We start from the raw sequence: 60948 nt of genomic DNA, 5'->3' as shown, positions 1-60948 counted from the left end.
ACAATAATAATAATAACTTCTACCCGATTACATCATGAAAGTGTGGACTCAGAGGAAGACCTCAAGGGTTTAGGGTGCGATCTGGGACAAGGCCAATAAGTCCAATCACAAAAGTGTGTACCTTTTCTTCACCAAAAAGATTCAACTTTATTGTCATTGCACATGTAAGGTACAAGGCAACGAAATGCACAGTTAGCATCTAACCAGAAGCGCAATAAGCAGTAAGTACAGAATATACAGTGTCTACAATATGTTACAAATGTACAATAAATACACAAATAAGGCAGTATTATGGACATAATTTATAGATTTTTAAATACAATCAGCATGATATACAGATAGGTGTACTATGAACAGACTATACAGATGGATTATGTAAAAGTGTATGTACACTATAAGCAGAAACTATGAACATATGAACATCATTTACACTAGTGCAATGGACAGTAAAAGTGCATAGAAAATATTTCAGTGGGCAAATGGATTACTCAGTATTCTGGATGAACAGACAGTAGTGCAAGTACTAACAAGTTTCCAGCTATTTTTAGCTGTGCAAAACAGCCTGTTTTGCTGCTTTATATTGCAAACTGGTGTGCCTTACCATGTTATTGTAATGTATTATCTTAATTATGAACACAGTGGTTTGTAATGCAAACAGTTTTACTGTTTACTGCATGTGTTTATTCTCGTTACTTCCCTGCAGCGGCCAGAAGTCTTGCACATTCACAGAAAATGGCTTACTTACGCGTTCAAAAATAAGGGGGATATTTTATAATTAAAGCAATTTTTATAGAAAATAAAATACTCAGTAGAGTCTCATGTGAGTGTACAGCATTCATATGACTCTAACCCTAACTTCTAAAACTTTTTAAATAGTATCAAACTACTGAATACAACTTAAACATAGTTTTCAAATTTGTATATATATATATATATATATATATATTTTTTTTTTTTTTTTTTTTTTGGAATCAAAGTGCACAACAGAAGTCTAACTTAGCCTTAGCTCAGTTTTGTTATTGTGTGGACTGTATATTGTATTTAAACAGTGCACAGACATAAGTGTGAACAGCTTGGGTGTGCAATAAGAGTACAGTGGACGATTTCCAAGGGTTTGCTGTTTATTAAGAATTAGTCCAAGTCAGAAGAGAGCCCAGGCAAACTAACAGTAATACAAAATCCCGATGTACTTTGGCGCCCCCTGGTGCTACAGCAACGTTATTACAGTCAATATAAGTTCTCATTATTGGTCGCAGTCACTATACCTCTATCCCAACAACATACGTACAATTATAACGACACCTCTTTAAATATGTGAATCATAAAGTAACTTTAGGATGTTATTTGGCATGTCGCTGCGACGAATGTGGTCTGGTTATGTCTTTATGATTAAAGATAAGCTTTATCATTTGAAAATCTCTAAAATAATGAAAATCTACTGTCTATGGTGATTTTTATAATAATAAATAATTTTTTTTAATTTCAAAACGACGTTTCAAATTATAACAGCAATGAAATCAAATCAACGAGCTGTTGTTTATTCCTCACGCTTCCCAATGATCTGAACAGCCGTACTGAGATTTAATAGCATCGCACATTTATCAAAATATAATCAGCAATCTATTATGAATATTCTTACTTTTTTTTCATCAAAGAATAAGCAGTTATGATTAGTAACAAACTGAAGAAGTACTTAAGCATTTTGAGCTTTATCAATATGGTATATGTTGAGAAATATGAATTTGAGATCATTTCACAGATACTGGAATAATCCTCTTCAGTGTTTTTGATGAAGTTCTACTCTCCTGAGGTATAAACTCACTTCTTACTGTGATCTGAGGAGAATCTTATTAGAGAGAGTAAGTGTCTCGTTCTTCATCTTCTTCATCAGGTTCATCAAAGGAGATCCAGGTTTTCCCAAACACTTTTGTCCTTCAGATCATCTCCTCTGGTGAAGAGCACCGTGGTGAGTATGTAGTAATGTAGTAACTGACTCAAGAGATGTTTCTACTATAAACGCAGATAAGATTGTGTTTTCTGTTGCATTCTTCCCAGCTCCAGTTTTTCCCAGCAGCACAATCCTCAGTTCATCTTCGCTCTCTGTATAACATAAAAACAAGGAAATGCATTAGTATTACACTGCAAAAATAAAATTTTACTTAATACTTAATATCTTATGTCTTTATGCTTCTCAAGTACATGTATCTTCATGTTTAGATATTTAGATATATGTTTAGATAAGTCCATTTTGCACTTTAGGACTTTATGCCTCCTTTCTTCAGAAGATAATCAACTCATAACTCATAATCAAGAATCAAGAAGATAATTAAATTACAGTAAAACAAAAAAAAAAAAAAAGAGCTGTGAGAGCTGTGTACTCTTCACTCTAAAAAAGACGGTTCTTTAAAGGTTCTTTACATGTAGTAACAGTTCTATTTCGAGCCATATCATCCTGAAGAACACTTTAATGCAGAAATATTCTTTGTGTTAGTTTAGCACCTCAAAGGTGTCAAAGCACCTCATTACTGATTTTCTGAAGCTCAACTATCCAGCTACACAGACTGTCAGCACATTTCAACAGTCTACATTGTTTCAATCTTGAATTTAAATACAAATTTAACTTGTAATTGATTTTCAAACAAACTTGTACAAACACCACCGGAGGGCACCCTCCTCTGAGTACTAGCATTCATGGACTTCATTTCCCATACACCCCGTGCCTGGGACTGATTACTGGCACAGGCGTTACCCCTTAGCTTCCCTATTTAAACTGCATCCAGACTCTTACTTTTCACAAAGTCTTGTTTTGCCATGGCTAACATTTCTGAACATTTATTCCCTGTCTGTTTGATCTCCTATGTACTATCTTGGACTGTTCGTCCTATTTTCACTCCCTCCCGCCCTCCCTACTTAATTAATTGATTAAACACACTCTCCCCTCCCTTCCACCCGCCCTCAAACACCCCACCTCTACTTACTGTTAGCTCTTCTGGATTGTCTCTGATGTTCCTGACACCATTGATTGATTACTGCCTGTTTGACTCTGCTGTTATTATTAAAGCTGCAAATGGACCTGCAGGCCTCTGACCCCTCATTACAGTTACATGTTAAGCAAAGGAAAATGCTCTCCTCTTCTTAACAGAGATATTTAATTTATATACAGATATATATTATATATATATATATATATATATATATATATATATATATATATATATATATATATAATATGCATGGGTTTATGCATAAACTATCATTAAAACTGTAATTATATATATATATATATATATATATATATATATGTGTGTGTGTGTGTGTGTGTGTGTTTAGCATTTTTAGTATGTTCAGCAAAGTATGGTTCTTCTTGATGGAATCTGCTATTCTGCTATTGTTACAAGCCAAAAAGCCCTTTTCTGGCACTGTTTAGAACCATTTTTCTTAAAAGTGTACAAAAGTTTTATTTTTGGTTTCCCAAAGAACCTTCCAGTGAACAGCTCTTAAAAGAACAGTTTTTTTTTTTATTTATTAATTTTTTTTTTTATTAGTGTCAAAAAACGTTTTAAAATTCATAATTATTGTAGATCATTTATCACTAGGAACATCGTACAGTATATTGTCACACTCATGTCTTTCTGTGGCTTGTTGCGTCACTTTGAAATAAACCAGGTCTGGTATTCATTTGCATGATTCATTTGTCCTCAAATGTCTGCAGAAGATCTTCAGTAGAGCTGCTTCTGTTGAAGCATTTCTGAATGATTTTCTGTAGGCTGTCATTGGTTTCGGATCTGATGATCTGAGATGTTTGTCTGGAGCAGCTGAGGACTGTTGATGAGCATCACATGTCTGTCCTTCACTCTTCCTCTGACTCTCTCTACAACATCTGGAGGAGCTTCACCGTCAAGCGCTGCTCATCCTAAGATGAAGTTTCCCACGCCACTATTTTGTGACACACTCTTCCCCAGAAGAACAATCCTCAGATCGCTCACTGAAACACAATGTATGAAACAAAAGCCTTACATTTAATTTGACTCTCATCACAGTAACACAAACCAACAGGAAACAATATATCTGTGTAAAACGCTAGAAAATGTAATTACAAAATACAACCAGCTTACAAATTGCCTGTGTTGTTGCCTTGAGGAAATGAAAAGAATTTTGCGAGCTGTAACTTTTAAATTTGTAAACTGTCTGTAAAGGTCACATATTTGGTATTTGTTTGTTGTGTAGGTTTCTACTATATTTTCACATCTTAACAAATCATGTGTTAATCATTTGTTCATGTTATATTAGTATACTACTGTATATATTAAACAGAATATTCCTGGAATCATACATCAACAGGAGAAAACAAATAATTTTTTAAGAAAATATTTATTCAATAGTAATCAAATTGACCCCTGTACACTGTTGACCCCTTAATTAAATATATATAGTTCTGCATCATGTTCATCCTTTTTTGTACATGAACATAAAATGAATGCTTCATGTCATCAAATATTTCTAAACATAGACTTTTACAAATTGATTTCTTTTTTCTGACATAAAAATGAAAGTCAAACTCACTGCAACTAACAAAGTTTACATTTACATTTATACACTTAGCCGAAGATTTTAAACATGTCAAAGTGACTCGTTCAAAGAGGAACAAAAGCAACTTGTCAAGAAGCCAACAATATTCATAATATACAATCGAAGGTTCATTTGACAAGTAAAAGCTATTAAATAAATTCATGACTCAACTAAATTTAGTGTTGTATCTCACAAATAGATTTCATAGAGTATTAATAAAAAAATAAATAAAAAATAAATGTCTGAGGATACATGTAGTGTATGTTGAAGTTTCATCATGTTTAGAGGTTTCTTTTCTTATCTTAAGAATAAACTTTTGTCTGCGGGTGGAGTGCGTCACACAGCAAAGTTCAGCTATCATACAGGTGAAGGGGGAAGTTCAGTCTGTGAGAATGAGATATCATGTGAATAAATGACAAAGACAGCAAGAGATGACCACCATTCAACAACCAGGATATTTACATACAGTAAAACATACTGATACAATACTGGTTGTGTCAAAGCAGCTTTACAGTGAAAAACAGGGAATATTTTGTCAATAATGCAAGAGGACAATCACAAACACTCAGTTTATGATTCAGTGATGTCATCATCCAGTTCAGCTCTCTTCCAGTGTCTGTGCGATCAGTCAAGTGTCCCCAACTACACAAGCCAAGCGAACCAAAACTCCATCGGGGACAGAAATGGAGAAAAAGCCTTCGCTTTTTTGTGTCTGATCTGATTACTATTATATGTGACTCTGGATCACAAAACCAGTCTTAAGTCTCTGGGGTATATTTGTAGCAATAGCCAAAAAACCTTGCATGGGTCAAAATTATAGATTTTTCTTTTATGCCAGAAATCATTAGGATATTAAGTAAAGATCATGTTGCATGAAGATATTTTGTAAATTTCCTACCATAAATATATCAAAACTTAATTTTTGATTAGTAATATGCATTGTTAAGAATTCATTTGGACAACTTTAAAGATGATTTTCTCAATATTTAGATTTTTTTGCATCCTCAGATTCCAGATTTTCAAATAGTTGTATCTCTGCAAAATATTGTCCGATCATAATAAACCATACATCAATGGAGAGATGATGCATGAATCTCAATTTCAAAAAAAAAAAATGACACTTAAGACTGGTTTTGTGGTCCAGGGTCATATATATTGTATTTTATTATGAGTTTTGTGTGGGTCAGATATAGTTCAGCTTAAGTGACTATGTTTCTAAACATATTTAAGTACACTTTAAAGAAAATTATCTTTGTAATAATGTCAAATTAAAGGTTAGGCTTTAAAGTACATTTTAAGTAATTATGTTTTAATATATCTACATATAATATCTATATCTAGCAGCATCGGTATATGTTAACATATCGCAGTTCAATCTGATTTCAATTTCCAATACAAACAAAGACACACATGGTGTTCACTTCCTTCAGTGCTGAAAAGAAAAAGAGAAAATACAGCCCTGTAATGTACAAAATACAAAATAAGTAGTTTAATGTAAAAATGACTCAGTACACTTGAATTTAGGTTAATAAAAAGACTAAAGATGCTACACAAATGCAGTCTATTTAATACAGATGCAACTCGAAAGCAATACAACTAATATTCAGCGTTTTAAAATGAAATAAATTAAAATAAATTAAAAATGCATTTCTGTGCATTGCACATATTTATCTAACATGAGAATACAGAAACAGATTCACATAGCGGCGGCTCACTGTAGACTGAATGTGTGTTTTACAGGTTGGTCTAAGCATGTGACATGAATATATATTCCTGTATTTCAAACGTTTGTGTATATGCTGTGTTCGACACGTGCACTCATTCACCATCCACTACACAGTGAATCCACATGATGACACTGTACTACACTACATACTACTACACTATACTAGACACTACACTACATTCTGTGTTTTACTGTCTCGACTGATGCAAGTGTTTTGGTCAGTTTGTCAAGAGAAGAGTCGATCTTCAGTGTGAGGAAGTCCTCGTCGTCTCCTCTGCTGCTCCAGTCTCTGTAGGCCTTCCTCTCTCCCCAGTGCATGCTGGGAACCCGCTCTGTGAGCCGCCTCCGTCGCTGTGATGTCAATCTGAGCGTATTTACTGGAGCTTTTACCTACAGACAACAAACACAAGCAGCAGGGGAAGTTCATGAAAGCGAGCCACAGTGTTGGCCAGAGAAAATCTTGCCTGAAAAAGTTTGAAAAATTACAATGAATTAAATTGATCAAAAGTGTATTTCTATTTCAAATATTTTGTTCTTTTGAACTTTCCATTCATCTGTAAATCCAGAAAAATAAATTATATCACAGTTTCCACAAAAATATGAAGCAGTCCAACTGTTTTCATCATTGTTAATAATCAGAAATGTTTCTTGAGAAGCAAATCAGCATATTAGAATGATTTCTGAATGATCATATGACACTGAAAACTGGAGTAATGATGCTAGAAAATACAGCTGTGCATCACAGAAATCAATTACAGTTTACAGTATATTCATAAAGAAAACAGCTATTTTAAATTTTAATAATATTTCACAATTTTTACAATTCTATTAATTTATATTAATTTTTGATCACTTATTAATATTATTATTAATGTGCACCTCTGACGGCGGCGCTGGACTCCTGCAGCTCCAGTTCCATGTAATGCAGCTGTTTTTTGGACGTGGGGCTGGTGGGAATATTCACGTATGTCACCGTGTCTCCTCTGAGTCTGTCTGTCAGCACTGAACCGGTCAGAGAAAACACACACACATCACACATACACACACACACACACACACACACATCAAACGGCACAGAGAAATCACAGAAGCACTCAGATCTGAGATCACCTTCAGTCAGATGAGGAGAAATCTTCATGAGCTCGTACCTGCTGCGCTCCTCCTGACACAGAGTTAGAGAGAGAGAGAGAGAGAGAGGCATTTATCCATGGAAAAACACACCTTTTGTTAGTCCGACTCTCACTTAAAAACCAACATGTCCACACCGGTTGAATGTGTGATCTGTCTGAACAGGTTCAGAAGGGTTTCATTATAAATGCTCGGGATTATGAGACACAGACAGAAGATAAGTGTGATACAGACGCAGCTTTCACACGACTGACTCTCAATAGCACATACTGTGTGTGGCATTCTGCTGTATTTGACTCCTCTTTTAACCCTTTTTATGCATTAAGTTATTAAGGGGGGATCTCAATGTTTCTGTTTTTCATTGCATGCAATAAGAAATTAAAAAAAATTGATAATTTAATGTAATATTTAATTATTTTTCAAATGCTAATAACTAATGACATTAGACCAAATAAATCCTAAGTTCTAAGGATTTTCTGCTTACATTCTGGGTGCAAATAACCACTAGATAGTGCTGTTACTGCACTGCTTAGGTAACTACCACAATGGCCATTACTCTAAAAATAGCTTTATAAATGGCTGAATGATAATGATGAAACAGGCCAAGTTTAATTTCAAGATGTCAGAGCTTTGTAGCCTCACTTCCTGTGTGGAAACACTGCTTTATTTTAGAAATCTCTATATTTTTTTAGTTAAAGTTAAGTACTTCAAGTTAAAGTAAAATAAAATGAGGATTGTTGCTTTGGCAGCTAGCTGAAAAAAATAATACGTTTATAATATATAATAATTTATAATATATAATAAATAATATGCTTCCCAAGATTTGAGAAGATTTTAAGATTTATTTTAAGAAATCCTTTTATTCTAAGTAATGATTTTTTTTTAAATTAAATTTAATTATATATAATTATATATATACTGTATATCATTGTAATCAGTATGATCAAACCAGCCTAAATAAACACATCAGATAATTTAAAATAAAAAATGTATTTTTTTCAGATTTCCGTCAGATTCACTGGCACATTTCACACACATGGTCTGTTAATTTTATCCAATGCTGTCTCAAGCATTCTTATTTTAGTATCATTTTTACAGGTGCTGGTCATATAATTAGAATATCATCAAAAAGTTGATTTATATCACTAATTCCATTCAAAAAGTGAAACTTGTATATTATATTTATTCATTACAGACAGACTGATATATTTCAAATGTTTATTTCTTTAAATTTTGATGATTATAACTGACAACTAAGGAAAATCCCAAATTCAGTATCTCAGAAAATTAGAATATTGTGAAAAGGTTCAACATTGAAGACACCTGGTGCCACACTCTAATCAGTTAATTAACTCAAAACACCTGCAAAGCCTTTAAATGGTCTCTCAGTCTAGTTCTGTAGGCTACACAATCATGGGGAAGACTGCTGAGTTGACAAAAGACAACAATTGAAACCTTGCACAAGGAGGGCAAGACACAAAAGGTCATTGCAAAAGAGGCTGGCTGTTCACAGAGCTCTGTGTCCAAGCACATTAATAGAGAGGCGAAGGGAAGGAAAAGATGTGGTAGAAAAAAGTGTACAAGCAATAGGGATAACCGGACGCTGAAGAGGATTGTGAAACAAAACCCATTCAAAAATGTGGGGGAGATTCACAAAGAGTGGACTGCAGCTGGAGTCAGTGCTTCAAGAACCACTACACAAAGACGTATGCAAGACATGGGTTTCAGCTGTCGCACTCCTTGTGTCAAGCCACTCTTGAACAACAGACAGCGTTAGAAGCGTCTCGCTTCAAAAAGGACTGGACTGCTGCTGAGTGGTCCAAAGTTATGTTCTCTGATGAAAGTAAATTTCGCATTTCCTTTGGATATCAGGGTCCCAGAGTCTGGAGGAAGAGAGGAGAGGCACACAATCCACGTTGCTTGAGGTCCAGTGTAAAGTTTCCACAGTCAGTGATGGTTTGGGGTGCCATGTCATCTGCTGGTGTTGGTCCACTGTGTTTTTTGAGGTCCAAGGTCAACGCAGCTGTATACCAGGAAGTTTAAGAGCACTTCATGCTTCCTGCTGCTGACCAACTTTATGGAGATGCAAATTTCATTTTCCAACAGGACTTGGCACCTGCACACAGTGCCAAAGCTTCCAGTACCTGGTTTAAGGACCATGGTATCCCTGTTCTTAATTGGCCAGCAAACTTGCCTGACTTTAACCCCATAGAAAATCTGTGGGGTATTGTGAAGAGGAAGATAGGATATGCCAGACCCAACAATGCAGAAGAGCTGAAGGCCACTATCAGAGCAACCTGGGCTCTAATAACACCTGAGCAGTGCCACAGACTGATCGACTCCATGCCACGCCGCATTGCTGCAGTAATTCAGGCAAAAGGAGCCCCAACTAAGTATTGAGTGCTGTACATGCTCATACTTTTCATTTTTATACTTTTTAGTTGGCCAAGATTCCTAAAAATCCATTCTTTGTATAGGTCTTTAGTAATATTCTAATTTTCTGAGATACTGAGTTTGGGATTTTCCTTAGTTGTCAGTTATAATCATCCAAATTTAAACAAATAAACATTTGAAATATATCAGTCTGTGTGTAATGAATGAATATAATATACAAGTTTCACTTTTTGAATGGAATTAATAAAAAAAACAAACTCTCACATGATACCCCAAAAACATGACCAACACCTGTATACTATTATGGTATTTATTAAAATTTTGAATTAGTTTTTTTTTTTTTTTTTTTCATTTTAATTTTAGGTTTTTTTTTGTCATTTTTATTAATATTTTATGTTTATTAGTTCTGTCTAGCTTTAATATATTTTAGTGTTTGAGTTTAGCACTTCATTCACTTATTTTATTTATTTATTTATTTACATCCTTTATAGTTTTTTTTTTCATCTAGTATTTATATTTTACATTATTTCAATTAACAAAAAATATTTTTAATAGTTTTAATTCACAATACAAACCGGTCTGAAGATGATCTGACGCAGCATTAGCATCACTGCAGCTAGAGTGTAGAGGGTTAACAGAGCACCCGTGTGTTAAATAATACTGATCATTAATAAAGATGTGAATCTGGCTGCAGTGCTGGGTTGCATTTGTTTTACTGCTGTATTTAGTGTATACTTCTTTTGGCTTTAATTCACCTCTGGGCTCCTGTCTGATGATCGGCTGTCCATGATCTCATAGGCAGGATCCATTCTTCCTTTCTCTGCACATATTCTCTCTCTGTTATCTGCACAGAGACAGAAACAAACACAGAAGCAATGCAAATATATCCGTTTTCAATTCAAAAAGTATATTCTCCTATACCAGGTTTAAAAAGTACTAAGCTATCTTTTCTTCTGCATATTATATTCTGATGTCTGACTTGCATGAAAAATGATAGACTGTAGGTTTTGGCCTAAAAACGTCATATTTTGTTGAAATGTAAGTTTGCAAATAAAAGGCTCAGAAATCAGACACACTTGAAAATAACCGTGCGTCAAACTCGCTTTCCAGTGATCTCCACCCATCCAAACCTTCTCAGAAATGGGAAACAACAACACAGATGGGTTTGCAGGCAGAAGAAGAAAAGTCATAATTAATACGATTAGACAGAGACTTCTGGAGTGAGGAGGAGAAGATTCGAAGAGTCCTCAAAGGAGAGTTGGGTTAGAGACGAGACGAATCCGGCGTGAGAGTTTGGGCTCGACGCTCTCTTACCTTCTTCAGGTATTCGTTGCAGAGAGACTGCGGAGGAGCAGGAGGACTCTGGGATGTTTCTCCTCAGTTCCTGGACAAACACGTCTCTGGATGGAGGAGCAGGTCTGAGGAGCTGGCAGCTGTCCTCTCCTCTCCTGCACTGGACGCAGTTCTCGTACAGGACGGTGTGTCTGGACGCTGCCATGGCCTCGTAGATGCTGCTTCTGTCCGCTCTCGCAGCAGGACTGTAGTGTGACGGGAGATCAGACAGACTGGAGTCGTAGACCTCATTGGGCTGTGAGCGTTCAGATAAGGGCCTCCATGGATCCTGATTGGTCAAAGACGAGTGTCTGATCTCCACTGGCTCCTGATTGGTGGGTGGTTCAGTGACATCAGCAGTGGGCGTGGCTGAATGTCCACCTGGCACTTTAAGAGTGTGTTTGTACTTATTAGCTATATTAAATCAGCTAATAAATACAGGTGTCTAGACACTTGGGGAAAAGAAGGCCACTTCAAATCTTAATATAATATTACTGCAATAAAAAGCCACTTAAGTGACTTAAAGAGAGACACCTTCATGACTGTTTCGTAACACACTTAAGTACACTTTTAAAGAGTGAGCTTTGTAATAATGTCAAATCAAATGTTTTTTTTTTAAAGAACATTTTAAATCATTGCTTTAAAATTTTTTGTTGTGTTTTAAAGAAGTATTTTTTCCAATGTGTTGACTAAAATACTAAAGCACACGTAAAGTACTTAATTATCATTTTAACTGTAGTGTTATCTGATATTAAATTTGAAGTTAATATATTGTAAATGCAATACTTTGCAACTTCATTATTGCAAATATTGAATTGCAAATCAATTTTAATACATGACATAAGTTTTCATTTGAAATGGCATTAAAGTATATTTTAGTTTATCATAAATGTTTGTCAGTATATTCAGCAGTTCATTTTAACCATATTTCAAAGACAACAGAAGTAATTATGAAATTACATATAAAGATGTACTTAAGTCCTGCTTAAGTGTATCAAAAAAGCATGCAAAAGTTCAGCTAACTGCATTTGATATAAAATTAAAATCTAACACATTTTCATTTAATTGCAATAAACATGCAATTAAGTGTTCAAAAACATTGCATTTGGTTCAAACTTTAGTATATTCTTTCCATAAGTACTCTTTTTAAAAGTATGCTAAAGTCACAGTGTACTTCTCTTCTTGTAAGCACTGCATTAGGAGTCATGCAGACTGAGGGAAGTCTGAGGTTGTGAACAGGTGTACTGGCAGTATGAATCTCACCTGGCACAGCGGGCAGTGAAGTCCCTCCAGGATGAGGTGGAAATGTGCCCTGATCAACAAACACACAGAGCACGTCGATTAACAGCTACAGTACAGAACACCAAAACCAATGTCACTAAACACTGAATATCTGGATGCAGGAGTCTGTTCTTACAGCAGCACATCAGGCGGTTTTGTCCTACAGCTGCAGAGCTGCAAATTACGTTTGTATTTGCTGTGAAGAATGTGATTGTAATTTAAAATATCATACAGCAACTGCAAAACAGTACTGTGAAAAGCTTTGGGAACCTGTGAGAAATGCTGCTGTAGAGCGAGGATTAAAAAAAAAATTAAAAATCACGTTTATCAATAAACTTATAAAAGTGTACGTGGAAGTGAAAGTCATGACATTTGCCAAGTATGGTAAACCCATACTCGGAATTGGTGCTCTGCTTTTAACCCATCAAGTGCACACACACAGCAGTGAGAAGTGAACACACCATGAACCACACAACCCCCAGAGCAGTGGGCAGCTATATATCCAGCACCCAGGGAGCAACTGGGGGTACCCCGGTTGCTCCCTGGTGCCTTGCAAGTGCCTTGCTCAAGGGCACTTCAGCCATAGGTATTGAGGGTGGAGAGCACTGTTCATTCACTCCCTCCCACCTACAACTCCTGCCAGCACCGTGACTCGAACCTGCGACCTTCTGGTTACAAGTCCAATTCTCCAACCAACAGGCCACAGCTGCCCCCACAGTAATTATATTAACTACACTGACTCTGAAACATTTATAATTTATAATTTAAAATTTATAATTAATTAAAATGCAGCCTTCATATGACTAGTAGACTAAGCCATATCGCGATGATTATTGTGGAAAAAGTTAACAGAAAGCAGTGTTATTTTAATTTCATTAAAATAGTATTACATATTCATTTACTTTTAGGTTTTAGTAATTTTGTTTGCTTTCATCATTTATTTTTTTCTTTTATATATATTGTTATGTCTTTTTTTTTTTTGTTAATATATATATTATTGTTATTTTATATATATATATTAATTTATTATTTATTAAATATTTTTACATTTCAGTTGTAATTTTAAGTTTTAATATTTTTTTGCCTTTTTTAGTTATTGTCTTTTCAGTCTACAGGTTTTATGAATGATTTCAGTTTCAGTTATTTTAGTACATCAAGTTAAACTAAATGAAAATGCTGCAAATGTTAACATTTTATTTCATTTAAAGATTTTATTAATTATTTAATTCACTATATCGTGCCGCCCTTAACTGTACATTATTGTGAAAAAAGTCACAAAAGCAGTGTTATTTTAGTATAACTGAGATACCATTATAGTTTATTTAAGTTTGAGTACGTTTTTATTTTGATTTACCATTTCATTTAATTAATAAATGTCTATACAGTTTTTATTCATTAATTCAGTTTGGTTGTTGGGGGTGTTGTTGGTACATCAAGCTAAAATAAATGAAAAGAGAGATATTTGACTTTGCAACTAGCTGAAATAAAATAAGGAAATTATTTTATATTAAGTTTTTTTTGTTAAAGATTTTATTAATTATTTAATTTCATTGAATTATTTAATTTCAAATTACAAAAAGTTTTTTTTGTTTGTTTTTTTTCTACAGTTTACCCTGAGTAGAGTTTATTTACCTTGAGTCCTCCGCAGACGGGGCAAGTGGTGAAGAGTGATTTCATCCCAGCAGGAGGAACTGAACAGATCGTCCAATCACAGCAGCTTTTACTACAGGAAAATCCCTGACACTCCCTCATCTGTGACTCCTCCCCTTTATGAAGCTCTGAATCTGATTGGCTGGAAGATTCCGAACAGGGCTCTATAAGTCCGGTCTCATCTTGAGGTGAGCTGCTGTGTCTGCTGACCTCCAGCAGGCTGCGGGGAGAGTCGTACAGGAACCGCAGGGACGAGGGAACCTGGTATTCGTGGACGGGACAGGTTGAGCATGTGCACAGGTGTTTCTCTGGCAGGTTAAACAGTTCCCTGTATTCCTCTCCCGGACCGGCAGCATCCAGACTCCGGCTGTAGGACGAGAAGCTTCCCGTACAGGACGAGTGGCTGCCGGTCGCGATGCCGCTGTCGGACGAGTTCTGTCGACCGGACTCTTTCAGCTTCCGTGAGCGAATGGGATCTGTCTGGACCTGGAGCTTCTCCTCCACCTGAGATCCCATCCTCGGTATTTGTGGGTGAGATGTTTCGGCAGAGCCGGGCAGAATTGGATCGTTCCACGGCGCCGGGCGACCGCTAATGCTGCAATCTGATTGGCTTGTGTCCGAGGTGTCAGAGGAACCAGATATGCTGCGGTCGTCGCCCGCCAACGAAGAGCTGAAGCGCGAGCTGGAAGCTTCCAGGACAGAAGAGAAAGAAAGCAATTTTATTCATTCTGATTGCACATTTAATGCACATATCAAATTAACACTTAAAGTATATTTTAAATAATTTATTTAATAATCTTTTGTTGTGTAAGTACACTTTTAAAAAGAGCACTTTGTAATAATGTCAAATTAACACTTAAAGTATATTTTAAATAATTTATTTAATAATCTTTTGTTGTGTACTTGATTATCATTTTAACTGTAGTGATATTTAATATTACATTCAGAGTTAATATATTTTAAAAGTACTAAACTACAACTTCATCATTACAAATATATTTAAAAACATGACACAAATTTCAATAGAAATTACATTGAAGTATATTTTATCATAAATGCTTGTCAGTACTTTTATCAGTACTTTTACCATATTTCAAATATAATAGAAGTAATTATGAAATTACATATAAAGAAGTACTTAAGTCCTACTTAAGTGGGCCAAAAACACTCTAAATTTGAACTGAATTTAAACTATAATACATTTTAATTTAATTGCATTTAATATGCACTTAAGTGTCCAAAAACATTATATTCAGTTTACCCTTAAGTATGTACTTTCAAATTTTTGAATTGGAGAGACCTGATAACATCACTTGAACATATGATAACACAGTAAATGAAGCTTTAAGTAAATCCTCCAGAACAAAGTTGAAATTTCACCCGACTGGCGTTTTGGTGGCGGGACAGACGGGAGAGACAGGTGAGCCGTTACCTGTGCTGTGGGACAGCAGACTGAGCCTCCGCTCCAGCTCCTCCGCCTCATGCTTCAGTCTGTCCTGCGCTGAAGCTGCACTGATGCTGGGCTCTGAGACACAGACAGAGCAAACCAAACCCAACTGTGAGAGGCACAAACACATCAACCAGAATATGACATGGAAACAAACTTAGATTTTTTTTCTATTCAACTTAAATATATTGTTATTTCATGTTTAGTTTTAGTAGTACTTTATTTCAGTTGGCAACATTGCTAATTTTTGTCTAAGTTTTCTTTTCAATTTAAGTTATCCCTCTTATATTTATGTTTTATTTCAGCTTATAAAAACAATTTTAACAGTTTTAGTTTTTAGTTTTATGTTTAGGCGTCATGGCATGTTTTTGCGTTCATTTTGTAAACGGAGCTTAGTTCGTAAGTTTGCTCATTATGTTACCTGATATGCATTCTTCATAAATTTCGTCTGTCATCACAAGCTCATTTTTTACTCACGTCCCATTCACTGTTTTTAGTTTTGTCTCTTTCTGTTGTTTTTCTTTGGACAAACATCCAAAACACTGCAATTTACTTATACTCCAATCACAAAATGCTGAGTTGTTACAGATGGTACGAGTAAGTGAGGGGCACGCTGAGCACATGTTCGGGGGTTACAGCAGAACCCCACTGTTTGTCTAGCACTTAAAGTGCTATTAATAGAGCAGACATGTGGATGAACTGGCAAACGTCCAGAGGAGCGCTGACGCTGATCAACACACATCCGAGGGACTTCAGAAACACGCACCAGTCCGGAGCCGTTTCTACCACTTTCCATACAATCTTTCTGACTGAATCGAAACTCGAATGAGATGTAGCAGATGGATCGAACATTGCATTTTCCTTCAGCTCAGTCTCACACCTGCTATTGGTCGTGAGCGGCTTTGCTTACAGTACAGACAGAGAGAGGATGAGGTTACATTCATCAGGAATGCTCGCATATATAAACTGTGACTTTGACCTCTTGATCTCCTGTCATCTCAGAATAGGAGAGAAGCTCGAGTTCTGATTGGTCAGGAGGAGGTGTGAAGCGCCCTGATTGGCTGGACCGATATGTAAACTCTTGTTAGTGTCTTAAATGTCCCAGTTAAAAGCCTTAGGGCTGATCTTACATGAATTATAACAGTGGGGGTTCAAAACTGGGGCTACAAAGGGGAAACAAGTACAAATTCAGAGAGAGAGAGAGAGAGAGAGAGAGAGAGAGAGAAATAAACTAATTTGTACATTTAAATTAAAATGATTCTCTTTAGCTTTATGCATGTAATATTACTCTATTGGTGGTAAAAAAAAAAAAAAAAAAATACGTTAATGTAACTCAAAGTAACTCATTTCCAGAATATTTTAATTACTTGTTTTGACTTGTACAATGACAATATAAAAGCCAGTAATTCATTTCAGAAACATATTGTCATCATAATATCACACTTGCTATTTTTTACACACAATATAAATTAATATTCATACATTGTATAAAAAAAAAAAAACTTTTGAAGAAGAAGTACACAAAAGAGTACTTTTTATGGAAATAATATACTTTAAATAATATACTTAAGTGTCAACTGAATATGTTTCAAGACACTTAATTGCACGGTAATTGCAATTAAAAGAAAGATTTATTATAGTTTAAACTGATATGAAATGCAATTAGCTGAAATTAAGAGTGCTTTTGACCCACTTAAGTAGTACATTTTATATATAATTTCATAATTACTAATATTATTGTTGAAATTTGTATACAGTGTGCTGCCAAATGTACTGACAAGCATATATATTGAACTAAAATATACATTTCTATACTATTTTTTTTTATTTAACATTATTACGAAGGACACTTTTTAAAAGTGCACTTAAGTGTTAAGAAACATGAAAGTCATGAAAGTGTCTCTCTTTAAGTCACTTAAGTGGGAACACATTAAAAATATATTATCTACAAGAACAGTTTTAAAATATATATATATACTTTTAAGATTTAGTACACAACAAATGCACATGCAATACTATTAAGTGCACTTCTTTTTCACAAAGAAATCATAAAATAGTTAGAATTAACCAAACTGATCATAAAACTAAAAATGTAAAGACAAATGTTGAAAGTTGAAAATTTAACAAAAGCTGTGATATCAGAAGGAAGTAAAGGTATATGAGAGAGACAGATCGACAGATTCAGCACAGAGAACCAGAACAGACACACTAATCAGAGTTTGGTGGATGTAACTAAAGCGTCAAGAGTTGGAGCCAGATTTTGGCCTCAGATGAGTGTTTAAACGGACGTGGTGAGACTCGTGCTGGACTCGAGCACTGACCTGGCAGCAGTGGCTTCAGTCCAAACGGGCCTCTGGACGGGGAAATTCCACGAACAATACAGTCGAAGAGAAAACTGATCTGCTCGGCCTCGGCACAGGACAAGAAGAACACGCCGGCCCCTGCACACAAACACACACAGATGATGAGTGAAATGAAACAAATGAAACCCTCATCTCACTGCAAAACCGTATCTTCATCAGCCTTCGATGGAACACAAATGGAGGATGATACTGAATTGAGAAATGTGCTGGTCACTCTTTTCCATGCAAATTATTAGGAATTTAAGTTTTCAAGCTTCAAAAAGGACACTAAAGCACCATTAAAGTAGTCCATATACATTATTCACATAACTGATGAATACTCTCTGAATGTCGTGCTATGCCTCCAGCTGGTATTGTGTCATGTGTCAGTTTTACAGGTGGATGTCATTCAAGTCTGACTTGCTCCTTCTAGGAATCTGATGAAGTTTGATGAGGTGGAGGTCACTGAGCAGAGACGTCCGTCACTCTACAAACAAGACCACCCAAACCCAGAGGAGGCTTCACAACCACAGAAACACTGTCAGCTGTGAACACACACACACACACACACACACACACACAATCACATTCAATCAAGCAAAGAAATCAACTGTTTAGATTGCTGTTCCAAATCAATACAACTATTAAGAGCATCAGAAGTCAACTTACTGCTGCATACTGAGCAAAGTGAGCATTCATGAAATCTCAGTATTCACAAACTAATGGTACATTTACACAACAACAATCTAATAAAAAACAGAAAACTTTTGCATTCAGATAACAACATTGTCAAAATGATCCCCATTCACATAAATCTTTGTAAAGAAACACTACGCACATACATATAGGCATAATACGTATGTGTGCGACGTCACGTTTTTATAGTTCACATGGAAGCGATAACATTATAGTTTTCAAAAACATACACTTTAGGCCCCCAAAATACTGTTGTTGTGTAAATTAACGTCCAAAACTTTTTCCATTTTCATTTAAAAACAATAACATTTAAACAAACACAACAAAGTAACATCAGCACCATCAATCTCTACTTACCAATACCAAACCAATACAACTACACAAGAAAAAACAAGAAATAATATATATTACTATAAAGTGAAGTGAAGTGACATGAATATAATATATGTTATATGTTATAAATAATATTATATAACCATATTTCAATCATGAAAACTCTCTGGATAATTTTAGCATGGTAATGGATTTGGCAATGTTAATGTATTTGGTCTAGACAGGTGGAGCTGGGGGAGGTGGAGGGTTTCAGAGGTTGAGATATTGTGATATATTCAATGACAGTTTGATACTGACTTAAAAACAAAAACAAAAACAAACTTATATTTCAAAATGTGGCCAGTTAGTTGGTATATTTTTTCCACAGCCTAAAAAAAGTCCTTAAAGGTGCCAAAGTTTCTTCAATCTTTACACGTCATTAAGCAACTCACAGACTGGATTCTGGTATCTACCAGAAGAAGATTTTGCATTTACACATGATTTTGCATTTAATCAAAAAGCTAAAAAAAATATTGAGACTTTACATTAATTTTATTGCCATACTCACAATAACCACAGCGTGTTCCTCCCTCAAACACGAACCCGTTGCTGACCGGCCCGTATCGCCGCAGGTCCAGCAGATTCCAGTGACCGATGATGACGGCCGGCAGGTCTTTAGCGATGACCAGGACATTGTTGCACAAATGCAGAGTCGCCGGGCCGCTTTCCAGTTTAGTGCCGGGCAGCACGGATACACTGAAACTGTGGACTAAAAAAAAAAAAACAAACACAATGAACCACACATTCAGCTCATTCAGCTGTGAACAACACACTTACACTGGACATTTATGTTTTCTGAAGGATATACATGGATACTTATATTCATCTGTCAAGTGAAAATCAAAACTCTTAGAAAAGTTTTAGTTCAAGATTTGTTTCAATCCCTAATCCAACAAATGGACAATAGTCGTTCTTGCCTTGGCAAACAGCACTAGCTAGAGCTCTAGTAAGTGATCCTGATGCTACTGGCACCACATGGCAGTAAATCACATCTACACAGCAACAGCTTCTCTTTGTGTGATGAATGCAGGCAGGGTTAAACCTGTTAGCACTAACTTTGAAACAAAGGGCTTGCATAATCAAAACAAAAAGGCACACACACACACACACACACACACACACACACACACAAAACAACTACACACATGCTGCTTCTTTCTCTTTTGTTTATTTAGCTTCAGCTTTTTCAACTATATTTAATTTAGAATTTAGTGTTTGCTAATTTTATAAAATTTCTGTACATCTCCAACTTGCTGAATGTCACATGTAGCTAAATATGACATTTATTATAATGGGTTTATGTGAAGATTGTTTTAAGTTCACTTAAATTAGAAGTTGTTATTTTGCTCTCAATTAAACTGTAATGTTGAATGGCCAGTCAATGGTTAACTATTAGGAAAAACAAATCCTAGAGACATCAGTAGTATTGGTATCAGTGATACTCGCCTTTATTCATAAGAAAAAGTTGCCATTAAACAAATATTAAACATATACTGTCTTTATGTTGTCTCAAATAAAAAAAGAGCATTGAAAGTGAAATTATTGCAATATAAAAGTATATTTAAAAACTTTATAGGTGCAATGTGTAATATTTACAACAATCTATTTACAGAAATGCAATATAATATACATAACTATGTTTTCAGAGGTGTATAAAGATCTTTCTTAATGAACCGTTACATTTTTATTACCTTGGATTGAGCTATTTATATCCACATACACCGCGGGTCCCCTTGCATGGAAGTCACCACCATGTTTGTACAGTAGCCCTAAATGGACAAAATGCTCTACAGAGCGCGTTTCGTCACTTTGTTGTTCTTGCGAATAAAACACTGACACAGTGATGATCATGTACATTAAAAAACACAAATAACATTGATTTATTGAATAATTAAGTAAATATAATTCCTTGATTTACCTTTGTAAAGAAATCTCATTGCTCTCTGCTGTCTTTACCGATGACATCTTTACCTGTGATGGCCACCGTAGCTTCTCTAAAGGGAGGGGTGAGCAGGGGACTGCAATTCACCGCTAGATGCTGCTAAAATCTACACACTGCACCTTTAAAGTTAGGTGGGATTAATCACAACCAAAACGTATCACTGCCATGTTGAATAGTGAAATAAAAGTCCTTCCTTGATTTGCATTGGTGTCACGATCACCAGCTGGAGTGCCCTTGATAACCACCTGAGGGCACTTCATCTTATTCCTCTGTCACTCAGTCTTGGACTTCAATACCCATAATCCTTTGCCCGGACTGTCAGCACTAATTGTTTGCACCTGTGTCTCTTTAGCATTGTTAGTGCACCTTATATCAAAATCACAATTTTTTTTAATATTTACAAAATAAAATTAAATTGGCTAGTAAAACATAGTTATTTTTTCTTTGTAATGTAGGTCAAATAAAAAAAATTACTTTTACGTGGTGTTGCATTATATATGTGTCTTAGCAGTGTGTGGACACAACCACTCTACAATAATATAAATCAAGTCACTATATATATACTATATATATATATCTATATAGATATATATATTATATCGTATATATATAATATATTATTCTAGAGTAAAATTATTATTAAGTCAAATAATAATGACAATACTTTTACCGTATTCTAATAATATAAATATTTAAATTATTCCATGTAAGTTACAAATCGAGTGAGGTCAAAAAGGCTGCATATGTAAAAGAGGATTAAACCTGCTATTTAAAATATTTTTAGATTTAATTTTAAACATGAGCATGGCACAATGCATGATTTAAACTCCCACAAAGTATACCAGTAGCCCTAAATGGACAAAATGCTCTACAGAGCGCGTTTCGTCACTTTGTTGTTCTTGCGAATAAAACACTGACACAGTGATGATCATGTACATTAACATTCACAATAACATTGATTTATTGAATAATTAAGTAAATATAATTCCTTGATTTACCTTTTTTTAAAGAAATCTCATTGCTCTCTGCTGTCTTTACCGACCACATCTTTACCTGTGTCGGCCACCATAGCTTCTCTAAAGGGAGGGGTGAGCAGGGGACTGCAATTCACCGCTAGATGCTGCCTAAAAAAAATCTACACACTGCACCTTTAAAGTTAGGTGGGATTAATCACAACCAAAAGTATCACTGCCATGTTGAATAGTGAAATAAAAGTCCTTCCTTGATTTGCATTGGTGTCACGATCACCAGCTGGAGTGCCCTTGATAACCACCTGAGGGCACTTCATCTTATTCCTCTGTCACTCAGTCTTGGACTTCATTACCCATAATCCTTTGCCCGGACTGTCAGCACTAATTGTTTGCACCTGTGTCTCTTTAGCATTGTTAGTGCACCTTATATCAAATCACAATTTTTTTAATATTTACAAAATAAAATTAAATTGGCTAGTGAAAACATAGTTATTTTTTTCTTTGTAATGTAGTCAAATAAAAAAATTTACTTTTACGTGGTGTTTGCATATATATGTGTCTTAGCAGTGTGTGGACACAACCACCCTACAATAATATAAATCAATTCACTATATATATATATATATATATATTCTAAGTAAAATTATTTATTAAGTCAAATTAATAATGACATATACTTTTACAGTATTATAATTAATATTAAATATTTAATTATTCCATGTAATTTACAAATCGATGTGAGGTCAAAAAGCTGCATATGTAAAAAGGAGGATAAAAATGCTATTTAAAATCATTTTAGATTTAATTTTAAACATTGAGCATGACACAATGCATGATTTAAACTCCCCACAAGTACAAGTACCATATTTATTACTGATTATTGTGGACTGTAAGTGAATATTGTGTGTTGAATGTTGACCCCTGACCTTCTCCGAGGCAGTAGCGCAGCCGCAGGTCCCAGCTCTGCAGCACCTCCCTGCTGTCGAAGCCGAGCACGGTGGTCTGACTGAGACACAGGATGGAGAGGATGAAGGGAACGCCGTCGCCGCCGACACACGCCTCCAGACCGCAGATGTGCTCCAGCGTCACACTCCTCTCCTTCACACCGCGCTCCTTATACATGTACAGCACCAGACAATCTGACACAAACACACACACCTTCACCTATAGGGACTTACAATAAAAACAGCAACTGATCTGATATATTAAGAGACTTATTAACCGTCACATACAGTCATGAAGCTTTGACGGGTCTATAGGATATCAGTTGACTTTGATGACAAAGACATGACTTTGAATTGGCAGACAGTGATTTTAGTAGTAATATTTTAATAAAAAATACTATAATATTCTACCAAATAAGTTTTTGGTAAGATTTTTTTTATTTTTATTTTTTGGTCATATATGAGGACGGATTTAAAGTGAATTTTAATTTAGAAACTAAAAACATCTTTATAACAGAAGAAGTATGTTTAGGTAACTGTATGTATGAAATGCATTTTGTATTACAGCCTTTCTGAAAAAAATTAATGGCTCATAAGTTATGAGCTTGTTCCGATTTTTAAACAGGGCCTTCAAACGTTTGAGACAGTAAGATTTTTTTTATGTTGTTTTTGAAAGAAATCAGGCTTTTGTTCAACAAGGACCCATTAAATTGGTCAAAAATGACAGGAAAGACATTTATAATGTTACAAAAGATTTCTATTTTCAAATAGATTGCTTTTCTTTTGAACTTTCTATTCATTAAATAATCCTTAAAAATAAAATGCATCACTGTTTCTACAAAAATATTGAGCAGCACAACTGATTTCAACATTGATAATAATCAGAAATGTTTCTTGAGCAACAAATCAGCATATTAGAATGATTTCTGAAGATCATGTGACACTGAAGACTGGAGTAATGATGCTGAAAATTCAGCTGCGCATCACAGAAATAAATTACCGTTTACTATATACTCACATAGACAACAGCTAATTTAAACTCTAATAATATTTCACTGTTTTTACTGTATTTTGTAAACATGATTCCTGCTACTGCGAAAAAGCAAACAAACTAACAAACAGAGCAACCTTTAGCACACACACACACACACACACACACACACACACACCAGTTTGAACAGCTGTAAAAACGGCTTTCTGATGGCCTGTGATCTGACACACTCAAACACACTGCAGCGGATGGTAAAGCAGTATGATACGAGCAGGAGTGCTGTTGTACTGGATAGTGAAAGATTCCAGCGCTGTTATATGAAACTCCTGCAATGCTTGAGCAGACAAATTAGTGAGCAGACTGAACGACAGAGTGTGTGATACAAGTCTGTATGTATCCTGCACTATACAGCCTATGCACAATGAGCAAACAAAACCCTGCTATTCATTCATGCAGACTGAAAAAACAAATGTGTATTTTATTATATTTTACAGCACCATTAGAGATCATATTTGGTTCTATGATAGCTAACAGAAATATGTTTTGTTAATGTTCTTATTATGGAAACATTATTTCTGAATGTTCTGTTTCTGAACGCTCGCAGTTTTTTAATGTTTCAGAAGTTAAAGGAACACACTGTTTTGGAATTTTGGAAACGTTGTGGGAATGTTATGTTCGAACATTCTTGGAATGTTCAGAAATAAACAGTAAAAAAATAAAATAAAATAAAGTCAGATGAATGTCTAACTAAAACGTTTTGGAAATAAAATGCCCTGTGAATGACGTATGAGTAATGTTTTTTGTGCTAATGTTTTAAGAACAGTGCCAGATAACGCTGAACAAACATTCTATCAACCTCAGCAGAACATTAGCCAAAGTTCTGAAAGCATTGCTTGTTAGCTGGAATGCTATTCGGTTTATTATATATTATAATATTTGGGATATTTTACAGGCTGCTACTACAGTTATATTTGCTAAATCTAAATGAAATATATTTTATTACAATTAAATTACAACTGTATACGACTTCACAGTGCACAAGAAAAGTCTATGATGCAGCATCACAACATCTGTCTGATTAAAATCCAAAACTCTTGTGACGTTCACAGTACACACTCAGATTTCCAGAATGCATCCCAGTAAGAACACACCTTTACCTCACTTTCATTTATTCTCCTAATGTTCAGTTGTATGTTTTATTCAGCGTATTCATTTACATATTAATTTCATGTAAAATTATACTTGTTTTGTAACTTTTTCTTTACCAAACTGGAAGATTTTTACCAAACTCTTGACGGTAGCCATTGACTTCCATAGTATTTTTATTTCATTTTTTCTCATTATATGGAAGTCAGTGGCTACCATCAACTGTTTGATTGTCAAAATTCTTCTAAATATCTTCTTGTGAGTTCAGCAGAAGAAAGAAACTCACACAGGTCTGAAACGAGCAAAGATGAGTAAACGAAATGATTTGAGTTTGTGGGTGAACTGTCCCTTTAAGATCAGACTTATGAGTCAATTACAGTGTTTAACTTAGGCTACATATTATTCTAACAGTAAGACAGTAACAGTATTTTACTGTTTATTAGGATTATTTTACATATATAACGTCTAAATATACACTTTAATTTAATTTCTTGTAGAACTGAAATATTTTATTGCAAGACATTACTGTTAATTCTAGTAAAACCGTTATTGTTAAAGTAGTAAAACGCAAGGTTTATTCTGTTATCATCTAAAATAACAGATCATTTAGTGTCAGAGGAGAGAGAAACTGTGGCTGACCTGCGACCGGCGAGGGTTTGCGCGCACGCAGCCAGCGGCTCCTCCACTGCGAACAGAGAAAAACAGCGCAGCTTTACACGCGTTCTCTCATCAGCGCTCAAACGCTCACTCGGCTCACACTCACGCTTTCCCTACTTTTTTGCCGTCTCTGATTTTAACTGCTCCCTCCGCGATCACGTTGTCGCTCATCATCTTCCCGTCATGACAGCTGCGCGTGCAAAAGAACTCCGGAGCGCGCGAGCAACGGTGGGCGACACATATGTCAGAGGTCAGTCAAAAGTCAGTGTGCCGCTGCAGAACAATTAATTTAGATCTCACACAATTAACCCTTACATGCACTGGCACTCCTTATGAGGAGAGACGATGTGAAACATAAATTAAAGCATGCAGGGAATAAATAAATACAAATAAAATATATAAAAATAAATGATTGACGGTCATGTAGCAAATGTGATTCAAAAAGTAACTTATAATAAAAATAATCAAATCAGGTAAAAAAAAAAAAAATAAATACACAAATAAAAATAAATAAAAAAAATAAGATTTAACAAAATAAAAAGAAATAAAAAAATGAATTTAAAATATAAAATTACACCCAAATTGAAATAAATAAATACATTTAAAATAAAAAATAGATTTAAGAAAATAAAGCTTTAAAGAAAATTGGGCTTATAATACTTTATTAAATTACTGTAATGATAACATTTGGTTTCATTATAGAAACACAACATTAATAAAAGAACACTTTGTTCTTTGTGTTTTTTTTATTTCTTTTTTTAAATGCCCTATAAATACTATACAACACATTTTTAAAATAATAATAATAATAGGATAATTTTCATTACTATATTACAGTTATGTCAATCTAATAGAAACAATTTTCCATAATAATTAAATTACTGAATTACAAACAAACTCAAAAGTGTATTACCATTTAAGTAATATTAATAATAAAAAAAAAAAAACTGTTATGAAATGTTATGGAAACATCACAATGCATAATACTGTACTTATGGAAAAAAAGACTTAATATGCAACATATAATTTCTGTAGATTTTGTGTTAAAATATGATACATATTAATACATAGATGATCTATTATTGGGCCACTGTGTCAGATTAATAGAAATTCGGCATAGAGACCTGTTTGAATGGAAGGCAGTGGAGAAGATGCTTCAACGCACTTAGTTTATGCTTATAATATATACTGGAATAAATAAATGAAAACTGTGATTTAACAGCAAGCTGTTGCACTGAAACGCCATCTTTCCATTGACTTTCATGGGTTCATGTGCAGATCGTGACCTTTCCAATATGAGATTCACTCAAACACTGTCAAAAACTCTCTTTTTTAAATATTTTTTTGCAGATTAAAAGACATTTATTTCACAGTAATCTTCTATTCTTAATGTATCTATATGAAACAAATATAATAATAATAATAATAATATATAAAACTTTACATAACACTTTCCATTCCAGTGTACATGTCACCATATTGCTTGTTAACATAAATACAATAGCAATAAAACACGCGTATTGGTATTCCATAGTAACATGAACACCGGAACGGAAAGTCCTCATGAATACATTAATAATAAAGTCAGAGTTGTGTTTTATGGTTTATCTTTGGCACTAGCTGCCAACACAAATGTTTATTTTCGTTCTATTCACTGATGTTTTCTGGGATGTTTTTCTGGATTTTTTGATGACGCTGTTGATCCAGTCTGAATATTTGGGCACGAGGGTGTAAACGCCCGGTTTTCCCGAGCGTCCGCATCCGTCTCCCCAGCTGATGATCCCGTAGAGGAAACTCACGCCGTCACAGTCGCACGCTAACGGACCGCCTGAGTCGCCCTGAACAAATCACACACACATCAAACCATAATAAAAAATACAAAAAGGTAATTGTAATTGTGACTTTCTGAGTATACTGATGTCTTCAGCACGGAAGCCTGTTTACCAGCAGGGAATAATTGTGACTTTTTATCTCACAAATCTGACTTTTTTTTTTTTTTTTTTAAATTGCAAGTTATAAATCTGAATTGTGGAATATAAACACAATTCTGACTTTGTGACTTGCAACTGTGAATTTATATCTCACAATTCTCAGATGAAAAAAAGTCTGAGTTTTGAGATAAAAAGACATAATTATTTTTATAATTTTACATTTATATATATATATTTGCAATGGAAGAAACAGGCTTCCATATATATGAGAGCATTTATTCTATATCAATGTATATATTAATACTAATTATATTAATATTAATCTAAAACAATAACAATTAGACCAGCTTTATTAATGTCATATCCAAATCAGCATTAATTTTTTTTTGATAAACTGCAAGATTAGTTAAAAAACAAATTAATATATATATAAATATATATATATATATATAGATATATATATATATATATATATATATATATATATATATATATATATCAGTACTGTGTTAATATTATGTTAACATTAGTCTAAAAAGTAAAACAATTAGACCTGCTTTATTAATGTCATATAAAATCCAAATCTGAAAAAAATTTAAAATTTACATAAACAGTAAAATACTGTACAGTACTGTAAAGATATACTGATATAAGAATATTTATTGATAAAGAATATTCTATATTTATATACATATATTGGTATTTATATATTAAGATGAATAATATTAATATTAGTGTAAGACTATTAGACAATTAGCCCTGTTTTATTAATGTCATAAAAAAAATCTGTAATCCAATATATATATATATATATATATATATATATATATATATATATATAAATTGAATATTATACTAAGAATATTAATATTAGTATAAAATAACGGGTAACATAATTAGACCAATGTCATTTAAAATCCAAATCTGCAATCCAATAAATAAGATCAGGACACATGATCTGTTGGACTGTTGTTTTGGCGTCTGACCTGACAGGCATCCACACAGGACTCACTGCCCGCACACAGCATCCCTGACCTGACCTCTGACCCGTAGACGTCTGGAGACGAGCACTGATCAAACGGGATGATCTTCACCACTCCCTCCATCAGGTGAGAGTAAGAGTTTGCCCCTAAACACACACAAAAACACACACGCAACAACAATAATGCATTTGTGTGCACATTAAAATAGCTCTGTTCCAAAACCCAGTGAGCAGTTTATCCATTTCACAAATATACATTACCCCATCCTAAAAAACAAGTGCACTGAATAGTATTGAATGTGCACTTGTAGTGTACTTCAGACCTTGTGCACAACTTCAGACCTTAGCAATCTTATTGCCACTTCTGAAAAAAAGGTGCACTTTGTAAAAATGTCAAATTAAGTTTCATGACTGTTTCTTATTGCACTTCTGAAAAAAAGGTGCACTTTGTAAAAATGTCAAATTAAGTTTTATTTACTTTTGTCATGTTTTAAAGAAGTACACTTACTTTGATGTGTTACTGACAAACTAAAGCACAAGTAAACTGCTTGATTATATTTTTTACTGTAGTGTGCTATTCAATATTACATTTAAAAATACTATATTTTAAATGTATTAAATTGCAACTTCAATATTGCAAATATTTAATTGAAAACATAAATGTATTGTTTCAACAGAAATTACATTAAAGTATATTTTAGTTAATCATCAATGCTTGTCAGCACACCCATATTTCAAAGATTAATTATGAAATTACAAATAAAGGTCAAAAACACTCTTACGGTATGCTAATGTATTTAATTTCAATATAAACTATACGACCCACCTAATAGCAACAACATGCAGTTTACGTGTGTGTATCTAATTGTGTATGATCCCTTATATTTCAGCTCACTACAGAGTTAGTGACAGTGAACTCACTCTCGTGCACATGACCCCAGCCTGAGATCTTACAGTACAGAGTTAGTGACAGTGAACTCACTCTCGTGCACATGACCCCAGCCTGAGATCTTACAGCTGGAGTGATCGGGGAACATCATGTCTCTCCCCGGCAGACAGATGGGCCTGATGAAGGGCGTCTTCAGAGCACAGCGTCCCTCCACCTTCTTCAGCTTCACTAGAGCTGCAAAAACAGCTGCTATTACACACAAAACACTTACTGTATGCTACGACACGAGTGCTGCTGTTCAGCGTGTTGAAGCGTGTCTGTTACACACCGGCCCACATGTGTGTGTGTGTTACATACATTTCCTGAGAAGGTTGAAAAAGCACATTTGCACATAATGTGTTGTCTTTGTTCAATCTACCGTGTTGCAGACACCCACATCTGAACAAACCGGGGAATTTTAATGAATAACAAAACAGGGCCTGAAACTCCTGAAACAATTTACAATACTACGAATAAAGTTAATTTCATGTTCAATGAAATGAGGTGCATAACAATCAGAAGGTCAAACTTAATTTTTATATGAGCTATTTAGATTTTTTTATGTTCTCTAGGGCTTGCGGGTTGTTTAAAATGCATAGTACTGTGATTTTACCATTTTCTAGCAATAAACATGCAAAAATAAAAAGTCCATTAAAATTAAATTGACAAAAATGGATAACAAATAAATAAATACACGGGTAACAGTGTTGCCAATTTAGCCTAAAATCTATTTATTACAAAACTTACAAAACTAAAAATGGAAAATTATTAAATAAACACACGATACTAATTAATATTAATGCAATAATATATATGTATGTATGTATGTATGTATGTATGTATATATATATATGTATATATGTATATATATATATATATATGTATATATATATATATATGTATGTATTTATATATATATGTATATATATATATATATATGTATATATATATATATATATATATATATATATATATATATATATATCTCGTCTCAGTTACGTATGAGGTATGTAACCCTCGTTCCCTGAATGAGGGAACGGAGACATAACATCATGACCGATGAATTGGGATCTTGCTTCGATCTTGCTTCGAGAGACCAATCTACTTTGAGTGTAAACTAAACGAGCCAATTGACATGCGATGATCGCATCCAACTGGCGCTGATCACAGCGTGAGTACAACAGGGCAATGGGTGCAACGCATACCAGTTTTTCACGTCTGGCTGCCGAGGGGACGGAGGAGCTCAACAGGGTCTACAATATGGACTCTCTGAAGAGGTTTTAGAAAAGTGACACTAACCGGGGCCTCTCAGTGCCTCTACCCGTTTGAGGTGAGAACACAGGAGGATACTGGCTCCACACGAAGGCTATAGAATCTAGCAAAAGTGTTGGGGGTCACCCAGACAAATACAAATATCTGTCAGCGAGGTGCCACGAGCCAGCGCCCAGGATGATGCAACACTTCTAGTAGAGTGAGCTCGCAACTGGAACGGGCAGAGCACACCCTGTTCCTGATAAGCCAGGGTGATGGCATCCACAATCCAGTGGGCCATCCTCTGCTTAGAGATGGCCTTCCCCTTCTGCCGGCCTCCGTAACAGACAAAGAGCTGGTCTTAGATCCTAAAGCTTTGTGTCCGGTCTACATAGCATCTCAATGCTCGGACGGGACAGAGCAAAGCCAGGGCTGGGTCTGCCTCCTCCAGGGGCAGCGCTTGCAAGTTCACCACTTGGTCTTTGAAGGGTATAGTGGGAACCTTGGGCACATAGCCGGGCCGGGATCTCAGGATTATCTGGGAGTTAGCCGGCCCAAACTCTAGGTACAAATCGTTGTCCGAAAATGCGTGTAGGTCCCCTACCCTACCCTAGGATTAGAGTTTTTATTGATAGAAACTTCAGCTCAGCTGATTGCAAAGGCTCAAATGGGCCCTGCTGTAGTGTTTTGAGCACCAGAGACAGGTCCCAAGAGGGTATAGAGGGGGGCCGTGAAGGATTTAGCCTTCTCGGCCCACTAAGGAACCTGATGACCAGGTCATGCTTCCCTACCAACTTCCCCTCCATGGGGTCATGGTTAGCAGCAATCATAGCAACATAGACTTTAAGGGTGGAGGGAGACAGCCTACACTCCATCCCTTGCTGCAAAAAGGAAAGCACAACCCTGATGAACAGGTTCCACTTCAAGGCATAAGCATGTTTCATAGATGGTGCTCTCACCGTAGTGATGGTGTCAACTACCTCTTGGGGTAGGTCACCTAGAACCTGGTGTATTTTTTTATATTTTGTATTTATATGTATGTATGTATGTTAACTCCTGAAGGTAGGATTGTTCAAGAATGCAAATTAGACAGAACTCTTTAATTGAACTTCAATATAAAGTTCATTAAGTAGTTCCCTGATTTTAGTTTAAAGCACTAGCTGTTATATTTTCTGCTTTTGGAGTCCAAACTCACCGATATCGTTTAAGGTCGGCTCAAACTGGGTGTAATGCGGGTACAAAATATAGTCCTGAACAGCAAAAGTCCTGGTGTTGGGACCGGTGTCGTTAAAGTAGTGCTGACCGAGAACAACCCGAATCTGTGACTTTAATGGACTGAGAAAGAGAGGTTCACTGTTATACAGCTGTATGGAGTTATACTGAAGCTAGAACTCCACAGAAATGCATAAAGAGCACAGATATACACATACTTGCGCAGGAAGCAGTGAGCGGCAGACACGATCCAGCAGGAGGAGACCAGTGTTCCTGCACAAAACTCATCTGCGATGTACAGCGCTGCCATCCAGGGGTGAGCGCCAGGTAATGCAGACGTCCCGAACAGGATACGACCCCGACTGATCCGCTTCTCCTGCCGCTTCCCGCACGACAGAGTCCTGGTGGGACTGCGGGACGGCCGCGGGGCCATGGCGATGATGGGACTTCTGGGGCCGGCTGACCGAAACAACAGAGACAATTATTATATTTATTATTATATTATTCATTTATTATAATCCTGATTGAAGCATATGAAGGATTATATCACTTAAAATAAAATGCAACAAAAAGTACAGTCTTTGTATTTGATTTGTTTTAGCTGTCTGCTATAACTGAAAAATAACTGCAATAACAGCAGAAATTTACTGTAATATGTCCAATTTTTTCAGTATAAAAAAAATAAATAAAAATAAGATTAAAATAAATGACTGATAATTACATTAAAGCAAAAAATAAGCATTTAAAGCAAACAAATAGTCTATTAAAATTAAAATAAAATAAATAAATAAATAATAACATTAAAATAAATTAAATAAAATAGATTAAAATAAATAAATAATTTTAATAAATAAACAAATAAACATCAGATTAAAACTAAATAAATGTAATAATTTGATTAAAATAAATTTGTAAATAAATGAATAAGTAATAAATAATTAAATATTAGATCAAAAGAAAAAGAAAAATGTATTAAAATACATAATTAACAATAAGTAAACATTAGATTAAAACAAGTAAATAAATTAATAAATAAAAAATAAAATAAAAAGTAAATAAATAAATGACTATAACGGCTCTAAAATGAAAAGGGAAAAATTATAGAAAACCTCAGCACTTTAGTATTTGCTGTTGTTTTCACTTCAAAACAATTAAGAAACTTTCAAAACTTGAAGTTTTTGTTGTTAGGATTTTATAATGTTTTTGGAAGAGGTCTAATCTGCTCACCAGGGCTGCATTTATTTGATCAAAAATACAGTAAAAACAGTAATATTGTGAAACAATATTATAATTTAAAATATCTGTTTTCTATGTGAATATCTGTTGAAGTGCAATTTATTTCTGTGATGCGCAGCTGTATTTTCAGCATCATTACTCCAGTCTTCAGTGTCACATGATCTTCAGAAATCATTCTAATATGCTGATTTGCTGCTCAAGGAACATTTCTGATTATTATCAATGCTGAAAATATTTTTGTGGAAACCGTGATACATTTTATTTTTCAGGATTCACAGATGAATAGAAAGTTCAAAAGAACAGCATTTATTTAAAATAGAAATCTTTTGTAACATTATAAATGTCTTTACTGTCATTTTTGATCAACTGAATGCATGCTTGTATGGAAAGTATTAATTTTAAGTTCTGAATGCTGATGTACACCAGATGTATAAGCAGTAAGAGTGAAGATGTGACGCTCAGAGCGGTCTGATTGTGCTACAGCGTCTCTGAATATGATTAACAAACTCAATCTTCATGGCGTTCCAGGCACATGATGTCAAACGCTCACAACCAATAAAATCTAGAGCTTCAGGCGACGCTGGGTGAGATTTGCTCTTCCCACTCCTGAGAGAGTCTGTGGGATTTCTAGAGAACTGTTTAGGAAAGGTTTCTTGTTTAGTACAATTGTGAGTCATGAGGATTGTTCTAGAGAAGCTCAGGATCTGCTGTGTTTGTGTGTGGTTTCACTGACACACTGGTTTGGAGCAGGGCTTGATGTCGCAGTACTCCCACGAAACGGCTCGCCCCATCATCGTGTAACACCACGGCAGCTTATCTTGATCAGGATTCCTGCCAAATCAAGGAAACATCTCAGACAGCACTAGAACACAATCACAAAATAATAGAAAAACACCACAAACACACGATTCCTGTCTGAAATCTGTGCCGGATTACAACTGTTTGTTTATGTCCCAGCCTGTTTTCACATGCATGAATGATTCTGAAGACATTGTAATCCTGATCCACTCCTTTGCAGATTGTAAGTTAAATTATACATTTTGAAGACTACTTTTTGTCATTAAGACCAAAACTTTAGACATTCGATTCAAACTATTTGTTATTTGTATATATATACTGTATATAAATTATTTATTTACACATTGTTTATATATATATATATATATATATATATATATATATATATATATATATATATATATAAATATAATTTGCATGATTTATCTATCTCTATGTATTTATTGTTATCTATTTATCCATTTATTTATCTAATTTATTATACATTTTATACACACACACACACACACACACACATTTTTAACTATAGAATTACACTAATTAAGTGACTGTTTGAATTAATTATATGTATTTATTATTAATTATTCATATTGTATATGTTTAACTACACAGTAACTGTACTCCTAACTATTTAGATATTTGAAATATATTTATTTATTTCAGCTATTTATTCAGCTATTTTCATCTATTTGTTTTTTATTTTCATTTAATTTAACTTGATGATGTACTACAATAAGGAAAAAAATAAACAACATAAATACAACAACATACTAACACTTTAACTACAGTTAAAATGAAAACAAAAATTATGAAAATAAAAACTAATACAAAATATTAATAAAAACTATGAAAGTACTCAGTGATACTAAACTTATACTGGTTGTTGCATGTGATCTTCTGGTCTCTAGATACGTCTATGGGATTTTTTCACCTGTTTTATTGAGGGAAAACCGATGTTCAGTTGCTTAGGAAAGTGAAAACATGCAGTTATGTGTCAAAGTATATGACTCCTTCAAACTGGTGTCAGTTCCCGAGTAAAAGCTGAAGGCCCTGCACAGGAGCAGGCGTGAGGAGACGAGCAGTCACCTGCAGAAGGCGTGTTCCCCGAGGCCCCTGCGGGCGGCGCTCTCCACCGTCTCCAGTGTCAGTTCAGAGAACAGCAGATCTGAGTTCCACGGCAGACAAGACGAGCCCGAGACCGTGACACTGGCCACACCGCGGTACAGAGCACCTGAATCACGGTAACACTGCTCTTCTGGGTCTGATGACACACACATACACACAAACACGGGGAAATATTATAAGACTGTACATGCGTGTATGTCTGTGTAATACAGTTTTTACTATATATATAATTTTTAAATATAATTACACTAATTAAATGGGTAACACTTTACAATAAGGTTCATTAGTTAAACATAGTTAACTACTTTAGTCAACATGAACTAAGCATGAAAAAATACTTCTACAGCATTTATTAATCTTAGATTATGTTCATTTCAACATTTACTAATGCATTATTAAAATCAAAAGTTTTTGTTAAGATTAGTTAATGCACTGTGAATTAACAGGATCTACACATGAACAACTGTATTTTCATTAACTAACATTAACAAAGATTAATAAATACTGTAATAAATGTGTTGTTCATTGTTTGTTTGTGTTAGCTAATACATTAACTATCATTAACTAATAAAACCTTATTGTAAAGTATTTTTACAAAACCCTGTTTGACTCTGTGTGTGTGTGTGTGTGTGTGTGTGTGTGTGTGTGTGTGTGTGTGTGTGTGAGTGTGTTTGTACTCACTAATGTTACAGTATTGTCCATTATATCCAGATATACATCCGCACACCTCTTCACCAGTGGCCTCAATCATCCTGCAGACTCCGTTATTTTCACAGCGATTTCTCGAACACACTAAACACACACACACACACACACACACACACACACACACACACACACACACACACACACACACACACACACACACACACACACACACACACAGACAGAAGAATGTCTAGCAGGAATACAGCAGTAGCTGCAGGTGATCAGGTGTCAGTTGTTCATTTACCTGTGTAACGTGCACGCTCACAGCTCACCCCTCCACTGAGGCATGTGCACAGCTCTACGGAGCGCAGGTAGATTCGTCCCCACGAGTCACCAATGTCATAGTACTTCAGATGCAGGGGCTCGTAGCACTTCTCTACAAAACAAACCACAGAAACGAACCCAAGCATCAGAACAAACCCTCCTGACTCTCCCACCCATCAGAACTCGACCGATATCAGATGACAGACAACATAAAGGACACAAAACCTTCACGGATCACAGGTGATTCATGTGATTCTGTGCTAGAAAAATGAAGCTCTAATACACACTTTATTCTCCTGCATGTGAACAGATCCAACACCATAATTGATAATTACTACTGTTAAGGTAATTATCATTACTGCAGACTTAGATGGAACTATAATTAACTGCTTCAGAATTAAACAAAATATGATGATAGATAGATAGATAGATAGATAGATAGATAGATAGATAGATAGATAGATAGATAGATAGATAGATAGATAGATAGATAGATAGATAGATAGATAGACTTAATTGCATGTTAATTGCAATTAAATGAAAATGTATTACTTTAAATTGATATTAAATGCAGTTAGTTGAACTATGTGTTTTTGACCCACTTAAGTAGGACTTAAGCGCATCTTTATAAGTAATTATGTAATTGCTTGTATTGTCTTTGAAATATGGTTAAAGTATCACTGAATGTACTGACAAGCATTTATGATCAACTAAAATATACTTGAATACAAGATTCAATAGAACATCTCCAGGTTACGTATGTAACTATGCTTCCTCAAGGGAAAGAGACGCTGCATCGAGAAAACGCTTTGGGAACGCCCCTGCGTGACTGCGTTCTGAAGTACGTGTAAAACAGCCCAATGGAGCAACGAGGAGCAGCGGGTCATGAGCGGGATGACATGAGCAACCAGGAAGTATAAAAGCGCATCTGGTAGATGCGCAAGTTAGCTTCGATGAAGTAGCGCCTGCAGGGATGCAGGGAGTATGGCAAAGAGACGCAGCGTCTCGTTCCCTCTGGAAACCATGGTTACATACGTAACCTGGAGAAGTTCCCCTTCAGGAACTCGAGCTGCGTCGAGAAAACACTTTGGGAACAAGAATACCCACTGCGCCATACGAGCAAGTCCCTGCCTGTGTGTGTATTTCTTGAGCACATCACGAAGAGAGAACTTGGGACCCTGGGGTAGATGCCAGGTCTAGGTTATAGAAGCGGACAAAGGTGTGCGGAGAGGACCAGGCCGCCACAGCACAAATGTCCTGCAAGGCTACACCCAAGTTGAAAGCCTTGGAGGCGGCCATACTCCTGGTTGAGTGCGCTCTGACCCCTATAGGGGACGGGAGGCCAGAGCACTCGTAGGCTAGTGAGATGGCCTCGACCACCCACCTACTCATAGTCTGCTTGGTCGCGGGAGATCGTTTCTTTGGTGGACCAAAACAAACAAACAGCTGATCTGCCTTACACCACGGGGCAGCTCTGTCTGCGTAAGCGTCCAGTGCTCAAACTGGACAAAGCAGATTAAGCCTTTCTTGGCCTACTTCCTGGAACGGAGGAGTACAGAATGCCTGAAGTACTATGGGCCCTGGTGAAGAAGTGGGCACCTTAGGGACATACCCGACCCTTGGGTAAAGAAATGCCCTAACCATGCCTGGAGCAAATTCCAGGCACAAAATAGAAAGTGCCTGGAGATCCCGATCCTTTTAAGTGAGGAAATAGTGAGGAGAAAAACAGTCTTGAGCATGAGAAACTTGACTGGAACTTCTTCTATGGGTTCAAAGGGGACAATGCACAAGCCCTCCAGAACCACAGCCAGGTGCCATGAGGACACCTTAATGCACTGTACTGGCCTCAGCCTCAGGGAGCAACGGAGGAAACGCGTGACAAGTGGGTGTCTTCCCAATGATTGACCACCCAGAAGGGCGTGGTAAGCGGCTAAGGCCGCCACGTATACCTTTAAAGTGGAGGGAGATAACCCTGCAGAGAATCATTCCTGCAAATCTCCAGAACTGTATCAACTGGGTAGTTGACTGCGTCTTGCAGTCGCTGTCCGCACCAAGAAGTAAACAGTTTCCACTTCAAGGCGTACAGTTTCCTCGTAGATGGAGCTCTGGATTGGAGAATGGTCCCGACAACCTCAATTGAGAGACCAGATGCTAGGAGCTGTGCCCCCTCAGGGGCCATGCCCACAGCTTCCACAACTCCGGGCGGGGGTGAAGAATGGTGCCCCCCGCCTGAGAGAGGAGGTCCCCCCTGATCGGAATCTCCAGTGGAGAGTCGTCGAGGAGGGACACCAGATCCGAGAACCATACTCGGGCTGGCCAAAACGGGGCTACTAGCAGCAGACGGACCCTGTCTGGGCGTACTCTCTCCAGAACTCCTGGGAGCAGAATGAAAAGTGGAGCTGGATGCGTGAGGGAGAACCAGAGTGGACAGTCTATCGTTTCCTGCGACACAAATAGATCCACTTCCGCCTGGCCAAACTCCTTCCAAAGGAGCTCCACCACCTCTGGGTGGAGTCTCCATCCCCTGGGCCTCAGCCCCTGCCTCGACAGGATGTCTGCCCTCTGATTGAGATACCCAGGAATATACACCGCTCTTAGTGAGAGGAGCTTCCCCTGAGCCCACAGAAGGATCTGGCGCGCCAGCTTGTACAAGGGGCATGAACACAGACCCCCCCTGCCGATTGATGTAGGAGACCACCGATGTGTTGTCTGTGCGGACAAGCACATGATGTCCCCTTAGGTCTGGAAGGAAGTGTGTCAGAGCTTGAAACATGGCCAGCATCTCCAGGCAGTTTATGTGCCACGTGAGATGATGGCCTTCCCACAGACCCTGGGCAGAGTGGCCACTCATGACCAACCCCCAACCCGTGAGAGAGGCATCTGTCATTAGCGTTACACAATGACAAGGATCTCCTAACATCGGGCCTTGAGCAAGGAACAAAATTTTCTTCCACATGTCTAAGGCACGTAAGCATCGCTGCGTGACCTTGATCATGCAAAGCGGATTCCCCCTCAAGGAAAATCCCTTGGTTCTGAGCCACCACTACAAGGGTCTCATGTACAGCAGGCCAAAAGGTATCACATTACACTCTTCACCCACAAGACAAAACACCCTATAAAACCAGGAGACAATCATTCACCCACCTTCTCTTACTCTCTTGACTGTCGCGAGGATTGATTCGATGCGAGCAGGACACAAACGTACCTGCATCGTGGTTGAATCCCACACCACGCCTAAATAAGTGGTTCTCTGTAGTGGAGAAAGCACATTTTTCTTGATGTTTAGTCTTAACCCCAGCTCTCTCATATGGGCAAGGATGACATCTCAATGCTGAGCCGCCATCTGCTCCGATTGAGCTAGTATTAACCAATCGTTGATATAATTGAGTATGTGGATGCCCTGGAGTCGCAGAGGAGCCAGAGCAGCATCCACACACTTTGTGAAAGTCTGGGGTGAGAGTGATAGGCCAAAGGGAAGAATTCGATAATGGTATGCTTCACCCCCGAAAGCAAACCTCAGGAGCTTCCAGTGTTGAGGAAGAATGAAAAAAACATGGAAATAAGTGTCTTTGAGATCTATCGTAACAAACCAGTCCTCGGACTGGATTTGAGATACTATCTGCCTGATAATGAGCATCTTAAACCGAAGCCATTTGATAGTGTGGTTCAGAAGATGGAGATCTAAGATCGGACGCAACCCTCCATCCTTCTCCGGAACGATGAAGTAACAGCTGTAAAACCCCCAATGCCCTTGAGAGAGAGAGAGGCAGAACATGTTCTATGGCCCCCTTCCTCAAGAGAGTATCTACTTCTTGTTCCATTATCGGAGCCTGCTCGGGGCCCACTAGTGTGGGAATGACCCCATTGAAATGAGGCAGACGAGAACCGAACTGGATTCTGTAACCTTCCTCTACAATCTGCAGGACCCATTTTGAGACATTTGGTAGAAGTTTCCACGCTGTTAAAAAAATCTACTAAGGGAACCAGCTTCTCGAGGCTGGCCTCTGGTGTTATTAGAGGAGCCAGTTCCGTGCCCTGAAGCAGATGACAAGCAGGGAACAACCGACCCGACTGCTGTAGCACACTCACTCGAGGGGATGAGCTCTCCCGTGCTGTACCGTCGCCGGGCAGCAGCTGGGAATTTCGCTCATTGGAGCTCACTGAGCCCTGAAGCACCGAGGGTGGCAGGGAGGAACACAACGTCTGTAATGTCGTTCGCTCGGCAATGATTTCTTCACTGATTTAGGCATGAATGAATGCTTGTGACTGACTGACAACAGTAGGAATGACACATACACAGAGTGCTACTGAAGAGCAGAAGCTAACTTGCGCGTCTGCCGGATGCGCATTTATGCTTCCTGGTCGCTCATGTAAACCCGCTCATGACATCCCACTGCTCCATTAGGCTGTTTTACACATACTTCAGAATGCGGTCACGCAGGGGCATTCCCAAAGCGTTTTCTCGATGCAGCTCGAGTTCCTGAAGGGGAATTTAAATGTTTTTTTGCAATGTGTAATGAAGTTATGAAGTAATTTAGAACATTTAAAATACATTAACTTTAAATGTAAAATTGACTAACACACTACAGTTAAAATGATAATTAGGTACTTTATACTGTATGTGGTTTAGTATGTTAGTCAACACATCAAAATAAGTGCAATTCTTTAAAACATGATAAAGGGTTATTAAAACAATGATTTAAAATGTACTTTAAAGAAACTTTTAATATGACATTATAACAAAGGTAAATTTTTAAAAGTGTACTTAATTACAGTATGTTTAGAAACAGTCATGAAAGTTTATCTCTTTAAGTCACTTAAGTGGTCTTTTATTTCTTCATATTATATTAGCTGCAAGTACATATTTTTAAAACTACAATTTTAAGATTTGAAGTACACTACAAGTGCACACCAAAAAGTCATAATCACACTGTATTTATCAATGCATTATATAAATATTTCCTCTTTGTGTGTGTTTGACTCACTCTTTTCACACAGAGCTCCCGTGAATCCATCAGGACAAACACAATCAAAAGAGTTCAGATAAGCGGCTGTCGCACAAATGCCGCCATTTAAACACGGATTCTGCTGACAGAGACTCGGGCCGCGACGCGGAGGAAGAAACCCTGAGCAGAGGAGGAGATAAATACAGCAAAACTTGCTTATCATCATTACTGGAGAGCTGATTCACTGTGCAGCTTTCACTGTTCACTCACTTCACAAACGCCAAATGAGTCACTGAGCCATAGACTGTATCTGTTTTCCAATCATAAACAAATGCAGTCTCCATCACTCTCAACCACAATTACAGAAGTGCAGTTAAATACAGTACAGAAGCTTTTCTGCCCATTCAAACTCACAGAGCACATTGTGTATTGAAGTAATTTGATAATCAAGTTAAAAATATATATCTAAAGTCTTGTATAGGAAACCAAATAAGCCACTTGTGATCTTTTAAACAACCAGTGCATGACGCTCCTGTTTGTGAGCGTATACACACATTGTGTGTTTGAACCAGAGCACAAACTCTGTGCATCTGCTGTTGTAAACATGGAGGTCTGGTGGAGTGCATCTCACAAACAAAGCCTGTCATTTATGTATGAACATAAACAGCTCCCACTGAAAGTCAAACATCCTGGTAAACCCACATTTTCTGCCATGAATCCACTAAATTTAAACATGTTTAAGTTTAGTTATGTTTAAAAGTTATGTTTAATTCAGTTCCATGGAGTGTGGTTTTTGTTAAGTAAAATGGTCAAATTTTTTTACATTTACATAGATTTATGTTTTAAATTATTTAAGCCTCAACTGAAATGAGTTTAAGTTAAAGTACTAAAATTAATAAAACTTTATAAAAATAAATCACAATAGTTATTTTTGCTTTAAATAAGGTCTTTATGATATAACATTTCATCATTCTTTTCACCAGTTTCAATGTCACAAAATAAAAAAAACTTATACTAGCCTAAATAAAAAAAAAAGCTCACTGATTAAAAGTAAACAGTCAGCGATTTAAGAATAAGAAGCTAATTACAAGCAAGAGGACACAAGAACTACAGGAATACGAAATACTACATACATTTAATAAAGTGATCAAATGTATAGAAAAACTACATATTCCTCACGGTGTAAACTAAATATATATTTCATCTTATTAAAGTTGCAAAAGTGATTTAGTCAAGAGCAGTGAGAGATTTTCTCCCTTCTGTTGTTTGATTAACTTGAATGACAGACAGCAGGAATATTAGACTGCTGTCACTTTAAGAGCTGCCAAGATCCAATATACTGTCATACATGAATTTTCTTTCTCGGCTGTTTGCTTTCACTTGAGACCTAAATTAGTATGTTATGAGGATACTTGCAAAGACAGGCATTTTGATACGTGCATGTGTGTGTATTTAACTGTTAAAGGCCTATAAAACAGCAAAAATAATTTTGTTCAATTCTCCCGTGCTCTATGTGTTTCCCCTCTGACAGTGCTCAGAAACATTCTCAGTGTGCACATATAGCGAAATGAGTTTCTCTTTCACTGCTGATTGCATTTCAACGGCTTAAAAATCACTTTTTTTTTTAAATGCAATGCTTAAAAATGTGTGCAAACGCTAAGTGTTTCCTGACCACGTAGCATAGCAACGTCACGTGAGCGTGTAACTGCGATCAAAATCTCTCCCGATTGACAATTTTCTACCGGTTAATTGTGTCTACTGGTATATCCCCCACTCCTAAGATATTTGTTAGCCGTGCTCTATGTGTTTTTAACTAGATTTTACTGTGCTTCAACATAACAAACATCAAACATAATTAATCCAATGTTTTTAACTAGATTTTACTGTGCTTCATTTTATTAAACATCACACATTTTGAATCGAATTGGTGCTAATTACTGTTTGGTTCCGCTGCCTGGTAATAAATGGGAGCAAATACTAGTGATGAGATATCTAATGCAAGCTCTATCTTTACAGACGGATGTAGCAGAAAGATGGCTGACTTAATCTTTTTAATGGGAAAAAAAGATGATTTCTCACCATTAAAGAGTCGTGCTTGTGAACTGCAGAATCCCCACTTCTGGTCACGGTCAAAGTTGTGTGTGAGAGAGCACCTATAACACAAGACCAACCCAAAACACAATGAGCCTGACACACATCTGAAACACTCCAGGCCTGAGTAGAGATCAAACAGACTAAAACAAGGGTCACAGACACCAATATGAACCCACTGCATTTATGGAGTAACGCAATATTGTAATGCATTACTTTTAAAAGTAACTTTCCCCAACGCTGTATTATATATATATATATATATATATATATATATATATATATATTGGGAACTTGTCAGGTGATAAATGGAAAACAGCTGTGCAATGGTTCTTCAAAATATCCTAGCATGAGGGTTTGGGAGAAAACCACAGTAAACTGACAGATTTGTTCAGTTATTGGAAGCAAATCCAAGAGAACCACCATGTCTCAACAACAAGTCAACCCTCCTGTAGATTTCTGGAGTGAATCCTGAGAGAAGAGTTGCTTCATACGGATATCTGCACACACTTGTTGAGCTGCAGTGATGTGACATTAATAACGCGCTGCTTCTTTCATCTCTCGTCACGTGTTTATGACATCGGTAAATGTGTAGTCATCTGCTCCACTCGCTGGGTTAAGTTTGGGTTGGGTAAAGGTTACTCAAGCTCTCTGATTAGGGTTACATCAGATTCTGAGTTTGGGTTGATGTTACAGGGATGTGGGTTTGGATTAGTAAAGGCTTGGCTATGGGCTGGTTAAGAAACTGGTTTAAGATTGGTGGTCAATCTTGAAAATTAAAACGAATTAGATCATGTAATCCAGTGCTATTTTAGTATCATTAAAATACCATTACAGTTTTGACTAGTATTAATTTGGATTCATTTTTATTGGATTTTTTATTTTTTATGTATTTATGTATGTATTTATTTTTAGCTTATTTTAGTTTTAGTTTATGCAACACGGTGAAGTAAAGTTTGCCATTTCTTTCAGTTAAGGTTTATTTTATTTTATTGTAATAAATGTAAGGTAATATACCTGATTCAGACTTGTTTTAATCTAGAATGTGTTGTTCATAACTTTTTAGTAGGTTCGGGATATTTAAGGTTGATTCCAGGTTGAAATATGCTATTAAGCGTTTCAGTACGGTAATGTACAGTATATATATATATATATATATATATATATATATATATATATATATATATATATATATATATAAATGTAAAGTTATTCAATTTCAGCTAGTTCCAAAGGCAAGACTTCTCATTTTCATTTAGCTTACATAAGTCAAACTAAAACTGAAATAAAAAGTAAATGACAAATACACATTACAACATAACTAAAACATTCACTAAAATGAAAAATGAAAAAATAAATATTGGAATGGATCACAAAGACCCAGTAATAACATACAGATTAAAGAAACTGTATGATTAGCAGTGCTCTAAACTGGGCAACATATTACAATATAGGCTTGATTTGTTGACACTTTTTTATGATATTGACAGCTGATTGGGGACAAAATCATATATACCGTGTATATATATATATATATATATATATATATATATATATATATATATATATATATATATATATATATATATATATATATATTATTCCAGTTTTGTTTGTTTTATTTCAAACAAAAACAGTGTTTTCTATGGTTTTTAGTTTACTATAATAACCCTGGTTTTGGCTTACAAAGGATTTGGGGCTGGTCAGAATCAGAAAAGTTTGTCTGACTAAAGAGCTGGCTTGAACTGGTTAATGTGGGTTAACCATCTCAAACCAGATCTTTTGCTTACCCAAACCCAGATTCTAACCCATCCCAAACAGATCCTCAAAATCCGGTTTTGCTCTGTCGGACCTACGACTGAGCTCAGTTATGATCTGATTGCATTTCCTCGGCTGATTTGTTGGTTGGTTAAACAGATAAACATGGATCTGAGAGGAGTACACTATTATTGGTAACTGTAAACAAACATGCAGATTCTTTGTGAGTCTGGTAGTGATTTAGTCGTAGGTATGAGCTGCAGTTTTGGGCCTTGAGATCACTTTGACATTAAGACCTGAGACTGGGTTTGATGGTCAGCGGTTTAAGGGTTATTTCTCTGCTTTATTGCTGTATGTAACATACAAAAATAACGCATACATACTGTAGATGTGTGTTAGCACATACCAGGCTTTGTGGGAGTTCATAGAGATACACTGGTGATAAATCACTCCACCAAAACGAAAAGGAAACTTGCACTCTTTGCCATCTGTTGTGAGAACTACAACACACACACACACACACACACACACACACACACACACACACACACACACACACACACACACACACACACACACACACACACACACACACACATCCAGTAAACCAAGAGCTATTAGAAACAGAAACTCTGAGAGCAACTGGAAAACAGTTCATACATGTACATTACATTTACATTTAGCAGACGCTTTTATCCAAAGCCACTTACAAATGAGGACAATGGAAGCAATCAAAATCAACAAAAGAGCAATGATGTGCAAGTGCTATAATAAGTCTCAGGTAGCTTAATGCAGTGCACGCAGGAAGTTTTTTTATTTTTTTAAATCATATAATAAATAAAAAGAAAACAGAAAAGAATAGAGCAAACAAGTGTTAGAGGCCTTTTTTGCTTTTGTTAATTGTATAGTAAATAAAAATAAAATAGATAGAATGCAAAAAGATTAGTTTTTTTTTTTTTTTTTTTCAAGAAAACAAGCAGCTAGTAAATAAATAGAGTGCAAGTCTAAAATTCCTCATACCTTTCTGGGTTACAGTGTTGGACTGTCCAGAAACTAATATATCAATACCAGATGGCTGCTTGCGCTGAGAGAGAGAGAGAGAGAGAGAGAGAGAGAGAGAGTATGCCAAGTTGTACGCCAAATTACTAGCATTCAGCAAACCTCATATGGGACACTCACCGATCCAGCACACTGCAAACGGGGCAATAAACCAAGACTTATCAGGGTGAGAAGAAGAAGAAACTCTCGACGAGTCAGAACTGGAGAAAACACAGGCATTTTTGTATGAGCTCTGCTCCCTCTGCGTGCCAGATCCTTGGACGAGTTTCACCAGGACTCAAAGCAAATGAAGTCCGTCCCAAAAGCAAGTGTCATCTGTGGGATTCCTCCATTATATCCCGGGGCGATGGATGCGTGGAGGCGCACCGCGGGAGTGATCACACCTGGCGCAGCGGACAGACCCAGCCCAGCGCGAGCCTGTGATGAAATCCCGATCCTCATGCTTTGATTTCTGGATGGTTGTCAGTGACAACGGAATCCACCCACCTGTGATGTTGCGCGCATGGGAGAGAGAGAGGGGGGTGGGGTTGAGAGAGAGAGAGGGAGAGAGAAAGAGGTGGGTGGAGGGGGTTGTTGGGGAGAGAGAGAGACTCCAAGAAGTGGATGGAGTTCGAGGCGCGTCAGATCAGGAACGCAGTTAATTATTCATAGAAACTCTCAGCAGAGCAAATTCCTCGCCTCCATAAAAGTGTGCATAGAGGAGAATATGAAAATAAGAGCCATGGTATTCTGCGTTATAATAATAACAACAACAATAATGATTAGTTTTATAGTTAACAACAACAAAATATTTAGAGTAGTAAGAGCAGAATTACTCATCAATTACATCAATTCCTCAGTTTGGCAAGGAGGCCAGCTCTAGGAAGAATCCTAGTGTTTCCAAACTTATTCCATAATGGATAATAGAGGCTAAATGCTTCTCTGAATCTTCAATGCAGCAGAATTATTATTATTATTATTATTTTCTGAACTCTTCTGCAGATGTGTGACTTGATGCAATCCTGTCTCTGAGCTATACATGCAGTTCTTTGACCTCAGGGCTTGGTTTTCTCTCTGATTTTCAGCTGTAAGACCTTTTATTGAGAGGTGTGTGCCTTTCCAAATCATACCCATTCAAATTAATTTACACAGGTTAACTCCGGTGAACGTGATTACACCAAGTGCAGCATGTTCCTGGATCAGCATCCTTGTTGATCCTGGAAAAACATTCCAATCAACCAATCAGAAATGAGGGATAAGTTTTCAAGAAATGTCAGTTTTAGGCTCACAGACAGGGTTACATGCTTCTACACCCTTCTTATTAACCATAATCATTTCCCTCTGATTTTAGGAATAAATTATGGGTAGGGTTAGGTTTAGGGGTAGGGATTGGGTTAGGTCTATATTTTTGGACAGTAATGTTAATCCAGGATCAACAAAAGATGTTGATCCAGGAACATGTCTTACTTGGCAAAATCACGGTGACCGGTTAACTCCACTTGAAGTGTAGTAACATCTACAAGCAATATGAATGCTCCAGAGCGAGATTTCAAGTGTCCCAGAAAAGGGTATGCATACTTATGCAATGCACCATTTCAGTTTTTTATTTCTAATAAATTTGCAAAGTTGTTACAAACCTGTTTTTTGCTTTGTCATTATGGTGTATGGAGAGAGATTATACTGATCCCATCAAAAGAAAAATTCATCAAAATGAAAATTAGGCTAAGTTTTACTCTCCCCCGAGACATCCCAAATGTATATGACTGTCTTCTTTCAGACGAATCTAGTCGGAGTTATATTAAAAATTGACTTTGATCTTTCAAGCTCCATCATTTCACTCAGCGGGTGTTGCATTCCTTCAGTCCAAAAGACCTGAAATAAAAACCGCCCTTCCCTAAAATAAGTGTCTCACATGGCTCCGGGGAGTGAACAAAAGCCTTCTTTAGTGAATTGATGCATTTTTGTAATAAAAATATCCATATTCAAAACGTAATAATCACTTTAATCTAGCTTGCGCCAACAGTTGTACACTGAAGCAGTTCCGGGAGCATGATGTATGGAGGTCAGCACTGTGCATGCGCCGGTGAGTCTCATGAAAACCAACGTTTGTTTACAGGATCAAAAGAAGCAAAGTTTCCTTACTTTAGCAAAGGAAAACCAGTCTCCTCTTGGCTTTTATCGAAATCTTCCGGCATTCCTCTTTAAAAATCCTTGTTTTGTACTTCTAATTATAACTTGTATTGGGGAAGTCATGGCCTAATGGTTAGAGAGTTTGACTCCTAACCCTAAGGTTGTGGGTTCGAGTCTCGGGCCGGCAAAACCACGACTGAGGTGCCCTTGAGCAAGGCACTGAACCCCCAACTGCTCCCCGGGTACCGCAGCATAAATGGCTGCCCACTGTTCCGGGTGTGTGTGTGTGTGTGTGTGTGTGTGTGTGTGTGTTCACTGCTGTGTGTGTGCACTTTGGATGGGTTTAATGCAGAGCACGAATTCTGAGTATGGGTCACTATACTTGGCTGTATGTCACATCACTTTCACTAATTCATGACCATTGTTTTGTTTTGATCTCTCCTCTGCGTTTCCCTGTGCGTCATTTCTGAGTGGCGCATGCGCAAAGCTGACCTCATACGTGAGGAGATATGGGTATTAGCTTGAACAAACAGACTTTAATAAACCAAGAAAAGGGAGTACAAACTGAAATGGGGAACGCGGGAGACACAGAATGATGTAAGACACAATAAACGAGGAACTAAATGAGGCAATCAATAAGGAACACCTGGATCAAATGAACACAGTCAAAACAATAACAGGAACAAACAAATATGGGCACAGAGAGGCAAGGGGGAAAACTAGGACATGGAGCATGTCGGGGAGAAAACCAAACACAAAACAGTCCATGGGCGTGACATTACTCCCCATCCCAGAAGACGAGTCCCGCGCCATAACAATTCCACCGTGGAGGGGGCGCGGGTGCTCTGGAGGCCTCTAGGGACAGGCTTATGCAGGACGGATGGCCTCCAGAGTGGTACCTGTTCTGGGACCCATGGCGGATCAGGCAGACTAGGGGACATGGTGAAGAAAGCAGTCCAGGGGGCCATGTCGGAGTGGGCAGTTCAGGGGGCCATGGAGAAGCAGTGAACTCAGGGGGCCATGGCAGAGGAAGCAGTTCAGGGGGCCATGGCAGAGCAAGCAGTCCAAGGGGCCATGTCGGAGCACGCAGTTCAGGGGCCATGGAGGAGCAGGGAAATCAGGGGGCCATGTCGGAGCAAGCAGTCCAGGGGGCCATGTCGGAGCGGGCAGTTCAGGGGCCATGGTGGAGCAGAGAACTCAGGGGGTCATGGCGGAGCAGGCATCTCAGGGGGCCATGGCAGAGCAGGGAACTCAGGGGGTCATGGCAGAGCAGGCAGTCCAGGGGGCCATGGAGAAGCAGGGAACTCAGGGGGCCATGGCGGAACGGGCAGTTCAGGAGGCCATGGCGAAGCAGGGAACTCAGGGGGCCATACCGGAGCGGGCAGTCCAGGGGGCCATGGAGGAGCAGGGAATCAGGGGGCTGTGTTGGAGCAAGCAGTCCAGGTGGTCATGTCGGAGTGGGCAGTTCAGGGGGCCATGGCGGAACAGGAAACTCAGGGGGCCTTGGTGGAACAAGCAGTCCGGGGGTCATGTCGGAGTGGGCAGTTCAGGGGGAACTCAGGGGGTCATGGTGGAGCAAGTAAACCTGGGGGCTATGGTGGAGTGGGCACTTCAGGTGGCCATGGCAGAGCAGGCAGAGCAGGGGGCCATGGTAGAGCAGGGAACTCAGGGGGCCATGGCGGAGCAGGCAGTCCAGGGGGCCATGGAGGAGCAGTGGACTCAGGGGGCCATGGCAGAGTGGCCTCCGTGGCTCTGGCCTCTGCACTCGGCCCGGCTTCTATGACCGGAGCCCTACAGCCCCCCCCCCCCCCAAAAATAAATAAATAAAAATTCCATTGGGGAAATTTCAGGTTCTAAGGCCCTCCATGGGCCAGATGTAGGAACAGCGCCATGGCCCCCCTGGACTCCCTGGGCTAAACTTGGGAAAAGGAGCCTTCTCTGGGCTTAACTTGGGAACATGATCCAAATCTGGGCTTAATGTGGGAAAAGAGTCTTTCTCTGGGCTTGACTTGGCGACCGGAGCCCTCCTTGGGCTGGACGTAAGAACAGGAGACCTCTCTGGAGCAGACTTAGGGGCTGGAGCCAACAGTCTTTTTCTCCTCATACTCCTCTTTTGGTTTGAGTTGAGGGAAACAGCTGCTGTAAGCTGAGGGCTTGGGAGTAAGCTGGCCTGTGGGCTTGACAATGGAGCGGCCGGCGGACTCGACACAGAATGACGTAAGACACCGGACGACTGGAAACTACACAGAACACTCTTTAAATACACAACAAACGAGGAACTAAACGATGGAATCAATGAGGAACACCTGGATCAAATGAACACAATCAGAACAAGAAGAGGAACAACCAAATATGACAACAAATAGGACTTTATACATTAAAATTCACAAAACACTCCATGGGCAAAACAAAAACAAAACATTACACATTAAAAACATGTATAATGTGTGAGCTAAATAAGAGTAAAATTATTCTTTACATTTAATACTTATGTTAACAAGAAATATAGCGACTAGCTATACTAAAAATACTTAATAATTAAAATAAAATACAATTATATATATATATATATATATATATATATATATATATATATATATATATATATATATATATATATATATATATAGGATTTACCCCTAAACAACTTTCTTTCTTTCAAATTAATAAAATCTTAGTAAAAAGTGGAAGAATATTGCATGTTCTTCAACTGTGAAGCCCCCCCAACAATCCGATCAATGACATTGTTAATAAACTGCACTGCACAGGTGACAGGTTTGACAGTTAATGTATTGTTTGGTCCTCTAGTGGTTAAAGTATATATAAAAAAGTCTCTGCTTTTCTGATCCATGCTTCGTTTTTCTCATACATGGTGATAAAAAATCAGCTCAAAGGGATACTGTGAAGGGATAAAATGAATTGATCACTTACCCCCATGTCGTTCCAAACCCATAAAAGCTTTGTTCATCTCCGGAACACAATTTAAGATATTTGGATGAAAACCTGGAAGACTGTGACTGTCCCATAGAATGACAAAGTAAGTAACACTGTCAAGGTCCAGAAAAGTATGAAAGACATCGTCAGAATAGTCCATCTGCCATCAGTGGTTCAACCGCAACATAAAGAAACAACAAAAATACACAATTTAACCCAACAAAACAAAAATAATGACTTTATTCAATAATTCCTTTGTCAGCAGTCTCCTCTGTGTCTCTCCATATCACCGTATGCTGCATATGTTCTTCTGTATCAGCCGTGCACAAGGATTGAACCACTGATGGCAGATGAACTATTCTGATGATGTCTTTCATACTTTTCTGGACCTTGACAGTGTTACTTACTTTGTCATTCTATGGGACAGTCACAGTCTTCCAGGTTTTCATCCAAATATCTTAAATTGTGTTCCAAAGATGAACAAAGCTTTTACGGGTTTGGAACGACATGGGGTAAGTGATTAATGACAAAATTTTCATTTTGGGGTGGAGGTTTAATGTTAATAAGCAGAGCTGCTGTTTTTGTGTGTATGCATATGACCTGACTGGCGAGGGCGAGTGACGTACTGTATGAGTGCAGTTTCCCATGAACTACGTCCGACAGCGGTAAAATATATGTTGAAGTCTTTTATTAATAACGTTTTTATTTTTGATCAAACTATTTATAATTAATATAACTTTAATTTAATCCACTATATATATATATATATATATATATATATATATATATATATATATATATATATATATATATATATATATATATATATATATATATATAGTGTGTGTGTGTGTGTGTGCATTACCAAATTCTTAAGAAACAATATTTTTGACAAATAACATAATAATAAATAATAATAAATTTATACATTTGTTCACATCTATAAAAAAATGTATATCAAGGAAAGTTTCTTAGTAGGCCTATTTTACTTAGTAAAAATAAATAAACAATCATACAGCTTATTAATAAATAAACTGCATAAAAACCCAGAGAGGCCATACAACTGCTATGCATGCAATGATTAAGAAATGTTTAAATCATTTTAGATGAGGTATATTAAGCCACACTTCAGACCCTCGTGCATTTGATTTTTTCGCCATCTAGTGTTGAGTATATGATCATGCACTTGAGTAATAATGACTTTCACTTTCTTGTTCATCATTCCTCCATTCATTCATTCACTGCTGAATCTTGACAGTTTTCAGTTGTAGTTTCAGGGGTCCTTTCCCGAGAATTAACGGTAAATTTCACTCTGAATAACAAAGAACTAATCTGAGATAACAGTCTTGAACGTCGGCTCTTTTCCGCCCGGTTTTCCTTCGTATCCCCATGGGGAATTCCGTCGGATACTGAGAAAGACTCAGTCAGATTCCAGGGAATCCCTCTGAAGGTGCTTATAAGGCTCTGTTGAATGCGCTGCGGTCAGAAGCTTGAGGAAATCTCGTGTCTGTAGCGAAACTTCTGCACGCACCTGAACTGACGGACGCCGCTGCGGATCCACACGAGGTGAGCACGTGCGTGATTAATAGAGACTTGGGATACTTAGCGTCCAAATTAAAGGCGAGCTTAATATATATGATATAAAATATATATAGCCTATTTTAAATTGTATAAAAATAGAAAAAAAAGAAAGAAAAAAAAAGCAAATTAAGGTAAATCTGTAAACCCATTATATATATATATAGAAAATCACTTGAAAAAGTTGAAATCACTAGTAACCATTAGCCTTTAGAGGTGACATTTCTGAGGTAGTAAAAAAATAAGCATTTTACATGTGATTATTAAATTTATTTGATCTGCGATTATTGTACGTAAAATTCTATGATAAAATTATATTATATTTATTTGACATTTGATTTACGATTATGTTAATAGATGCTATGATATAAAACGCGGGCGCGCGCGCGCGCGCGCGCACACACACACACACACACACACACACACACACACACACAGTGCTTAACAGATGTATTAGACTATCCACAGCTGCCCTAAACTAACAGTATTGATTACCATTACCAAAATCACTTGTTATGTCTGTTTTATTATTATTATTATTATTTCTGTAATTATTTTTGTATGTCTTTTTTTTCTGTAATGTTTAATCCACCAGTATGTGTAAGCTCTTTAGTCATTAGTAAAATAGTCAAACAGTAAATTTAAAAATTCATGGATAACAACAATTATTATATTTTAGCATTACAAATAATACTGTGACAAAAACACACATATACATAAACCAATAAAGAAACAAAAAAAAAATAAAACAATAATCACCAAAACCACCAAAACTTATAGTTTAGGGCAGCTGTGGCACAAACCTTACATTGGGTGGTGCTGGTCTAATAGCTTTGTTAAGCACTGTGTGTATATATATATATATATATATATATATATATATGTATATATATATATATGTGTGTGTGTGTGTGTGTGTGTGTGTGTGTGTGTGTCTTTTGGTATCTCTTAACGGTTTTGTTTAAATGATTGATGGTTTTAAATGCATATTTCAAACTGGATGATTTTCCAATATCCTCATTTTTTGATGTAGCTCTTGAGTAAAACTATGGAAAAGTTGTGACATTTATTTTATGTTATTATGCCATGTTATGTAATTACAATTTGTTTTAGAACTACGTTGTGGAAAATGTTTTAGCTTGTATTCATAAAAAAGCTATTCCTCTCAAGTTCCCATGGAGACCATTCATCCCATATAGTGTGACAACATGCCCCGTTATATGCTGTAGAGTGTGAACTGGGTCATATCTGCTTGACCTTTGAGTTTTCAGCTACACGGATACTGTGAACTTTTGCCCACAGTGATAAGAACACAGACTAGCTTAATATATATGATATAAAAGATATATAGCCTATTTTAAATTGTATAAAAAAAAAAAAAAAAAAAAAAAAAAAAAAGCAAATTAAGGTAAATCTGTAAACCCATTATATATATATATATATATATATATATATATGTATGTATGTATAATGCTAAATTTTTTCATAGGCCTATCTATCTATCTATCTATCTATCTATCTATCTATCTATCTATCTAGAGAGAGAGAGAGAGAGAGAGAGAGAGAAAATCACATGAAAAAGTTGAAATCACTACATAACCATTAGCCTTTAGAGGTGACATTTCTGAGGTAGTAAAAAAATAAGCATTTTACATGTGATTATTAAATTTATTTGATCTGCGATTATTGTACGTACAATTATATGATAAAATTATATTATATTTATTTGACATTTGATTTACGATTATGTTAATAGATGCTATGCTATAAAACGCGGGCGCGCGCGCACACACACACACACACACACACACACACACACACACACACACACACACACACACAGTGCTTAACAGATGTATTAGACTATCCACAGCTGCCCTAAACTAACAGTAATTGATTACCATTATCCAAAATCACTTGTGTTTATGTCTGTTTTTTTTATTATTATTATTATTATTTCTGTAATTATTTTTGTATGTCTTTGTTTTTTCTCTGTAATGTTCCATCCACACCAGTATTACTATTTTACAAAAAAATCAAAAACAAAATTAAATCAAATACAAATTAATTTTGTTATCTATTCATTTCTGAATTTACTGTTTTACAAGAAAGGCAGAAACAATAGTAAAGCAAATTCTTCTTCTTCTTCTTTTATTTTTTCAGATGCCCAATTAGTCTATAAGTACAGTCTAATAAATGTGTTAATCTATGTGCTTAAGAAGTTTATTAGGCAACCTGAGAAAACACAATATTTTAGGAATCTGTCAAAAACTAAACATTTTATTGTCATTTATTAGCCAAAAACCAAGCTGAAACGACTAAATAGTCTTTATTCACACGTAATAACTTAAAAAAAAAAAAAAAAAAAATCTCCACAGTCTCTTTTATTATTGACTGCATCTGGGATGCTTTTGATGAATAATTATTTGTTCATTCCTCAATCATTTGCATTATATGACAAATGACTATCATTTTGGAAATCGCCTAAAACTACATACATAAGAAAACTAAAAAGCATTGTTCTTCTCAAACGTCGCAGCTGAGCTCTCTCTCTCTCAAAACGTAGTTATCTAAGAATCAGATATACTCACCTTTAATCTCTGGTTTCTCCCAAGGTTTTTCTCTTTGTCACTGATAGAGTTATGACTCCTTGACTGATTGCACATAAGAACTGGACTGAGCCTGGTTTCTCCCAAGGTTTTTCTCTTTGTCACTGATAGAGTTATGACTCCTTGACTGATTGCACAGACACTATTGGAGGAAAGCTGAACTGGATGATGACATCACTGACTCATCAATAAATCGACTTTAGCTGGAAAAGTGACTCTGTTATTGTCCTCTTGCATTGCCGACAAACTATTTTCCTGTTTAAAACTGTTAAGCTGCTTTGACTCAATCAGTATTGTATAAAGCGCTACACAAATAAAAGTGAATGAATTAAAGCCTGATGGATCAAATATGATATTCAACACAAACTTCATTCAGATGTTGCCTAAAAGATCAATAAACTGTTCTCTCTCTCTCTCTCTCTCTCTCTCTCTCTCTCTCTCTCTCTCTCTCAAGACGTCTCTCTCTCTCTCTCTCTCCGCTCCCTCTCTCTCTCTCCCTCGTCTCTCTCCTCTCGTCTCTCTCTCTCTCCTCTCTCTCTCTCTCTCTCTCTCTCTCCCCCTCTCTCTCTCCCTCTCTTTATGAGAAATATGTTTGTGCAACTACTGTATCTCTCTCTCTCTCTCTCTCTCTCTCTGTGTGTAAAGTAGATTTTCAGAAAGTGCCTTTATGAGAAATATGTTTGTGCAACTACTGTAAGTATAACACACACACACACACATTTACTGCTTGAGGAATTAAGGCGTATAGACCGAGACAATGTGCACATCTGAGTGTGTTGTTTTTGTAGGTAATGGAAAGTTGAGGGCCGTGCTGCTGTTGGGCGTTTTTGGGTTTGGCGGTTTGCGCACAGATGGACGTATTTCATGTTTGAAACGTGGGAGGATCCAGGTGGGATTCAGCGATGGGGTTTGGCACGGGAAGTGACTCACCTCAGCGAGAAATTAGGCCAACCGTCTGAGGATTATTATTGTTATTATAATTGCATGCAATTTTGAGGATCAGGGTTCCAGTGGGATCTTTAAAGCATTAGAGAGATGTTAGATAAGCATGAAAAGAAGCCTCATCTGCTGCTGGGGAGACAAGGTAGTTCATTTACATTAATCTGTTACTATTATTATTGGTAACTAGAGTTTCAAAGAGGCGGGAAATTTCTGGAAAACTTTCAAGTTTCCATAAAATGTTCCACCTCTTTGCTACCCTACTGGTAACATTTTACAATAAGCTCCCATTAGTTAATATTATGCATTAACTAGTACTGACTAACAATTATCAATACATACCAAACTGTATTTTTCAAACTTTATCTATAATTTACACTTTAAATGAAATAAAAACTGTTCAATGATAGTTAAGGTCCAAATATTAACAACTGTGATGTTATAATGTCATACGAACTGGTTAATAAAGCTGTGGACTGTAAATGCCAACGCATCGGTCAGCTTCAGCAGGAGAGAGAGAGAGAGAGAGAGAGAGAGAGAGAGAGAGAGAGAGAGAGAGCCTAATCATTAAATGATTCATCTGTAAAATCGAGTCTGACTCAGCAGAGTCCCTTCCAAGAGTCCAGCTCACATCCCAAGAGGCACGGGACCCCGTCTAGTCCGAGAGCGCGCGTGATTCACACAGACATGTGCTTTTAAGAGCATCTGAACGCATCTTCGGTCCAGAGGAACCTGAATGCCGGCCTGCGTCGACACCTGACGCGCGCGCGCTCAGCCACGGATATTCTTTAACACCTTAACAATACTTCCTTATTTTTCTTACTCACGGTGTTTTTTTTTTTTTTTTTTTTTTTTATTTTTCTCTATCCTTTCCCCCCCTGCCGGAGTTTGCTGACTCACCTCACCCAGAAATGAAGCCCGTGAGAGGAAGCAGCTCGATTCATTCCCGCGGGAGCTTCGGACGGACAGAAGAGACACGATCGGAATGAAAAGAGGGAGAAGGACGCGGACGCAGCAGGCAAGTTTATTTCTATTGCTCTTCATTAGTGTGCTTTTCCCAGAAACCTTTTTCAGACTTACTGTTTGTGCTGCAAGTTAATTGTTTGACATGACACTACAGGCAAAACCATTCTTTAATGCACTGGTCAATCTGGATCCTATAACATGTCGAAAGAATGTTACAAGTTAAAAGTCTTTAGATTTAAATTAGCCTACAGTACATATCTTGGAAAGATTTTTGTTCCAAAAATGATTTATGTAATTTTTTTTTTCCTCCAAAAACTGAGGCAGAAAAAGTTTTATCCATGTCTATATTCTCAAGGTTTTTACAGAGGTGTTTGTTTATATCAATCGCTTTGTATTCCTAAAAACGTGTCTTTTCTTCTTTTTCTTCCTAAAAACATGGAGATTTGTTCTTCTTCCTGGGTGTTGAAAGTATTTTCAGATTTACGGAGTGATAAAAATATCCAAAATCCCATCTGTAAAACACCTCGAACTCTATTAGATATAACAAGAAGTTTATTTGGCTTTATCCGATGTTCAGATTTATGTTAAAGATATGCAAATGAAAGCATATTCAGCGCCTCGTTTTCATATTTAAACATTATTTTTAAGGAAACTTTTAATACAAAACAATTGTCTTGATCAAATGGAGAATTATGATGATAGTAGCCTGACCCTTCAATATTAAAGTATTACCTGAAAATTATATTAGCAATTAAGTATTCGTGTTAGTATTAAAATGGCGGTTGTTATAATGATTCACTTTTAAACTAAAAAACAACCAGTGATATGGGTGAAAACAGACTCAAACCGATGCGTTTTGCACTTATTCTGATGTTGCTTTGATTGTTTTTGATGGTTGATTCAGTCATATTTAAATATAGGAAATGACTATTAAATAAATATAGTGGTAGATTGTGTAAACTCATGAAGTTTGCAGGGTTCCAGCCAAACAGGTTTTGCATCAGGTAATTGTGAAATCGTGTGGATGTGAAGCTGTTCATCAGGTCTAGACGAGATGAGAAAATGTTCAGATGGGGAGAGAAAATATGGCAAGATGTTGGCATAGCTGTTTGTATTTATGGCCCTGCTATGCCTCCATATTGCCATTTGTTTACTTCCAATGCCTGCACAGAGAAATGAAATCAAGACAAGATGTTATGAAATGCCTGTTAAAAGTAATTCACAGTGTATGTCCTTGTTTATGAGATGTCTTATGTGAAAGAAATGTCTGAATGATGTTGTTATAAATCAGACTATATTTATTTTATTTTTTTGTAGCCGTCATGTAACATTTTATTATAATCCTATAATATATGCTTTTCTCAAATTAAACAATTGCAATGTTTTATTTAATTTCTATCATATATCTTGAGGTTGTACCTTTATTTGCATCTATATTGTTAAAACTTTCTTGCCGAAGAGCACAAATCATATGATTTATTATATAATTTTATTCTGATTTAATTTCAATGGATGATATATTAACTGTTTACTATTATTTTCTTATACACACACACACACACACACACACACACACACACACACACACACACACACACACACACACACACACACACACACACACACACACACACACACACACACAGCATTATAAATAATAATTACAAAGTATATGAAGCGCCAAACAGGAAATAATTGTATATAATATAAAAATATAAATGTATATCAGAATAAATAGTTATAATTCTGAATATATAGAAGTAAATCAGAATATATATTTAGAAATCCGACTACATAAATGTAAATGCAAATATATAGTTATAAGTCTGAATATATAGATACAAATTATAATATAAAAATGTAAATCATTAATTTATAGAAGTAAATATGAATATATAGTTTAAAGCCTGAAGATATAAATGTAAATTGTGAATATGTACTTATAATTGTGAATATATACATGAAAACTATTTAAAACTGAATATGTAAATACAAACCATGAATATATGTATAGAAGTTAATCTGAATATATAGTTAAAAGTCTGAATGAATAGAATTAAATCTGAAAATGTAGTTGTAAGTTTGAATATAAAAATGTAAATTGTGAATATATAGTTATTATTCTGACTTTATAATTGTAAATCATAACGTATATTTATAAATCCTGAGTATATAAATGCAAATCTGAATATATAGTCTACATCTCAACATAAATATATCTTTATTATTAGTCAATTTAGACAGACGTTCTTACTTTTTATGTATCCTGTAGATGTATCAATGCAGATATTGTACTATATTAATTATTGTAATTATTGCTGTCCATGACATGCTGCTGCAATTATCTCAATAAAATCACTATTTGTAAACAGATGATGTTGTTGACAATATATATTCTGATTTGCAATTATATGTTTAGGATTTCTAAATATATATTTTAATTTACAATTATATTTTCAGAATTATTACTATAAATTCATGATATATATATATATATATATATATATATATATATATATATATATATATATACACAATTGACTTTTATATATTCCAGACTCACATCTATATATTCTGTCTATAATTTACACTTACATGTTCAAACTTTTAAATATATATTCTGATTTACTTTGTATATATTCAGATTTGTATATATTATATATATATATATATATATATATATATATATATATATATATATATATATAATATATATATATATATATACATATTTAGAATTATATATTTTGATTTACTTTTATACTTTTATACAGACTTATAACTATTTATTACAATTTTAAAATCACACACACACACACACACACACACACACACACACACACACACACACACACACACACACACACACACACACACACACACACACACATATACATGATATTTAGCTAAATATGTACATGCATATTTCTGTGCAGATACTCGAATCAGTGAATTACTGTCACATTTCTGAATATATGTAGTGACATTAGTAACATCGCTTCTAAAGAACAAGGCTATTTTTTTCACATTTGTATTCATTTGTTAGAGATATTTATGGGCTGAGGCACCAACCATTAAAGAGTCAAAAGAGTAAATGTTAAAGTGAGAAATATGTCTTTCTCACACACCCAAATATAAAGCGGCACCAGAGTAATCCTGCAGTTTAATCTCTGACGGTTAGTCAGCATGCTGTCCTCAGCAAACACTCGTCTGAAGGGTGGAATTGGGAATAAATCGACTGGGAAATGGAAATGATTCAACTGAACTGAGTCTCAGAACCGAACCGGTTCAAACATGACCCGAGCTCCTGTAAACTGGGAGGAAAATCCCATTCTCTGGAATCTCTATGTGATCTTTTTTTTTTTTTTATCACATTATATGAACCAAATAAAACTTTATTTAATTATTTTTTTAATTTGGTTTACAGTGAAAAACTGCATAAATATAATGACTCAGCAGATGCTTCAACACCATTGTCTTCAGCTGTTTGATGGAGGGAGCTGAAATGTTGCATGCAGGTTCATTAGCACTAACATATCCATCAAATATAAACTGGGAAAATCCAGTGGCTACAAAGTTGTTTTCTTCAGTTTTGGTTTTATTACTTTTTTCTAAAGTATTTCTCCTTGGCTCACAAAAATAGACATGTAGACTATCAAAATAAATTATTATAATTTAATAAAATAATTTTAGTGATTAACACACCACACACACTGCCTTCGATTTTAATTTGTTAACTAGAAAAAATCTTGTGAACTTTCTGCCTCAGATAAATCTAGCAAAGACTTTACAGTGTGTTTCTAGAATTGTTATTCTGTGCTTATTTTTTTTCTTTTGATTTCAAATTTTGAGTTCATGAGTACTGATTTGACACTAATTTGCATATTTAAATTCAGTTTCTGCTTTAAATGTTTAAGTCTAACAACTGGCTGTACA

At 36.3% G+C, this 60948-nt stretch overlaps 2 protein-coding genes across 5 annotated transcripts; both read right to left on the bottom strand.

Moving 5' to 3' along the window:
* Positions 1-5705: 5705 nt before the first annotated feature.
* LOC109075328 (protein Dok-7-like) lies at positions 5706-25998 on the bottom strand. 3 transcript variants are annotated; one of them, XM_042761214.1, is made up of 13 exons: positions 25706-25998; positions 25571-25616; positions 22777-22989; positions 19446-19646; positions 17849-17968; positions 15513-15605; positions 14063-14769; positions 12413-12461; positions 11132-11536; positions 10573-10661; positions 7406-7457; positions 7175-7297; positions 5706-6685 (listed from the first exon to the last, which is right to left on the bottom strand). In XM_042761214.1, the coding sequence occupies exons 1-13, from the start codon at positions 25760-25762 to the stop codon at positions 6522-6524; spliced, it is 2319 nt and encodes a 772-aa protein (XP_042617148.1). In that variant the 5' UTR covers positions 25763-25998; the 3' UTR covers positions 5706-6521. The 3 variants fall into 3 exon arrangements, with proteins under 3 accessions (XP_042617148.1, XP_042617147.1, XP_042617149.1); XM_042761213.1 differs by having other exon boundaries at positions 7175-7457; XM_042761215.1 differs by lacking the exon at positions 11132-11536 and having other exon boundaries at positions 7175-7457.
* A 339-nt stretch (positions 25999-26337) lies between these two features.
* LOC109112946 (hepatocyte growth factor activator-like) lies at positions 26338-47259 on the bottom strand. Of its 2 annotated transcripts, XM_042761211.1 has the most exons (14): positions 45998-47259; positions 45839-45902; positions 45225-45318; positions 43049-43122; positions 41009-41149; positions 36004-36135; positions 35733-35843; positions 35013-35187; positions 33862-33959; positions 32111-32351; positions 31876-32015; positions 29484-29624; positions 28506-28648; positions 26339-27426 (listed from the first exon to the last, which is right to left on the bottom strand). In XM_042761211.1, exons 1-14 carry the CDS (start codon positions 46094-46096, stop codon positions 27205-27207), a joined length of 1875 nt encoding a protein of 624 aa, XP_042617145.1. In that variant the 5' UTR covers positions 46097-47259; the 3' UTR covers positions 26339-27204. The 2 variants fall into 2 exon arrangements, with proteins under 2 accessions (XP_042617146.1, XP_042617145.1); XM_042761212.1 differs by lacking the exon at positions 41009-41149 and having other exon boundaries at positions 26338-27426.
* Between the last annotated feature and the right edge of the window lie 13689 nt (positions 47260-60948).

This window comes from Cyprinus carpio, chromosome A7 (assembly GCF_018340385.1).
Source record: "Cyprinus carpio isolate SPL01 chromosome A7, ASM1834038v1, whole genome shotgun sequence".
NCBI classification, from domain to species: domain Eukaryota; kingdom Metazoa; phylum Chordata; class Actinopteri; order Cypriniformes; family Cyprinidae; genus Cyprinus; species Cyprinus carpio.
Note: the sequence above shows the minus strand (reverse complement) of the source record. Positions and strands in the feature narration are given on the sequence as shown.

What these genes read in the sequence shown, in the direction of transcription:
- LOC109075328 (XM_042761213.1), bottom strand. Translation starts at nt 25,762, where the DNA reads ATGATGAGCGACAACGTGATCGCGGAGGGAGCAGTTAAAATCAGAGAC. An exon ending in CAAACCCTCGCCGGTCGCAG is followed by an intron (nt 22,990 to 25,570) that starts GTCAGCCACAGT and finishes TGTTTGTGTCAG; the next exon opens with ATTGTCTGGTGCTGTACATG. An exon ending in CATCAGACAGGAGCCCAGAG is followed by an intron (nt 7,458 to 10,572) that starts GTGAATTAAAGC and finishes ACTCTGTGTCAG; the next exon opens with GAGGAGCGCAGCAGGTACGA.
- LOC109112946 (XM_042761211.1), bottom strand. Translation starts at nt 46,096, where the DNA reads ATGCCTGTGTTTTCTCCAGTTCTGACTCGTCGAGAGTTTCTTCTTCTT. An exon ending in GCCGACCTTAAACGATATCG is followed by an intron (nt 29,625 to 31,875) that starts GTGAGTTTGGAC and finishes CTGTTTTTGCAG; the next exon opens with CTCTAGTGAAGCTGAAGAAG. An exon ending in CTGGGGTCATGTGCACGAGA is followed by an intron (nt 28,649 to 29,483) that starts GTGAGTTCACTG and finishes GTGTGTGTTTAG; the next exon opens with GGGCAAACTCTTACTCTCAC.